The 72,089-nt window shown below is 31.8% G+C and overlaps 1 protein-coding gene across 16 annotated transcripts; it reads left to right on the top strand.

Moving 5' to 3' along the window:
• The first annotated feature begins 46,585 nt into the window (after positions 1-46,585).
• Positions 46,586-71,245, top strand: Cht6 (Chitinase 6). Of its 16 annotated transcripts, none has more exons than XM_071892134.1 (19): positions 46,768-46,907; positions 52,971-53,041; positions 54,166-54,372; positions 54,434-54,693; positions 54,747-55,187; positions 55,253-55,527; positions 55,647-55,733; positions 56,072-56,157; positions 56,213-56,503; positions 56,565-56,715; positions 56,817-57,059; positions 57,970-58,116; positions 58,178-58,300; positions 58,367-58,414; positions 58,829-58,903; positions 61,055-61,222; positions 62,459-62,510; positions 67,746-70,373; positions 70,438-71,245. In XM_071892134.1, exons 2-19 carry the CDS (start codon positions 52,972-52,974, stop codon positions 70,636-70,638), a joined length of 5,553 nt encoding a protein of 1,850 aa, XP_071748235.1. In that variant the 5' UTR covers positions 46,768-46,907; position 52,971; the 3' UTR covers positions 70,639-71,245. The 16 variants fall into 16 exon arrangements, with proteins under 16 accessions (XP_071748239.1, XP_071748243.1, XP_071748254.1 ...); XM_071892166.1 differs by lacking the exon at positions 70,438-71,245 and adding an exon at positions 62,706-65,193 and having other exon boundaries at positions 67,746-67,974; XM_071892142.1 differs by lacking the exon at positions 55,647-55,733 and having other exon boundaries at positions 46,610-46,909; positions 52,972-53,041.
• Positions 71,246-72,089: the final 844 nt, after the last annotated feature.

Below are 72,089 nucleotides of genomic sequence, written 5' to 3'. Positions count from 1 at the left end.
TCTGTGTCTTGAAGGCAAGCATTATTTATTAACAACCATAGATGCTTGATCACTATAGCCAGATCCCTGAGGAGGTCAATTGACAAAGACGGATTAATTATAAATTTATGTGTGCTTATGTTGTCGCAAAGTAATCAAAGGATATTCATCCCTTGTTGATATTGTTATTGTCACCGGAGGTATGCTATTTCATTTTTTTTTTTTTTGGTCATGACCTCAAATATCCAAAGTACAATTCAAAACGGTTCTTTCTAAGTGTCTGAGACTCTTGTTCCTCTTAATAAGGATAACTATTTGAGTAAGAGTAATAACTTGTATGTGTAAATACACGTTATAAAGCTTTATTTGAGTCCACCTTCTCAAAGTCCAAATCCAGTCCGAGTCCATATAGTTCCAGGTCGAAGATAGATAACTATAGTTTGAGTAGATAATTATAAATCGCCGTGGTTTGTTTACTTGTTAACAAGAGTAAGGAAAAGTTACCCTCTGATTTTGGTAAAACTTTGACGTATGCATGGAGAAAAAGTAATTTTGTAATCTTTGTTTTATTGCAATGATTTATAAGAAGTGTTACAGTTATCCGATTTAAGCTCGATTGATTCCAAAGTTATAGCCCCAAGCGTGATGGCAATAGCCAAGAAGAGGTAGTAGTTACTTCCTGTCTGATCTGGAAGGTAGGGTGGATACATAAGAACTTCCATCCGAGCTCTCTGAGCTTTTGGTGCGTTATCAAAGATCTGTGAGGTCTAGCATTGTCTTCACATAAGACGATTCCTCCCTATTCGAATATATCTTGTATTCATCCTTCTGCAAATGGTTCAAAATGGTTTTATGATCGATGTTCAGCTCCTGAGTTACGCTACGACTCCTAACATTATGGACTATCTTGATATTTTCCATGATTTTATTGACATTGTTGACGACAGGCTTGCCACGGCTTGACGTATAATTCATTATAACAGAAAGATATCGTGAATCCATTGTTGTGCAACACGAACCAAAAAAGTACCATGTGTACTTTTAATGTTTTTTCCCTTTCAGCTAGTAAAAATGTAAAATATGGCGAATATTCAACGTACTATAATTCACGTCTGAACCGACCAAGTGCAATACAGTGCAAAAAGCGTTTGTAGTATTCAATCACTTATTTACAACGCCTTATCATATGATCCAATGTTACCAATAATGAACAATTAGTTTTCAAAAGGTGTGAAATACGAAATTACCTTTTCCCCATCCCATTGCATACTAATAGTAAGGGGCTCATTAAATAACGAGATCTGAAGGATACACAAAACGTTAAAAACCATAAAATATAGGAATTATCTTTTGTAGTATCTATCTAACACTAAAATTGAAATTGTCCAACTTTTAGATACTCATCGTCTATGCATTGCATACATAAAAAGTCTTTAAAGACGTCTCTTTAAAAATAAATAACATTGACCTTATGATGAATAAATATTTTTAACAAAATGACTTACCATTAATTTTTATTATATATATAAAAAATTTTAATAACTATTATGGATCTTTTCTACTTAGTCATATTTTATGCAGTCTATTAGTTAACAGAAAATTGCATCGATCAACAGGGGTGTCCGCAAGATTATATAAATTTATGTATATTTTTTTAGGGGGAAGGTTAGTTATTGGATTCTTAATTTTTGTGAATAGCTATGGATTTTTGAAAATTTTTTGCAAAAAAATAATATTTGAAATTTATTTCCACAAAATTAAAATATTTTCAAAAATTAATTTAAAAAAAAAAATAAACTGGACAAGTTCTTTATATAGAGAATTAGGAATTAACTGGAAGAGTCTGGAGGTTATTATGTGACCAAGAGCAAGCTTGCTGATCACATAATGAGATCAGACTACCATAAGGATCAGGATTTCACTGAAATTTGGCAAAAAATCATTCATGATGAGTCATCCAAATTTATGAAGGCTATTCCTTCAAAATATAAATTGTTCTGAGAGGGTGACCAAGAGATTGTGATGAGCTCCACTTCTGACAAAAAAGAAAAACTTTGACATGGTTGTGATATTTATTTTCTTTGCCTTTGTTGTACCCAGTGTTAGGCCTCCAAGATCACTGGACCTTAAGCCCATAAACTTCTTTGTATGTGGTTGAATTGGGCAACACGCCGACAATGCGAATTCCAAGCTGTTGTTCACGATCCGTGAAGTACTCTATAATCTGCCAAAGGATATTGTCATCAAGACCTTTGGTTGTTTATGTTCTACATATCAAATGAAAGCTGAGGACCAAGGTTGTCGTTTAAGCGACTGCAGCTTTACATTTTTATACTCCATAAACATTTCAAAAAATGTAGTTGAAAATGATCACAAGACTTTTGGTCGTTCCGCAGTTTATAATTTTTATTTTAAATTTGAATTATGTTATTTTTCCGTGCCTTCTGCCCATGTTACTGATGAGGCGTCTGCACCATGTTGTTAAGAACAAATTCAAGATATTGAATAAGATATGGCTCAATTGTAAGAAAAGGATTTATTCATATGCGAGAAACCGTTATCATTGAGAAATGATTATTTTGTTGATAGGACTCTAATTCCGGAGCACCCTGTATATAGATGGCATTGAATTTAAATCTGGACAATTTAAGTATCTTGTATCGTACAATTTATATCCCCAATTAATTCAACAATTAACAAATCTTTTCCTCTTACATGACTGTGACTATATTGAAGTCAATGGTCAATCTCTCAAACCAACCACCTCCAACTTCAAAAATAACATATATTCTGTTGGGAGGTTTTTGCCCTCGAAACGATCATGAATCTTCCCTACAGGTATTACTGACTCATCGGACTCCTTGAAAGCCTGGGCAATTTTGTAAAATCAATAATGTCTTTGAGCGTGTGCCCAGCTCAAAAGCACACGATAATGACTGCAGGGAGTACGTATTTGTAGGACATATCAAGGAATTTTGTATTTTTCAATATACAGTTTTATCAGCTGAAGTTGAAGATCACACTTTTATAAACAAAGTTTTCAGGATTGTCAAGATATTGATGGCTAAACATGTTCTAGATCCAAAATTCCCACCCTGTATGTTGTAACATGATTTTATTCATGTCAAAATGGTTTGAAAACAATGAATACATTTTATAATATCATATATCTATACTATTATTAAAATAGGGAGATATCCAGGACATTATATATTGTCTATTATCATGTCAAATAACAATTTTGTAAACATATAATAAATAAATAAATAGTTGTAATAGATATTAAGGACAAGTAGCATTGACATAGTTTTTTTTTATGGCATGAATGCAGTCAGTATAATACTACAATCATAGATATCCTCCCCCCTGATGCAATGATTTTTTTTTTTTTTTTAATTTATTATTCCCATTTTTATCATTATCAATGACATATTATTTCCAAGAAAAAAGGCATGTCAATTATTTTTTATTATTTCATTTGGATGGGAAGGGTAAAAAATAAAAGATAATTTGAAAGAATTAAGCTTTTTTATGAAGATCTGGAAGACCAACAATTGACTGAATAAAAAAAATCAAACGATTCTTTTTAACTTTTTGATTTTTAAAACTTCAACAAGTCATAATTTATTAATTAAGATTGAAATTCCCACAAAAATAATACTATAAATAGATGTGTGTCTGACCACTCTCAACCATTATTGTATCCGCTCTGATCGGTAATCATAATTGTCATGGCTTACCAGCGCTAGCCGACAGTTTGAGGGACCTGATGTTTAAATGACTGCCACTTCTGGCTTTCCCTCGACATGTACCAAAGGGTGTAGTCAAGGAGGTTGGCGTCAGGGCTGTAAGTGGGCTAAAAGTGTCAAAAAGCGTTCAAAAGAACTCGAAGACTCATTCAAAAGGGTCCTACAGCGGAGGAGATAGATTTCTTTCATTGGTGCTGTCAAAAGCGGCATCTCCACCCTCACAAGGCTCTTTCCACCCACTTTCTATAAATCCTAGACATGCCATTTCCAATATAAATTAAGAATCGCATACTACATATAAGATTTTATTTTTCAGAAGAATACTAAAAAGTATAGGGCCCAAATTGTAGGTTTAAAGAAATAAGAATGATTTTTACCAATCTTGGGGTGTATAATATCCCAGTTCACTATCCGTGGATTGTATTATTTGATAGTGATGTGGTTCTTTAATCGGTTATTGTTTTCATAACCAACTTTTGAAAGTCTTGGTTTCGTATGGATCTCACTTTCTCAAAGTCTTATTCTGGCTGTGTTTATAGATCAGGGATGTCCAAACTTTTAATAAAATGGACTGCACGCTCGCATAAACTATTTTATTGGGCCACAGAAGCTATTATATTAAATTTTATGAAAATGTCTTCATAAGACCAAATTATTAAATACATATTTATTTCAAATTTTGACCGAATATTTATAAAAAAGGGCAAATCTAATTTTTCAAGGCTAAACTGCTTTAAAAACGGCAATATGACAACCTTTTTCATTGTCATTTACAGGATTATAATATTGTTACTTAATTTTTTTTACAGGTTGTAATGAAATTTTTCCTCAACATTTTTTTAATAAAGGAAACACAGAAAAAATAATTTTTCCTTTCTGTTTTCTCATTTAATTCCTTTATTTGAGTAGAATAATGAGTGTTCTACGCATTTTAATGATATTGTGACTAACTTGCTAAAAAATACTACATGAAGTATAAATTGGTAGTAGGCCTTACTGTGGCATTATTATGGCTTCGATGCAGCCCAAGGAACCTAGGTTGGACATCCCTCATTTCGATTCTTGAATATTTTTGTTTCGTTGTCATGATCAATACAGTAGTAAATAGAATGATTCCCCACATAGTCTCGGTCTTAGGGAAGGATTTCAAAACCAAAATTAATATTGACTATAAATATTTAATATAAAGGTTTACAAATGCACTTACGAGAATGTACTTTTTTTTTTGTGAGAGAGAGATTAAAGGTGTTCTAGCTCAACAATTGGAACACTTTATTTTTATGAAAAACTAGTTTCATGCTTGTTCTTTTATGTTGGACAGGTTTATAAGATAAATATTATAGGAATGTTGGGATTACGTAATGGACAGGTCCATAATTCAAAAATGAAATAATTGCACGGCATGTACTGGATCCAATACCCGTACTTGAGTGATATCAAGGGTAAAAACGCATTTCGAACGGTATTATACTAAACTGGTATTTGATCCAATACTTTCATATCTACAATATTACAAAAAAAAAATATTTTAATCTTTTTTTTTTTTTTTGTAAAGAAAATCCATGTTTTACAATTTGTTAAGATCAAATTGGAACTCCAAGAGATGGCACTTCTAGCACGTATCGAGCTTATGTTTAGATATAACTTCTCTTGGAAGAGCACACACCAACTTTGAGCTAAATCAGTCTATTTCTTTCTGTTTGACATTCGTTTGAATCGAAGAAGTGGAGTGATTTTCAAAAAATGGACAGAAAAGAATTTCGTTTGTTGATTAAACAATACTTTATGTACAACAAAACACTAAAAAGACGCTTGATAAGCATTATGGGGAGTCTGCACCTTCGAGTAGAACAGTTTCATAAGTGGTTTCAAAATTTTCAGAGTGGTCATAGGGCAAAAGTGACGCGGAACGTTCTGTTGAGATTACTACTCCAGAAATCATTGATAAAATCCATGGTATGGTGATGGATGACAGAAGAGAGAAAGTGTGTGACATTTTTATTGCTGTGGGCATCTAGACTTAAAAACCTTATGCTCGATAATTTTGAAGCCACAACTGTTGAGATGTGAGCTGGTGCATTGTCGTGATAGAAAATAACTTTTTTGAGGGTCAATTAAGGGTCTTTGTCTAGCAGCTTGGTTTTCAAACTTTCCAATAAAGATGAATAATATAGATCTGTAATATTTTTATCCTTTTACAGATAGTCGATGAGGATTATTCTTTTCAAATCCAAAAAGAAAGTTTCCATAATCTTTCCGGTTGATTCTTTGATTAAAAAGAATGCCAGACAGTTAGAAATATACCGATCTGGCTAAAAGTTGGTGTGTTTTCTTCCAAGAGATACTACTTAATCAAAATATCATCGATACACGCTGGTAGAGCCATTTTTTGGAGTTTGATTGGACTTTTCAAACGATCCTCGTATAAACTTGTAAAAACTATGTGCAGTGCCAATCATATAAAAAGCTTTATATCAAATGAATATAGTAAATCCTTCAGATAGGACCCCTCCAGCATACAACTTTTAAGATACAAGCTCGAATCTAAGCAACCATTTGGATTGACAAACGATGTTTTTTTTATTATTGTTTGTGAAGAGTTGGCAACTAAACGTGAGAGTCAATTAAAAAAAAAATTAAAGTAATTTGGTAGGGGATGTACTGCTTTGACTTACGAGCTCCGTCCAGAAAACAAACTCCACTATGCACATGTCAAATTATTACTGTATTTATTTCCAATGGACATGGTTCATAATTGGAATGAAGGGCGAATATGGACAAATCTACCAAATAAAACACATTCCTCCCACGTGTGGTCACAATTACATCTGTAATTATTGCATAACTAAGCGATTGAGTTATATGGGGATCTAAAAATATGGACAAGGTAAGCTAATTGGTTAATAGCTACTTATAAAATATGTAGGTATCTATTGGCTAAATAGTTATATAATAACGGACTAACTGTTTCTCCTAAAGTATTCTTGCAATTTATGTTTCAATTATAAGCATTTGGTATTTATACTTCAAAAAGTGCATTTCTAGAAGGCTTATTCATTTTGAAAGTAAATGGTATAAGTTTGTCATACTTTATTTTTCTATCTCAAAATTGGAGAGAGCAACAGTAGATGGTTGGAATTCAATCCTTGCAGCCTTTTAATAGTAAGAAAATAACTTTGCAGAGTGAAGAATATATTATTGGAGGAGATGCTCAATCACTCGCAATTGCTTGAATATGTTACCACGTGGGATCAGGCAATCATTGTAGCTTGCACGGTATATTTTTTATCTATGTATCTTTATAGTTAATGGAATTGATGACATTGAAGTTCATCTCCATGATACCAATTACATTGATTTTGTAATTATATTGTATTTTTTGATGGCAAATAGAAGAAAAAGTTGAAGTTCTTTAGATAATTAGAAGTGATATCTTCCGGGCTCAGTCTAGGGATCGACTCACAACTTCCTCAACATAATGATACTTCCCATTTACTTTCAAAAATCTTCAAAGTTTTAATTGTTCGAATTTCTCGAAAAGGTCGAGATCCCTCTCCTCCTAATCGAATAAAATATTATTTCGTAATTATTAAAAGGTTGTGATATTTGAATTTCAACTATCCACTGTCGTTGTCTATAATTTAGAGGTAGAAAGAGAACGCTAGACGTGCAGACAAACTTTTGGAACACAAAAATGCTGAAATGAAAAGATAGTGACAATGAATTTTTGCTACTTTAAATTCAATTTTTGAGGTCTCTAAAAGATTAATCCGAATAAGTAATTGATGAAAATAGACGATAATTTGTCAAAGAACAAAATATATGTACTCCCTGACTCAATTTTAATGGTAGAAGCACTTTTGATATCACTTCTCAAATGATTTCAGGCTCTACAATTACAACATGTGTGCACATATTGAGGACAAGGAATGCAAAACACGTATTTAATTTGAGTGATAGGGCATGATATTGAGTAATATATTCATTGCATGTTCTTTAACTAGATAGCTTAACAAATTTTCTTCTTTTTAAATGAATTTACTACTCTTAGATATTTTGATACCACGGCTGAATAGGTAAAAATAATATGATATTAATATCAAGGGTTTTCAAATTTGAACATTTTCATGGACTCGAAAAAAAAGTGGTTCTGCTACAGAATGGCTACTTCAACCCTTTTGGCGAATAAATCGATAGTTAAAAATACAAAAAGAGGCTGATCATTATGTAAGTCCAGTCTAGACATCTGTTTAATTCTACAATTGCCCAAAAGTGGCTCACTTAGTGCATATTTCTTAGATAATATAACAAATCATCAATAACGATTGGAGATCGGATTGTAATGTCACACCCTACTCAAAGACTGCACTTTAAAATAGAGGATATCATCACAAAGGTCCTATTTATTCTTTAGACAGCAAGAAGTAACGACTCTTACATACCTGCTGGCCCAGACAGATTCCTCAAAAGATCCAACAGATTGCTGGAGAGGTGAATGGAACACTTATCGTTTGAGTAATTGAACATTTGGAAAACTACACCTCTAATCTGAAACCTTTCTTACGTGTGTATATTTAATTCAATAATTATTTTGTATCTTTAATTAATTAATGTTTTTCCCACGAAATATTATAATGTGTCTAATAGCAAATATTTGATAGATGATTACAAAAATGTATTATTATTCTGAAGTTTGAAAGAATTGAATGTACACCCTACCCTGTTCACAAAGGCATATACACATATTAGTATAGGACAATTAATCAGAATTTACAACTGGTATTTATTCATTTATTACTTTAATAAGTTTTTTTTTAAAAGCCCCACCCTAAAAAAAAAAAAAATTGGTTCTTACTAGAAGATTTAATTGTTCAATAATTTTTCCAAAAATTTAATGTTAAAAATTTTATTATAAATAACTTTATCATCTGTGAATAACTATGTATTTTTGAAATTTTTCTGTTTGTTTATATTAAAAAAATTTAAATCAAAAATTTGAATTTTGAATTTAAAAAAAAAAAAAAAAATCATACAAACTATGGCATTTTAAATGTTTTGTGAATAGTTGTTAATTTTTGAAAAAATTTTCAATATCAAATTGTATGTTTCAAATTTTTTTCAATATCAAATCGTATATTTAAATTTGTATCACACAACTTTTCATTTTTGTATTTTTCTGTCAAAAAAATTCCAAAAATCAAGCCCCATCCAAAATATAACACTGAGGACACCCTGATAGCAAGCCGGTAATTTTGCTATTTGCAATTATTAAAATGATTATAGAATCAACATCAGGAATGTTTTCTAGAATCGTATTGGAATCGGCATCAGGATTTTTTTTAATCGTCCCATCACTATTATATATACAATATAGGTACATGCGTTTATGTCGGTTATAATTTACATTACTGTCGATCTAAAGGGCTATATTTAACTTCAATGTAATTTGCTGGTTGTTTAAAGCCTTCGTCGTACACATATCATTAAACCATAAGAGTATGAACAAGTATATACTTATATATGTATATTTGAGTTGACTTTAATTCCGGGTTTCATTTCATGATCACTATACAAATAGAGAGCTGGCCTAATGAATAGAATGGGCTAAAAATCTTAGAAGTTAGAACAGATCCACTCTCTTTGTCCTAAAGGTCAACAAACAATTTGTATGTACGTATATGTATATAATTTATATTTGTCCCTTATTCAAGATATATTTGTTGAGGTGATGAAAGGAATCTAATGTACTCCATATTTGGTTTAGATCATAATAAAAAATAGAAATGATGGGGAGAGAGCCAACGCATAGGAAACACTTACAATTAATAATTATTTCTCTTATGGAAGGGGGGCGTCAAGTACCCCCCAAGTACCCTTTGAAACTTATGCCGATTGTTAATATGGATTTAAAAAAATACATTTTATATGCCCTTCTCAAAAAAATAAGGCAGACTATAACAGCATGAGACCAATATTACAAGTCAAAAATTGGTAAATTCTACATGGGCCCCCCCCGCCCAAAAAAATCAAAGGAATTTTTATCTTGATGAAGACAATTAACAAATGATGATATGAATTATTTTTTTAAATTAAGGCTCATTCGATCAAATTCCGCCTTTAACTTTGAAATTTTTTCATAAAAGCAAACTTCCTCCCCGACCAACTTTTCCCGTTACTAAATATCTTGGTAGTATTTTGGTGCAAAAAAAAAAGTAATTTTGAGTATCCGTTGGGCTGAAAATTGTTTTTCTTCATTATAAAAAAAAAAAGGATTATATTTTTATCTATCACTTGAGAAGAGGAACTTTTGTGAAACTTTTGAAATTCAACAGCATAGATTAAAAATTGAAACTTCTGAAATTCAGCAAAATTACTTTAAAATTGAAAATTCTGAACCCCTTTACAGATAGAAAATGTTGGTAAAATAAGTAATTTTCAAATGGCTATAGATTAAAAAAACGCCCTTTGAAGACTGAAACTTTAAGACAACATAACTTTTTCATTAAAATATAACAAAAAATATAATTAACAGGTCATCTTAAAAATTGGATACCCTAGTACATAAAATAAAAATTTAGAAGTAACTGAGCTTTTTTTGTAATCCTTTATTTAACCTTAAAGCTGTTCTTTATACAGTTAAAATTCTACATGACTATTACTTTTAGCATAAAGAGGCATGAATGATCATGACAATCGCGAGTTTTTTTCTCATAACTTGAAAATATATTTAAAACATACTCATTCATGGTTGATAAAGTAGTTTTAGTCGGAAATTGAAAATTATTTTTTCTACAGTGCTTAAAAGAAGCTGATGTATCCGAAAAGTAGGGCTAAAATTAAATTTGATTTTAAGGCCCCCTCCTCCTATTTAAAGAAGGTAACAAAAAATAAGAATGTGGATGACCTTGCAAAATTGAAAAACTTATATAAAAGCCAAAAGTTCACCAAATTATAGTTTTTAAAAGTTGAAAAAAAATCTTTTAGTATTTCAACAAAATGGAACTAGACTAAGGGATTAATTTTTCTGTTTCAAATCTAATTTCCAAGAATTTTTAATTTGATTCTTTTGAGTAATTTTACTCATTTGATAATAGGGTTTGTTACAACTTTGAGTAGCAGTAAAATCAGTAGTCTACTTCAAAATAAATCAATTTTTAGGAAAATAATATTTTATATACATATACGAGATACGATCAAAAAGAAACTGCTATTTTCTAACTTCCAATGCAATTCTTATTGGATTTTTCAATATATTCTTCGTACACATGTCCAAAACGTTTACTTTATCAGTTTGTTTTTGACAAATTAAAATTTAAATGTCTTTTAGTAAGCTCTGGGATTTTCCACTATTGAAAAAAGTAGCTAGAAAATTTTTTTTGGAGATTTTTTTGTTTCTTTGTAAACTTTTAAACGATAGTTTAATTTTCAAATTTTAGTATTTTGCTAAAATAACTCTAGTAGAAAAATAAACTGTCTTTCAAAAGATGTTGAAAGAATTTTTCCTAAATTTCTTTTTTTTTCCAATTTTTTTCCATAGAAGAAAATTGTACAGCATACCGAAGACGTATAACCTTTGTATCTGTCAAGAACAAACTAACAATGCAAAATGGCTGATACTGTCAACCTACATTGTAAAAATGAGTACTAACACAATAAAAAAATTAATTTGATAATCAAATACGGATGGAATTAGAAATTACAGGTAATAGATACAGTATAGATTTACGTGTATTTCATATGGGGTCATCTGATGTTGTGAGAATAAGATTTAAAGGTATAAAAAATACTTATTTAAAAAGTTTTTGCTTCAAAAGTAATGAATACTTGATTTGTTATTTTTAATTTCATAGCAAACATATTTGAAGCTTGCATAATTTTTTGGTCATCCGCAATATATAAATATTCGTAAACATATTTGTTAATTTATAAAAAAATATATCTGCATAATCGTATTTTAAATATGTGGCTCGTCAACCCAAAAGTAAGCTATAATTATTTTTCTTAAATTGGGTGTAGATTAGATTTGTATTTTTCAACAAAGTATAATTATTTTCATCAGAAAATTATTCTTATTAACTCTATGGGTGAGTCTTTCATTGCACAAGAGAGATTTACGGATTTTATTTAAAGTCTCCAAAATCAAATAAAAGTTTTAAACTACTGCGATCAAACTCTATTGCACAGGACAATCTCCCCTTACCTCCCCAGAATAATTCATTATGGATCTTGGTGACCTTAGACTTGGTTCAAATGTATCTACAAGACCATGAATATGAAGTAAAAGATAGATTGTCAATTTGAAATTTTTTGACGCGCTACATTTATTTGATAGATCCTTCATTTTTAAGCATTTCATTTTTTATTATTACAAATAAAAAGCAGTTAAAGGAAATGCAATAACAAAACCATTGCTACTGGTTATTTTAAGCGTACAGCGTATGTAAGCATGTATGCCTGAAAATAATAACAATTTTAAAAACTAGATCGGTAAGTCTTAATAAAAGGTTGTTTTTATAGACAGGAAGGAAATGACTTAAACATACGTAGGGAAGAAAACACTTATTATTATTGTAGAATGAGCCAGCACACACCTTCTATACATGAATATTAGTGTTGAGACTCGGTCCAAAACCGAGCTTATTTCTATTTAAAATCGACGAAGCAGAAATTTTAAAATTGAATAACACAAGGGTGGATTGATAAGTTAATTACTTTTTTTTTAAATCAAATTGAAATCCTTGTACATCAAACGCTAAAAACATGATATAAGACCAATAAAACAATATATATTGATAATATCAATCAGGACAATCCCTTAAGAAAAACAGAAACAAACACTCATTTATAATTTAAACCAGAATAATAAGAATAAAACAATCACCTACATCTTACTGCTTTTAAAGTTTATATATAATTATAAAGTATGTTCATCACAGATCCATCGAGTGTCGAACTAGTTACCTAGAATTGATCTTTGTCATTGCAGCCTCATGGAACCCACTCTTTAACAAAGTAAAAGTAAAAAAGTCTTTCTTCTTGAGACATAAATAAACGTCAAGAAGTTGTCTACTTTTGTTCATTACTTAAATAGCATTCATTATCATCTGACAAGTATTTAGATACTTATGAAGTCCCATTTGCGATTCTATTTACTTCACTGCTAATAATATTAAGTATTTCCTATAACTACTGTATACATGGAAAGAATAAATATGGAGCTTCCTTCGGTTGATCACTTTTTCAATACCACTGAGAGATGATTCCGTCCACATTAGCCTATTAGCTTTGGATTTGCTCTTCTCACCTCACATCTGAATGGGAAATAACCTCGAATATTAACAATATTTTTGATCTAACTCTGATGATTTATTTCTCCTTTAAATTTAATTTTGCAGAAAAGATTATTACCTGTTGCTCTTTCAGATCTCCAACAATTTCCATATAACTCCTACAAATTAATGCAGGAAATTCCGCTTTGATGTTATTATGTACAATAAATTGAGTAAAATGGCCATTTTTAGTACTAGTTTTACCAGAAGGAAAATCAAAGAACCACTTGTGAATTATCTTAAGCTATTGAATAGATTCACAAAAAAATACTATTTTAACGATTTTTTAAAATTTTACTTATGATTTTCTCCCTAAAAAAGTTATATTTCATTAAAACTCGAAAATTACTATTTTCCATTTCAAAAAGACGGAATGAATTGCTCCATATCAACGACTGTCAAATCTACCTTAATTAAATTATGAAGATGAAATTTTCTATAAGTTCCATTTAAACATGTCAAGTTATATGTTTTAATATTATTATTCCGTGCAATTTTTCCTGAATTATCCATCTACCCTTGTAAATTTAAAATTGGATACAAATATTTTACCTGACAAATAGATTTTGTTTTCTAAAAAAAAAATATTTTTATTACAAAATTTTTTGGGACCGAGTTTATAGTAGCAATACGGATGTGAATATTTCTATAATGTAGTTAATTTGTGGATTCGAACCTTCGATACATCACTAATACTTAGCAGTCAAAAGGAATTGAATAGTAGATACCTATATCATCAGAACTAATGATTTTATTATTAAATTATAATTCTTTGTAAAGAATAGGTTTTGATTATTATTTTACCTTCTGTATTGGTATATATATACGGGTAAAAACCGTCTTGGGTGTGGCTAGTACGTATACACTTTTGATGATATACAGTACTTAGCATATAGCAATGCAGTTATTACTATTGCATTTGGATCAAGTTCCAACTACACGGAAAATAATTCATATTTTCCATCTATCTTATCTGATTATTTTTCAGAAAATATATGTACAAGTCAGCTAGGATTGGTAAAGGAGAATGTATTTCTTAAATGTACTTTCAAAGGAACATAAACTAATCCAAGGTAGATAATCTTTTTTTAATGGATATTTTGAAGTGTTTAGAATTGATTATATTAATACTCCACGTCAATCAAGGACAGTACAAGTCTAGTATAAAGTTCAATACCTACTAGCATTCACAAATTAAAAATCTTAAAAGATATGAGATGCAATATATATTCCATCTCGATGATAAAAGAAGGATTTGTTACTTCATATTATGTTTTGTCAGTCTTTTCTTGTTGTTATAATAGCTGTAGTAAAAACAAATCAATTATTTTTCAAACATATGACTTTAGTAATGTGTAACTTCTGTTATATATGTGCGATCAGTTTACGCTAGTATATAGTGTTAGAAATATAAGTTTTCGTACTTAGAAAAAAAACTTCCTGCACAGTTTTGTGATTGTTTGACTCATGTTTGTTTGAGCTGTCGTCAAAGATGGACACCAGCGAGGAGAAAATTCAAGTCAGGCGACTGAAAATGTGAATAGGGTTTATGGTGCGTATACTGTAATAGCAAATCAAGCGCAATTTTGTTTTAGTCGATTCTGTTCCGGTAATTTTGTTGTCCAATATGTAGCTCGCTTGGAAAATTATTAAATACACCTATTTTATTACAAGGTGTACTTATGCAAGGTTAGATTTAAGTTACTGTCCCATCATTTCTTCTGCTTTTTCTATAGATTTCAAGGCATTTTTAATGCCTTACTTAAAAAGGTCAAATGGATAGGGCAATGGAGTCGGGGTTCAGGGATCATATGTCTATTTCGTAAGAACTCGTTCACTAATGGCACCATATTAATTGATATGCTTGAAAAAATTCAGAAACTTAAATGATAGAAAGAAAAGAATATTTCAAAAGTTAAGACTGAAAATAAAGTTCGAACCAATAACATAAAAAGGTGGTAAAAATGAATATCCCCCATACGACAAAATCGACAAGAGGCAAAATTACTGGAGATAAAAGTGTAGAGGGAAAAATTATTTGTAGGAAAAATGTTCGCGGCAAAATTAATATAAACCAAAGTGCTGTAGAATTACTTGAACCCTGGGAAAAATGAAAAACTCCGGAGGGAAAGGGCTGGAGGGGCTGTAGTCCCCCACCCCCCTAAAAATACAAAAAAAAAAAAATGAATTTTAAATTTTAATTAGAAACTGTAATTTTTGTTTTGTTTTTGAAAACATTTAATATTTGAAATTAAATTTTTCAAATATTTTTCCAAAAAGTTTAATTGTCTGTGAATAGCTATGGGATTTTTAAAATTTTCATCTAAAGAATTTAAGAATTTCTTTTCCAAAAAAAATAATTTTTTGAAAATAATTATAGATTTTTGAAATATTTTTCAAAAATTCATTTTTCTACTTTCATTTACAAAAAAAATTCATTTTTGGATTTAAAAAAAAAACTAAAAAAATATATATATATAATCCTGTGGATGGCCCTGCTTACAGTTTTGTATTATATTTAAAGGACTTTTATAATTTTGTATTTTTTTTTACATAAACAATTATTCCATATTCAATAAACGTACAATATATTAATATGAGGAAATATATTTATATATAGAATGTATCATCACTTTATTCACTCACGGATAGGATTTAAGAGGGATGCAATATGAGCAGTTATTTATAACCTGTATTTCTTAGGAATAAGATAAGTCTTATTTCTACCTCATTCATATCATTTTAAGAAAATGTAAGCTATATATGTACAGTGGAAGAAAAAAGTATTAAATCCATTTCTAATTTTGTAAGTTTGCCTACGGATTCTTATGAAAAAAAAAGATCAATATAAAAAAACACTTGTTTACATTATTCTTTAAAAACTTTTCAATAACATTGCGCTCTTTTTATGCTCATTTTGGTCAAAAAATCGCTTAAAAATCTTAAGTATATTCGTTTATTAATAATTTAGCTTCCATATGATTAAAAAAAACTTTGTTATGATAACAAATGAAGTCTCAATTTTTATACATTGTCAATATTTATCTCTAAAAATAAGGGACCATTTAAGTAAGTACCTGATAAGTCAACTGATATCTAAACATAAATTAAATTATAATTCACTGCTTCTAATATGACTCGTTTATATAATATGGGATTACATAAATAGATACATACTTAATGTGGCAAATATATCTTCTTAAGAAGAATCAGGTAATATTTATTTATATCTATATATAGACACGAGATTATTTCAGAACAACATTCCATACGACTAGAGATTGTGATTTGAAATATATAACTTATACCTGAGATTCTTGGGAAAGGTCTCTAATTCCCTAGTATCTTGGGGTTTCCCTGAAAAATAATGGAATTTAATTCAGGAAAATGTATCCCGTTAAGAAAAAAACAATTTTTGACCAAACGAGTATATCGTCAATTTCTTGAATCAAATTATACAGTATGGTGGTTTTAAATCCAGAAATTTTCAGGATAAAGTATATACGATATATTTTCCAAAATTAATTTATCATTTTACAAATCTTTGGCTCTTACATGACGGGGTCCATAATGAAGTTAATCACTCAAACAACCCCCCTTAAGCTTCAATCGCACCCTCCGAACTGGCCTGGAATCTGAGACGTCCTTGATGAGGTCCATCAAGGTGTTATGTTTGCGTTTATTGGACTCTCTTTACAAGTCGCCTCACACATAATAGTCCAAGAGGTTCAGATTCGGCGAAGTATTAGGAAAATTGTCCTTTTCCCATTTGCTTCAGGAAGTCTGCAGTGTATTTTTTGCTTTCAAAACGATCATGAGTCTTCTTTGCAGGGGTTTTCGACTCATCAGATTCCCTAGAACCCTTGGCCACATCGTAAACAGTTGATTTCGGCAGTTTTGTAAGCTCATGCCGCAGTTTTTTTATATTATGATAATAAATTACAAAAAAATATATATTGAGGTAAACAAGAATTTTTGTGGTACTAAAAAAGTCTCCGTACATTGCAGATTTCATATAGAGCGGATTTTTCATTTTTTCCCAAAAACCAGATAACCTTATATTTGGAGATAGATTTACATTTCACTAATAATGAATAAAACAGTTGACATTTCTCAAGAAATACGTTAGAATATTGGAAACTTTCATATATTAAAAGATGACAAACTTTACTGTAATCTCACAAAGACAATCCCTTTTAATATCAACATATGAGTACTTTTGTTTCAAAGAAACAATGACATAATTACTTTCATTATAATTCGGTGTTGTAGATTGTCATTCCTATTGTTAATAATTGCAACCGGAAGTGTAGACGTTGTTGCATTCAGTAATAGCTAAATAATTTATGTATTTGAGTTACATTAAGCCTATGTATTTGGTAAATAAATACTTTATTCACGTTTTTAACCCTTTAAATTTACCTTCTAAAGGTGCATTGGAGAATATGTTGGTACTTAGTTCAAGTAGTGATGTGGTTCTAAAGATTGGCTTTGGTGTTGTTTCAGCATCAACACTTCAAAGTCTTGCTCACATTTTCATAACCAACACCAAAAGAAACTAGAATATAATTTTAGTCTTTTCTCAATGTCTTCGTTTTGCGAAGAATAGTTATAAACAAAACACTTAGTGGAAGACCATTAGACAGAGCTGTTGTACTTGAGCCTTGACATGATTCCTTTTTTGTATAGATACGGTAATGTGTGGACAAAAACAAAAGTTATTATTTGCTAATTCTAATTTTAAAACTAATAGTTTGTGAGAAATTTACGCACCCCTGGATTACATCATTTTTTCCATTCATACGTATTTAATATATATATTCTGAACAAGTAACCACTTGTATATATAAACTGTACAAGTTGCAACTCAAAAAGGAGATGAACAATTTTAAATGAAGGATTTATAGTTTCTAATTAACGATAACGCAATAATGGAAGATTCCATGGATGATCAATATATTATTATGGTGTAATGTTAGACTATTTTATTACAAATTACTAAAATATAAGTATTTTGTTGCACATTATAAAATTTAAGTGTCCAAAGTTATATTACTCATCAATAAACTTTAATAGATCACAATGAAATGACTCTATAACAAAACTGTATTAAGCGGTCAGACAAGGGGAACTCTTATCGACATCTTAAAAGAGGTTAACAATTTAGTAACCTTTCTAAACTTGAAAAGTTCAGATGACTGCATAGTACAATGCCACGCTTACAGCAAGTAGTTTTAATGTTATTTGTTTGTAAGTGAAGTCTATATTCTAACAAATAAAATGGATTATTGAAAATATATAATGGATAAAGTCTGTTGGTAGTAGTGTTTTTGTCATATTGATAGCCAATAATCCCAAGGTTGATCAATATACTTGGTGATTAAACACTCCTACTGTTGCCTAGTTTTAATAAAAAAAAAGAAACAACAATAATTATAGGATTATTGTCCATACATTTGTACATCCGCCAAGTTTCCTAATGGGGTTTAAAGTTTTACGAAAAATAGTTTTCAGTATATTTATATATTTTTTTCAAAAACCTAATCCAAGGCTACATTTTTATATATTTTCTTTGGAAAAATATTTGGTTCTACTCAAAATTCCTTATATGTGTTTGAATTTCCCATCTCCTATATAACAGTGATCTTTTTATAAACCAAAATTCAATATTTTATTTTTATTACTACCGTCATTTATTGTAATCCAACATCAAATAAAGAAAATTATAAGTATTATAATTATACAAACAACAAAAACATTAAAGTAAGTTTGAATAAATAGAAACTACATATTATAAATCGTTATATATAATAAAAACAATGTTTGTACGTCTGTTCAAGCCCTAGAAAAAGTTTCTGGCTTATAGACTCTAAAACTAGCAGATGTACGACTATATTCCATAAAATATAACCATATTCAATGTTAAATTTTAATTATTTTTTTTTAGAGATGAGTCTAACCGATTGATAACTTATTAGTATTTTTGTTCAACATGGACTCAAGGTCGTAAGTACTACTGTTGGATTTCGGTCTGAAAATCTATTACCCGTCTTTAACAGTTATATTTTTTAGTATAGCAAATGAGTTCGATGAGTATTGATCTCATTTCAAATTCTGCCTATACTGATTCTATAGATGTATTGTGGATGACGTATAACGTGCTTCACTAATAGTTAAAATGGGCATATTAACGTCAAATGAAGCTGAATGTGTTTCGTAATCATATTTGAATAACTCATAAATCAGGTTAGGGATTAATTTCAGTCCATAGATTGAGACCAAAAACAGTTGAAATATACAAGGTATAACAAAAAAACTGGTTGGCCAAACTACAATGAAATAGCCATACAGAGTTAATTTTTTAAGATTGTTTCAAAAACTAAAAACTGAGTAGTAGATATAATTAATTTAGCTTCTGATGTACTCAATAACTGCCCGATTTGGGTAAGAAACCACATACAAACCTTAGAAACTGGAGCCCCATAAAAGTTCTTCCACTCCATGGCAATGGAGTCCATCAGGGATTTTATGGAGGTGTGAATACATTTTTTAACTTTTTAATCAAGGTAGCATACATACAACATATAGGAAGCAAAAAAAAAAAAAAAATGAAATAAATCCAAAAATTAATTTATTTCAAATATAGTAAATTTTTTGAAAATCCACATGTATTCAAAAAAAAAAATTCAAAAATTCATAGATATTCTCGAAACATTCTTAACATAAATAACATTTCGCAGAAAATTTCAAACATTGATATCTTTTCTCAAAAATTTCAAACATTGATATCTTTTCTCAAAATATTTCAAACATTGATATCTATTCTCAAAAAATTAAGTTTTTGGGGGAAAAAATGCAAAATCCACCGCTGTTCGCAAAATATTTAATTTTTTGGAGAAAATTTTTAAATCCATAGCAGTTTACAGAAAAATGAATAAAATGTTTTGAAAAAAAAAATCAAATATAAAATTTTGTAAAATATTTTGTCTAAATATTAACAGAAAAAATCCTTAATTGGGGGACTACAACCCCCCACCCATGCAGACACCCCTGACTTATGTACAACTTGTAAAATATTCCTTTAAAATCTCAAGTACCCCTGGAGTGCCTCCAAGTACCACTAGGGTTACGTGTACCCTTATTTAAGAACCACTGCTTTAGATCATAATGAATTTTACAATAAAATCAAACAAGATAAAAAAAAGTTTCTCAGAATATCAACACTATTTTAAGATAAAAACAAATTTGCCACTTGGAATTGTTTAGTTATATATATATCTATAAATATTGACGAAGATTTGTTTCTAATAAGGAAGAGGAATCGTTTTTGTAGGCATTAGAAGGTAGAAGCACGAACCAGTTCTTATCATATGCTTTGGAAATAGATAGATTGTTAATACCTTTCGCCTATCCTTTAAACACATACAGAAAATAAGCTTATACATAATAATATTCAATGAATAATTCATTCATAATTCTGCTAATATGCAGTACTATAAAAATATATTACAAAAGTAATTGAGCTATGAGTCATGTATAATTATGTAATTTATCCATATACCACGAATAAAGGAGGGTTATTATAATAAAAAAATAACAGATGTTGTATCCTACACCTTGCTTCTCCCCGTCATCCAAATAAATATTATTACACCTTATAAGATGTTTACCAATAAGTTTAAAACAACTTGTCATACTACATGATGTGAATGTTAAATGGTGACTTCTTCTTTAAAAATAATTCAATCAAGTTTTATGCAAGAAAACAAAATTAAATATTTTGCACATGAAGTAGTGAGATATAAATATATTTTATGAAAATATTTCTTTATCGATCAGAAGAGTGTTGGTTCGATTCTCTCTAGAAACATATTTTGCATTAATGATATTTATCGCGGTTGCTTCTACTGTTGTGTTGGTAGAGTCCTTAGAACCGTTCCTATTAGTCCTTCAGACTCCAGTCCTTGGCATCGGTTCTAAGGACTGTCAATCTTTGGAATTATTCATTAGAATTGAAAGGATATATTTTAAATTGTGGACACTGTTTGTAACAGCGTCCACTTGTCGCTTTACGGCTGAATCAAAATCTCAGTTAGAGAGAACCTTCCAAACCAAACATACAATAAAATCATGGTTCTTGGTGTCTTGGCGACCGACGCCATCACAATGCCACACTACTCCTACAAGGCCAACGAAAAAGTCAACAAAGACATCTACTACTAGGTCCTCAGGTACCATGTCTTGGTTGAAGAGCACGTTCATCAAGTACAATTTTGTGTTTACCCAAGACGGCGTTCTGATAAACACGTCCAAGAAAGTGCAGCATTTCTGCAGGGAGAACATGACTGTCTTTTGGCCAGCAGACTTCTGGCCTTCGTCCTCACTTGACATGAACCCCTAGTACTTCACTGTTTGGTACATCTTGGAGGACAATACAAACAATACTTCTCCCCCGAATGTCGATGCCCTGAATGCTGTGATCACGGAAGAGTGGAACAACTTGTCCTCGGACTTCATCGAGGCGAGTTGTACTTTTATTCGTGCGTGGATTGGATCCGTCATTCAGAATGAAAGGAAATATATAGACTAAAAAGTGTGGAAAATTGTTGAATTACACACTTTCGCTTGAAAAGCGTCCCATAAAAATAACACAAAATGTTAATATGGAAAAGTGAAAAGGACTTTTAAATTTTTGAGTCCTCACCCTGTATAATTCTACCAAATATGGTGAAGAAATATTTCTGAAGATTTTTTTCTCCTCTTAAAACACCACAAGTACATTAAAACGATTTATTTATAATATTTTACTTGCAATAAAAGTAAATTTAAACTTATGTCTATAATATGTATCTGGCAATACATATAACCTGATATTCCTACAAACAACTTGCTATGATATAATGAAATAATTTTAAGGTGTTGAATTATAAAAGTTTATTAATTGCTATTTATGTGTAGACAACATCACCGACAGCTTAATCATAGATACTTAATATGATACAGATCCATTTTAACAAGTTCAGAGACGTGACTAATATATTTAGTTCGTAATTTTTCGACGACAATTTGTATGTTATCTGCAAAAAGTATTACAAATTTGAAGAAAAAAAAAAGTTATTCAGGAAAAATATCTTTTTTAATTTTGAAAATAATAATTTTGGGTATTTTAACGAAAATAATTTCTAATAATTGTGGAGAGGGGCATGATATATTGTAGTATTAGTAAGTAACTGAATTATTTGGTTGTAAATATTTTAGCATATAATCATCTTATAATTAGAGTTGCCATTTTTGTAAGGGAAAAAGGAGCACAAGGAGAAGGCGGGAGTGGGACATATGGTACTACTGAATTAAGACCCTTGCTAATAATTAATCCCTGTTACATGAACTTGGGCGGGCAAAATGAATTACTGCTTTAAAGATGAAGGACCACACCCAAGAACCATTAATTACTGCTTTAAAGAAGAAGGACCACACCCAAGAACCATTTTTCTATTTCTAATGGTAAACTTAGTTTTTCCTTACAAAAATATCATCTCTACGAATACTGTATCTGTAGTTCAGGATGATATCCATTCTGTATGTTATTTTTATAGCCCATGATTTGAGATCTAGGTAATAAATATATCAAATTTGGAAAATGCAGATATCACATGAGTTAAAAATTTGTTATTTTAAAAATTAAATAGTTTAAGTTGTACTGTCCTTTGCTGGCCTTTCTGTCCATAAGTATAACTATACATATAGTTCACCTAAAAAAATATAAATATATATACATTAAATGAAGCACGTTTGTCAACCAAGATAAAACTCTGAAAACGAAATGTGATCTAATGAATATCCCCTATGAATCTGCTATAAAACATTGATACTTTATCATTTAACACTTGAAATCATATATTTTTAGTTCAAACAAATTAATTTGGACTATTAAAGAAGTTCGACCTGGATCAATCACGTGAATAAGTTGGGAATAAATCAGTTCCAAAGAAAGTCAGTCTTGATCGATATCAATTAAAATCTATAACGGTATTATATATGAATTTTCAATGTCATCATGTGTATTTCCAAAATATGAAAACCTTTCAAATGACGTCACATTACTAAAAACTTCGACAGTCAGCCACCAACTTCATTTAGAGGATTGGAGCCATATTAGGACGTATAACATAAATTTGTTCCTCCATCAGCTTATACATTGTAATTATAAAATATATATACATTATTTAGAAATTAAGTACATAAAATATATATTTTATTTTTGTCTGGACGAGTATATTAATTTTTCAAAGATTAATATTGTGTCTTATTCTCTTATTTTCTAACTCAGATATAAAAATGGTATCTTTTACTAATTGCAATGACTATGATAAAGTTCTTTTTTGTTATCTTTCGACACAAATTTTACAGCTAATTCTTTCAACATTTTTATAAAATTATATGTTCCAAATACTCAAAATATATATGTTTAACTTTGATCAAAATTTAAGTATATCATATTTTTTTTGTTTAGAGGGGAATTTTATTTATGGGTAATTAAGCATACATTATTAGCACGCGACGTAATCTGTCTGTTCTGTCTATTGTTTCCTTGTAGATACGCGTAATATTATTCGGATGAACTATAGCATATATCAAAAGTAGAGAAACGGCTTTAAAAGTGGACGTTAAGAATTGTTTTCCGGTATAACTAGTTTGCAGACATAAGGAAAACGTATAACTTCCTGTCAAAATTGAAAGGAAAAATTTGAAAAAGGTCATCTATATTTATATTGATGCCAACTGTTAAGTATATTAGATGTATACCTTTGGTTCATAATCAAATTGTGCTAAATGACATTTAAAAAAGTTAAGATATGAATAATTTTTTTATTAACTGTCAATATCAAAATCATAAATAATAGCCATTTTGAGTTCATAATACATATGTAGACGGTTCTACAGCACATTACCGAATGCCATTATTTCTAAAGGACACTTTTATACACATCTCCATAATTAAAGAGTCAGAGACTACTTGGTGATATAAAGGTGTCGTTCAGGTCAGCTCCAGATACAGAGGAGCTGCAACACGTTCCATCCTAATTATTTATTTATTCCATTGAGTATTAATCATCTTCGTTAAACATTATTTGTATTTTTCTATTGTATTTAAAGGGTGGTTGTCATGATTTTTGATAAAAACTGTTTTAATAGCGGTTCGAGCCAACTGTTAAAGCATCACAAGACTGAATCAAATCCATTATTAATTAACCAACACTTAATCATTGCAATTCGTGGGAAATAACTAAACATTTAATATTTTAAATTTGGTTTTACCTGAATGGGGATCATAATTACAAAGTATTCCGGGATGAATCATCGAAAAGTATTTTTTTTATTTTAGTCGACAATGTGTATTTTTGGCAAAGTAGCATTTGGAAAAGTAACTTTCGTTAATAAAGTTTTCTCCAAAGTGTTTGTGAACAATGTAAACTCAATTTCTCTAAATAATCCAAGAAATACTTATTAAACAGCTGAAGCCAAATACACTGTATGTTTGTGTATTCCGAGTGGTCTATTAATATCTGAAAAATTTCAATTTTAATCTTCAACAAGATAAATTTATTAATAAAGAATGTAATTTCATCAAAATTAGGTGTGCCTGAGCTCTCTTAATCATTAATGTAGTCATCCTGAAGGGCAATGCCGACTTCCAGGCAGCGGTTGGAGGCCAGGGACACTCTGTAGATGTAGTCCTCTGTCATGGCGTCCTAGTACTGGTTGACAGGGGCTTTGAAGGTCTTGGTAATTGGACGGCAGATGATGCAAGCCATCCTCTCGTCATGCACCAAAAAGGTGTGTGGTAGGGGGTTGGCATCAGGGCTTTAAGGGCCAAAATTTTCAACAAAATGTTCAAAAAAGTAATTCAAAAGATTATTACTACAGATTAGATGGAGTTCTGGTAGTGCTGGTGTCGAAAGTGACCTCTTTACCCTTACAAGTGTCTATCCACTCACTTATTTAGTAGTTTAGTGGACAGTCTGTTGTGAAACTCTGAGATCTCTTGTATGGTGCCTCATGAACTTGATGGAAATAGCCTGGGGTGTTTTCTTTAACTACTCCTGACCCAGTTGGGCCTTTTTGATGGAGTCCTTATTCTTTTCCAACGTTTCGGGCTTGCTGACGGCGTAAAAGATGGTCCTGAAGACGCCCAACTGCGTAGAGTCCGCAAATGGCGTTCAAGTGTCATTTCCACCGACTTGTACGTAAGCTAGAGAGTTCATGTTGTTGTTTTTGTAACTAATTGTTGATGCTATAATATATCGAAATATAAATTAATTTCAAACCCTCAACCTTGATTAATTATTGAATAAGTAAGTGTTCAGATTTCAATGAATCACCCGGTGTTTTAATTCCTAAATAAACATGTTATACCCGTTCATACTTTTTTGGTTCATTTGTATTAGGGAGGTACTGCCATGCTCCGTTTCTTTTCTTCTGCCTTCATTTTTTGTTTCTATTCCCTTTTTGCGGCAATTTTCTGTTAATATATTATTTACATGGTATAATTATTATCATTTTCAATTAGACCAATAGAATCAAAAATAAGTAGATATTGACCAAATATTTGGCACTAAAATATACCTTTTGCTGAATAATGCAATTATTTCCTTGTAGAAGTAAAAAGGTTCGTGTATATAGTACAGAATACAATCTTGCTACTGTGATTAAAAATACATACATATATGTAAATAAATTATTTGTAAATGAGTCAGTACATTTTTTTACCTATATAGACTTATTGGGTAGTTGTAAATAAACAAAGCAAATAAGTAACATGCAATGTAATATCTTCAAGTAATTAATTGAAATATGCAAAAAGATTTGCATTTAAATTAATATTAGACATTATAGTCTTCCTCACTATTATAAATGTAAATTGGATGCCCGGGCATGACTAGACCTTTACAGAAACCCTTAGGCCTTTGTTAATTCACAAGGACTATTTTTATACGAAATTTTATAAAATATACATTTAATTCCTTTTAAGTACATTTTATCACCGTGGGACACTTTTTAGTACAAAGTTGATAATATCGAGTGGTACACATTTTATTATTTCCAATTTTTCAAAAGTAAAATTTAAACATAAGGTTTTGTGAGGACATTTAGTTTGCCAAATCAGCCGGTAATAGTATTTGGCACAACTTTTATTCAATATTTGAGTCCTCAGCTCTAATGATTGCCAAAATGCAAGGCTTATATCTGTAGGGACATTTACTATGTAGTCAGACTCGAGCATGCTCCAATCCTTCTTGATGGAAGCCTCTAGAGACGGGATACTTTGCTTGCAACCTTATAAAAGTTGATAAGAACTTATATACAAAATTGTTTAAAATAATGAATATTTCATAGACATTTTATCAAAAAAACAAATTATATATTATTTTAACTTTTATAATAAATTGTTATTATATCTTGTTGATACCCCCAATCTATTACAGTTAAGATTAACTATTTAAACAAAGGATATATATTTTTAAAAATGCTTTGAGTATTTGTTAGCAATTTAATATATTTTACGACTACAAGATCAATCAAAACATTTAAAAAAATGTACGAAACATATATAATCTAACTTTGAGTCCTCTTGTACTGCGTTAAAGCATTTCATTTTTTTACTTCAGTTCACAAACTGTATTAAAAAAGAATGTTCACTAACAAGAGCTTAAAAAAAACTTCAAATGTTACTTTTTTACAAAGGGCTATCCCGATTTCAAATTGGGACAGACTTCACTTTTGACAATTATTTTATTTAGCAGTAGTTTAGGGTACATTATATTGTCCGGCATATCGACATTGTAATAAATTGATATTGAAACCGAAACATGCTGCCCATTTTGTCATCAAAATATTGTAGCATTGTTGACGTAACATCCCAAAACGCCTGAACTAGTCTTTCCTTCAACACTACCTAGAACTCAAATCCTGCAAATACCCCTATAATATAAATTGCCATACTTTGTAGAGTATTCAATAAAGTATGAAAAATAGTGTTGTGTTGGTCCTTATTTATTTGGCCTAGTCCAGTCTGAGGATTGGAGAAATATTGATGGCTTATTAAGCAAAATAAGATATATAAAATATTGATCAAGATTATTGCAAATATCTTTAAGAAACATTATTTTTTCCATTCTTATATATTATAAAATGAACATATTATAAAATTAATTAGTTACGTAATTTATTCTATAATGTAATATAATAATTCAAACAAGGAAAAACACTCTCATTGACGTCAGGAGAAATTTATTTTACCCTCTATTAGGACCGACAAATGAGGCTGGACTGGACCATGGTCCTCAATCCTAAATACGGACCAACACAAAACTAGCCAAAAAGTATCGTGATACCATACCAACTTTTATATCGGAACTGGTCGAAAAATATATGTATCATGACAACAACATTTAGCATTTGTGCAGTGTAGGTAAGCAAAATGGAAATATAACTTTGATTACTTGTACATTTCAAGTTGATATTCTTATATGTATTTTTTAGGCTATCAACGTGTTAAGTATTTCAAATTTGACCATATTTTGCCTCACCAATTTTTCTATCTACACATCAATTCAAGATGGAGTTCAAGGGGAGAGTGTGTCAGATTTTTTCGGTGCACAAATTTCAACCGGAGATATTTTCCATTTTATTCTAGGCTTAAGGAGTGCAAGGAAGACTTTAACAGAGGCCCGGTAGTGGTAGACAAAACATAATACGCAATGAGCAGTTCCTCACTGTTTTATGTGAGAAAACGACGATCCGACTGGCTGTAAAGCATCTTGAGATGGTAAGCCATGTCCGCCGCAATGACGTTTGACAAAAATATTCCGCTCTATCATAACAATCATGGCGGGATTCAAGATATGGGAAATGTAGCCTCCTTCATCACCTGAACTTTTGTCTTCGACTATGTTGTATTGAAGAAAGTTGAAAAGAAGGCTTGTGCGACACCTCACAAAAATGTGGTGGATCTCAAAGCTACAGTCGAGAGGGAATGGGCCAATGTTTTTATGGATTTTTTTGATGCAAGGCGTTTAGGGGCTGTGTAGAGGAAATATTGGTTGTAAAGGGGTGGAATTTTGAAACATAAATCTGGTATGTAAGTTAATCTCTTCCAAAAAAAGTTATTAATTCAACTTTTGTGGCTTATGAGAATCAGTGTTTCAAAACTAATGGGCATAAATGTTTCCACCTGTGTTCTCTATACTGAATTCTCTTTTAAACTGTTGTCTTCTTTTCTTCTTTCTCTGGCCCTGTTCATTTTTTACTTCGAGTCTGAGGAATCTTGTACTATTTATAAAATCATAAACTGTCAGTATTTTTTTTTTTTATAAAAAATCTGCAAATAAAGTAATTAACTGTTGTTCAATGGCCAATGCTCACATTCTTGCATCGTTATTTTGACTTCAAATCTATCGTTTTTACCTTTAGTACATTTAAAATTATGGGAATATGTACTTCAGACTATGTGTCATTCACCAATGTATAGGAAATGCCTTCGATAATTGCTACTAGAATTGGTATTGGAATTAAAAGAAGTCACTCAGGTGACAGTCTCATATTTTTATAGATTTTATGGTACTTTTGTTTCCTTCCTTCCTTCCTTGCAATAATTCAGTTATTATTTAATAAATTTGTATCTATTAATGTTTGTTTCCTATTGATCCATCATGCATGTATTGTACATATATACTATTATTGGTCCAACAACCATAATTTTTTATCAGTGAAATGCACATATGATTATAGGAAACTTAGATAAATAAATTGTCTCCCAACAATTACCAACTATTTTTTATATTAGTCTTATATATTTTTTGTCATTATCCCAAGCAGAGTAACGTTGTAATAGATCTAGTGAAAATAATCTATTATTTTTTCGATAGATATATTTAGTAATCTGGATCTTGCATTGTTTAATTCCGATCAAGTTAAGCTAGATTGAATTAAATAGATATGATTTCGTATTGAAAGTGTTTCTTTCACAATTTTATAATTGTTTGACTTTGTAAAAGCTTAATTGAGCATCAAAGATGTACACAAGTAAAGAGTAAATCCACTATATTTTACATTTTTTCATTGATTAAGCCGAAAACAAATGCCGAGAAGTTAAAAATGTAAGTGATGTTTATGGCCCGTATACTGTAACAGCTAATCATGCACAATTTTTGTTTCGTCGGTTCTGTTTCGGTAATTTTGATGTCAAAGATGCACCACGCTCTGGAAGACCATTGATTGAAAACATCGATACAATTCTGGAAATAGTCAAATCCAGACCTTCATGTAAGCACTGAAACTAAACTTTGCACATAAATCACTTGGAACCACTTAAATACGGCTGGATTAAAAAAGAAGTACCACCCGAGTTAACTCAAAAAAGCCTCATGAATCGAATTTCCACCTGGGAATACCTGCTTAACCGCAACAAAATCAGCCCATTTCTGAAGTGGATAGTTAATGGTGATGAAACGTGAGTCATTTACGACAACATCAAGCAAAAGAGGTCGTGATCCAAACGCGGAGAGCTGGAGCAATCTCTGATCACAACACCAGCTACCTTCCAAAACCAAATATAGACATTTTTAACCATAGTTCTATTAAAGATTCCCATCTTCCCATAGTCTTTGGATTTCTAGACCTCTATGTGTTGTCAGGGAAGTGAGGCTGCCCTAAAACGATCTTTAGTTAACTTTTTCTTTGTGTTACATATTATATAAGCCTATTCCGAATTGATTGAGACAGGTTCGTTTGAAGGGAAAGGAGAAGAGTTAGCTACAAAATTCCACCGGCATCGATTTTCTTCTTTATCTTATCGTGAAAAAACATTCTGTAGTTATTCAGAGACTTAATAGCTAATGCCCATTTGCAAATGCTTTTTATTCGTGGCAAAACATTGAGACTCACATTTTTCGCGAGTACTTTTTGATACCCTATCAACTGGGTAGAACACACCGGCATAACTATTGTTTACCCTGATGCCTGACCTAGTAGTGCAACCATCTTTTGGTGGGCTGGTGAGATCCAGGATGACACTTTTAGGCTTGAGAATATTGTCACATCAGGAAATTCCCGGGAGACAAGGACACCCATTGACATTGTCCAAGTCAAAGACCTGTTAAAGAACCATCCCCGACGGAGTGTTCGAGAGGTATCAGTGGAGATTACCCTACAATATAAAGCGATTTTTATAATCTTGACTGATGATTTATGCTTCCAAAACCTTCTCAGCGTTTGGGAACCCCATTCAAGTGCTGTAGGCCCCTGATTCAGCTCTTCCAGGACCACAGAAAGAAAATTTTTGAGTCCCACCTGTTTGTACAGGATGGATGCTGGTTCTTCTGGGACATGATCGAGCCGTGTTCAGCCGGTGACGAAGTTAGTGAACGAAAATGAGCTCTCTATGCTGTTCTGAGAGTGGAAGAACCATTACCATGACATTATCCAAGCTGGAGGAGACTATGTGACATGATTGAGTAGTTTTTACACTTTTGAATGAAATTTCTTGTTTAACTGGGCAGTCTCAATCATTTCGGAGCAACCTAATACATTACATATTTTTTGTGCGACAAAAAGCGTCATTTCCCTGAAAATCTCTAAAATACTTGTAAGTTTGCAACGTAACTATGATGGTAATCGATAGAGATAAGAATATAAATTAAACTCAAAAATATATTATATTAAAATATGTAGTCTTCATACATAAAGGTATGGGCTTATCACATACGAAAAAGATAACACATGTAGCCAAAAAAAAAAAAAGAAATCCACAAAATTATCTATATTTTCCACAAAATATCTATTTTGTGAAAAATATATTCATGTACCTATACCGGGTGAAAACTAAAATATGTATCTCTTATAATACAGTGCTCACAAGTAAAATGGTTATGCTCCTAAACGTATATCTAATCTGGGGTAATGGGACTGAAGACAATGCGAAAAATAGCCAAAAGGCAGAAGAAACTAGATCTTGCTCACTCTGAAGTGAGCAGAAATATCATTGCAGGGATTGTGAAAGTGAACAGGATGTCAATGCACAGGAGCTTAGATTTGATGAGAGAGGAACTGTAGAAAAGATATCTGGAAGTGATGGTCATAATCTGAAAAGGTTGGAGGAGTTCATATATAGCCTGAACAAGTCCATTGAGGGAATCCAACAGAGTTAATGAGCAAGAGGGAGAGAGACAGTGGGGTGTCCGACTCCAATATCAAGTTGGTTATCCAACACTTGGGGTTGAATCATTACACTGGGAACTCCTCACTGAGCCCTTTTAGATGTCCAAATTCGAAAAGGGGCCCTAGACTTTCACCTTGCTCAAACACCAAGGATCCACTGTCAGCATTTTCTCTTGACAAGAAGATTGGACAGTTAATCAAGCCAGAAACAGCGGTAATGATTGGTACCTGGCTTTTCAGGTGGATGATGTGTCTTCCATCCACAGGACCAAGTTTCCGTCCCAGGCCATGATGCTCGGGGTGGTTGCATTACATGGGAAAGAATGTCTCCTTATTTATTTACAAATGTTTGATGACCGGGGTTAAGGAATACATGGACGTCTTCAGGACCAGAGTGGATGCATGATTGATTCTGGTTTATCTTATGTGTGGTAAAAGGATGGTCCTCACCAGATTGTTCACCGTTGGATTATGGAATATTGGCTTCTTGGAATGGAAAGGGATTTGATACTCCTCACAGTAATATAGACAACTACAAAGTTGCAATGGACCAACAAGCCAGAGGACTATTGATAAAAAGTAAGTTAAGCAAAAAATAATCTAGCAATATCTGCAATTTTCATGAAAGCGTTTACGGCCTTAGTTTTGAGAAAATGGACAATCCCAAATTTATTTGCTAATTCAAAAAACCTGGCTTCCGTTTTTTACTCTTAAAAGAACCAAACTTGTTTGGTAAATTAGGGAGTATTTAGATAGCTACATATAATGAGTATGCCTCCAACAAGGCGTTTCACTCAGTTTATTACACCATCTTTGACGTTGATGAAAATATTCGTCAATTTTTCATTCATGCTATTAAAAATTACACTATGTAATAGCATTTTCCTCTGCAGCCTAAAAACCACATTTATTATTGTTATTTAAGTCATAAACCAAGAAAATGAGCATCAAAATTTTCAATTGTAGTAAGTTTAGCATATAAAGCATTTTTTAAGTCAGGTATTTTAAGCACCAAGTACGATTCAGAGCCCTTTTTTTTTAAAATGAAATAACAATACAGATGAAAATTTCCTATATTTTAACCCAGACTCAATTTTAAGAAGAATCATTCTGGTTTGTTTTTATATTGACGGACTACATAAATAAGAAACTGTCGGTATGTTATTTTCGTAAATTTTTCTTAAATTTAGACAAAAATCTGTTTAATTTGCTTTTATATTGACAGACCATATTTCTAAAAGAAAATATATTTTATTTTGTTTTCTTAAAGAGTAATTAACTAATTCAGTAAATATTTTTACATTTTTGGAAACGAATGTGGGAGGACCTTGAAGTATGAAGATACAGCCAGTATTTTATTATAAAATTGAAAGTGACGTTGGGAGAAATAAGAAGTGAACATAGTAGCATCAATAATGTTTCCTCGGAGGCAAATCGATGAAGATATAATATATTATTAGTTTCCTGAAGGGGGTACAAGGAATTAAATGGACTTGAAACAAGGAGAAGAGGAATAACAACAGCAGATGTACTGCCAAAATGAATCACGGAAGTATTTTTTCTCATGGTTAATAAAAGGATTTAACACTACATATATATTTTATACTTGTCTGACGACGCTGAATTACAAGTTCTACTACTTTTGAACAAGAAAGTAGCGAATGAGGAAAATATATGAAAAAATACAAAATGGTTGAATGCAGTCAAGGAATTTTTAACAAATTATTATGCGATATAAAATCCGTTTCTGTTGATGTATTGAAATGCGTCAAAATATTTTTGTTGAAAGGAAATTTTTCCAAAGGACACTTTGCCGAGTGTACATTAATAAATTAAATAATAAACAAATACGACAGCAATTCGGATGGAAGAAGTGCTAATCACTTACACCTCTCATTTCCTGGCGTTCTACTACAAATCAAGTGCCTCCCACAATCCTCTCAGTAGTTTGCTTCACTACAGCCAACGACCTCATCTTCTGACACATTATGGATCATAATGAAGTGGAAAGCATTAGTCCTGCCTGTTATTATCCTTATTTGTTAATCCATGAGTATATTTTGAGTATTACTCATCATGTAGAATGATAATTAATTAATCACGGAGAAGGAATTAATACTTCTTCCATACGAATTATTTAATTTATTTAAAGTACTAGAAAGGTAAACATTTGAACTACATTCGGTTGATTTTATATAATGATCATTAATGAATAATTAATAAATAAAACATTTCTGCAAAATAATTATTATTTTAAATTCAATTAGAATGTACAATCGTATATATTAATTTATTAAATTTAATTTAAAGTCTCCCAAATGATTCTTTGCCCAAATGTCACATGGTAAATTGTCCTATGAAAGAATATTTTCCATCTATCGTCCAATAACCTTAGAAATGATTTGGTTCTATATGATTGTATAAAATCCCTTTATTAAACAAATTAGGCATTTTGACAGAATTGCTGGTTCAGAACTTATACTTAAGGAATTACAAAAAAAAATCTCTCTCAGGATTCTACGACATCCCACATTTAATTATTTCATAGCATAAGTTTCTTTTAATTATATATAACTATCCAAAAATTAGTTTGTTTATCACTTTCTCTTTATTGACTTTTTGTTATGGGTCTGATTGGGTTACGGAATTTTTAAAAAAATGAATCGTTTGCTCTAAAATACAACATGTCTACTATTAGTAATAATGATTAAAAAAAGAAAACAAAAATATTTTAGTTTTAGAGTTGACATTTTTGTACGGAAAAAACTATGTTTAGAAATTAGAAAAAGAAAAACGGTTGATGTGCGTGATCTTTCTTCTTTTTGGTTCATTATTTAATTTATCGCATGTCCGTTAAAACTCCTTCTAAAAGAAAAATTCTCCCCTATCTTTGGTGTAAATTGATTTAATAAAAAAATTATAAAATATATATATGTGAGTTTAAATAATTATAATCTATTCCTTGCACTAATGCTATTTTAAATGTAGAAGATTGTCCTCTCCATAGCGACAATTCATTTTCTTCCCCAAATTAATATTGCAGGCACCTAATATTAACAAAGATTTTAGTTGAATAATACCATATGTCTCACTCCCACCTTCTCCTTGTGCTCTTGTTTTCCTTACAAGAATGGCAAGTCTAATATCTTATAAATTTTTCAGAATATTTTTCAACAGTTGATTTTGCAGGGACAGAGTTCGAATACTACTTTTCAATTGAAGTAGTATTTTAATATTACTTTTTTTACCAAAATGTAATACTCCATTAAGAAACTAAATTCTAATTGATCCATTATTATTTGCACAATTACAAAGTGGTTTCACACACAGTGAAGCCAATTGTCCAGCAGCAGACATTCTTGTACACATATTGTTTGAATATTGAGACTAACTAAAACTCATATGACCTAAATTTAGTGGCGCTATCTATTTGTCCGCCTATGAAATATTTCAGCCAAACTAATACATAATGTCATACCTTTTTTGATGCCCGTTTTTATAAAGAGGATATAACTTCTGTTTTGTTCTAATTAGTAGTCCTTTAAAAAAAAGGTAGAATCTATTCTTTGGGACGTTTTTGAAGGTATAATTATAATTTTTAACTATTCAAGCTCATTTAATAAAATTGAATAAGTAATTATATTGTTTTTGTATAAATTATTATAATACAAAAATGATTTTTTTTTTTGTAAGAGAAATATAATTTTTTTTTGCATAATGAGCTCAATTTATTGGAATTAAAACAGTTTTAACTAAGAACCGATCCCAAAACTTTATCAAGAAATGTGGGATCGACACAATATTTATATCTTGCCTATTCATTTCACTGATATGGTGTTCCAGATACTCAAATTAAGATTTTAAGTCTAAATCATAATTAAGAATAATCGTAAATATCTATTAACGTTTGCCTTACCTCAGGCTTGTAAACAAAACGCAAAATTAAACAGCGTTCTATGAAACGTGCGTAATAATTTAATTAATAATAGTTTATTTATATTACATATTACTCAATTTAAAAGTAAATTCGTTATATTATAAGTTACTTCTTCAGCAAAGTAACATAATTATACATTTAGTTACTAGAAATGTAACTAATAGTATAGTGTTTTATAGTAATAGACACAACATATTTTGATTAAAAAAATTAAAGAGAATATCAAATATGAATTTAAAAAAAAGCAATAACGACGTATAAACCTCCTTAATTCATATTTTAAGGCAAAATATCCATAAGGAAAAATGGTTTAAGGGAAAAGAACCGAGTATTACGTATAAATGTACACGGATAGTGTGCTATCATAAGCCAAAACGAGTGTAATTGAAATAAAAAGTTGTCATTCTAAATCTTCATTTACTATAAAAAATCATTAGTTTATAAGAATATATATCAGTCATTAAATCACATTTATTCTAATATCATAAAATAAAGCAAAATGCATGAAAAGTCATTTACAAAATGTGCTTTGCACATTTTGTTTAGAATGAATACACAATTTTGAAAACATATGAATGTGTTATTTTTCTGAATTGTTTATGATGGCTATCTTCGGATCCTAAACAATCACATTTATTAAAAATAAAAATGCTTATCTTATTCAAATTATGGGAAATAATGAACTATTGTTCTATTTTTTAATCTCAAAATAAGAAAAATAAATAAATGACTCAAGCCAAAAACGTTTAGCTTGAGTAATACAAAGAGTAGGATTCGAGTTAAAATTATTGGTTTTGGTCGAGTTTAAAATACAAGGTATATATATCATTGGTAATGAGCATCGTGTATATTTTGGGCAAATTAAAAAATAACCAAAAATCAACATGGTAGCACTGACAATTCGACAAATGTTTCGGAGAGAGCAGCTTAGCTGTCATGACTAATAGTAACAAAAGGGCGTATGTAATTGGTGGGATGGAGGGGGTTGCAACCCCCCCAAAAAAAAGGAATTTTGACGTTATCACCCAAAAAGAAAAAAAAAATATATAAACGAAGTATCTTTCTAGAAAATAAGTCATATCTCGAATTCATCCTTCGACGAAAAATTAAGGCCCCTCCTCCAAAATAACAGCTTTAATAGTTAAAAAAACACTCTGCAGCCTATTAATTAAAAAAATATCGCACCTTTAAAGATCATATTTTATACAACTCTACATTTTTATATCCATTTTCTATTTCTCAAAAATAAATTGAGAACTATAAAGGCTTTTATATTTTTCCACAATATGTTTTTCTTCTTTTGGCCTATCCTTAGAAGATTATGATCTATTTTTGGCAATTTTATCATCTTCCTTGTTCAAAAATTTTAAATTTATGTACATAATATGTAGATAAGACATATTTAGAAATAGGATAAAATCAATTTGATAGGTTGTTATTACGTCAATTAAATATCAGTCTCTCACACAAAGGTTAAACGATAAAATAATGTTCCTTCTCATTCTCTATATGAAGCATGAAGAAGTGAATTGTGGTTGATCAAATACATAAAATATGTACATATATACAACATAAAACCATGGAAATAGTTCGACGTTGACGTCGTCAAGGGGGGTCAATAAACTTTATATTTTTCGTGTAAATAGGTAAATGTAGTTTTAAGTGCAAGGACATTGAACTTGGATAAAAGATCAAGAAAATATGATTCAAGGATAAGTCGTGATTGAATTAGTGTCAATGAAGGGGGGACTTTACTCTTTGAGCTGAGTAGGAAATAGTGATGGGGTTTCGTTTGAAAATCATGGACCAGTCTGAGACAGTTATGATTTTTAGTAGAACAAACTAATTTGGCCCCTTAAAGAAGTTTGCTCAAGATTGTATCTAAAGAAAAATATGGTCTAGGTCGGTCTTACAGAAAATCCGTCTCAGGTAAAATGGGGTCTAGATATAGATGACGGCATGTATGTGTCAAAGCTGGGTTTAGGAGCATATTGATATTTAGTGGAACGTTCGGTATAGATTGGGCTAAATAAAAATTCAGCCTTGATCGGTCTTAAAAAATAACAGTTTTAGTTAAAATTTGGTCTAGATCGTTATGATTTTTAGTGGAGGGTTGTTCTAGACCAGTCTTACAGAAAAATTGATAACTCTTTAAAAAAATGGGGTTTAGTTCCATTTCAGTCTAGACCGCTTCAATTTTTAGTAGACCATTTGGTCTAGATTGGTCCCGAATAAGAATTCACTTTTGATTGGTTTTACAAAAAAAAAAATGGTTTTATTTAAAATTCATTGTAGACTGTTACGATGTTTAGCAGCCCGTTTGTCCAAGATCGTGACCAAAATAAAAATTAAGTCTTGATTGGTATTACAAAATCAGTTTTATTTAAAATTCGGTCTAGACTCTTACAATTTGTTGCACACTGTTTGGTCTAGATTGTTCTTGGATAAAAATTCAGTGTTGAACAGGAATGTTCAACCTTTGCTCACTTAACGTTTATGTGCAACCCACTTCTTATTCTCACTTTAAGTTGTATTTTCAAAATAAGGAAGTTTATGAAAAATTATCGCTCCGGCTAAAAAAAGTTTGGCAGAGCAAAAAATTTAATTTTTTTTAAATAAAAAAAAACAAACTTGCCCCCCAAAAAAAAAAAAAGGTGTATACATATAATCCTGTGAACGCCCCTACACAGGGTTGCCAGATTCGCCTATTTTATATTTGGCCTAAATTTGAAATAAATATGTATTTAATAGTTTTGTTTTATGAATACATTTATTAAGAAATTTAATTTAATAGGCTTAGTGGGCCATTAAAATATTTCAAGTGGCAATACAGGCCATTATATTAAAAAGTTAGACATCCTTGCTCTAGAATGTAACGATTTTTAGTGGACAAATCGGTCAAGAAATGTCCTAAAGAAAAATTCGGTCTGGCTAGGTATTACAAAAAATTGATTTAGTTAAAATTGGTCAGGACCATAACGATTTTAAGTGGACTGTTCGGTCTTGATTGGCCATAGAGAAAAACATAGTTTGAATTAGTCTTACATAAAAGTGGTTTTAGTTTATATTCGATCAAGACTGATTCTAAAAATGAACTTCATGTATTTTTCAAAGCTGTGAACTTTGACCTAAAGTGACGATATATGTAGTTAAATGTGTTGCATTAATGAAATTTGTGCAACTTATAAATTAGGCTAAAGGAGAAAAATGGTCTATATATTGAGAAGAAAAATAAATGCTCCAGGATTTCAAACCGATTAACTTTGATCAACGGTCTGATATCACGGTCTGAAACCGAAATATCAGTTAAAATTGATCTTCAAAAATTCACTTATGTCTGACCCGGAAAAAATTGCGGTCTTCGAACGAGTCACAACACTAGTAGGACTGTAGATAAGAACCTTTTAAACTGCATTGCATCAAAGGAACATTGTTTAATCATCTTCTTTTCATCTGACATTATTATGTATGTACGAGCCGAAAGTACTTTACAGATTCATAATGATATTATATATTTCTTGATTTACATCGTTATATCACACCATATGTAGGTATTTTGTGATCTGTCAAGACAAAAGCAAGCTAGAAGGATATTTCTCAAAATTGTGCGTCGATTATATTTGTATATTTTAACTCAAGTCCCACTTTAATGTAATTTAAAATTATAAAATTTAAGCATCTTTCATACAAGAAAATACTTTAGATTCAATTTAGACTCGAGTTCAAAGGCACGAAATTAAAAGATTCAACTTGAATTAGGAGAGTTTAGGGCTTAGACTCAAAAAAAAAAAAATATTATTTGTTGCTAATGTTAAAGGTACATTTATTTTTATTGTTATAAAGTCAAAATTCCGACTTGATTTTCATTTTATCTGAGTTGAAGACCTGGACTCCAAACTTCTGGCTCGACTTGGACTCGAGTCTATATTTTGAAGCATGCACAGACACTTTGCCGAAAATCTGATTTTCAGAAGCCACTCTGCCATATGACCACTATGCCGACCAGACACTTTGCCGAAAAAATAATGAATATATTTAATGATGATTCATGTTACTGAAATTTTAAAATATCCACTATTTAATTATCTGCGACATATTGTAATGTTTAAGAGTTGATAAATTAATAATTGATCCATTAATTTATAAGGATGTTTCAACAGTTGACTCATAAACGCTATTAGAACAAAAGTCATGACAGCTGTCTTATAAATATATTTGAAAGAGTATGAAGTCAAAAAATCCATTCATGATTGAGATTCAATGGACAACGATATTGAATCAATCGCTTGGATCAAATGTGTAGAAACTTTAGTGTACCTTATCAAGTCTGGATCGACACTTCTCTATCTTGAGGTTGTCTCGGACTATATATATTTTTTTTCCGGTAAAGTGTCTGATCGGCAAAATTTCATTCGGATAAGTTTACGATCGGTAAAGTGATCGTGTGGCAAAGTAATGTTTTGAAAATATGCTTTTTGGCAAATTGTTCTCGAAATTTTTTTGAAGAGATGCAACTTGAATCGGCCTCTCATGCTTAAGCTTACTACACAACTGGGAATCACAATTAATTACTATTTTTTACTAGAAATAAAGTACTTTTAAAACTTTTTTTTTTTTTTTTTTTTTTGAGGACTTGAACTTGACTTTATGAAAATATTTAATGCCCTGGGTTTGTAGCATATGAACTATTTTCTACTACTGAGTTTAAGTATCACTATACTTTGGCTCGAATTAAACTGGGCTCATAGACTAAAGAATTACTCGAATTCATAAAAATGGTTAATAAGCAAATCTACTATGTGTTTGCCTACCTACTTTTAATCGAATATACATACACATGTGATAACTTTTTAATACTGAGTCAAACGTGACTCATTCAACTTCATTATTTTCCAAAAAAAAATTAAGAATATAAAGATTTTTTGTGTGTTAGAAACGGCATTTAAGACATGTATTTATTCAATGATGAATAGAGACTGTGAAGAAAAGATAATAATATTTTCAAAGGAATTGCGTAAACACCCACGCCATGCCATGCCAAGGTAATTACACATGTTGCTGTGAGAAGTACTTAGTTCTAACTATAAAGATTGTACCTACATAACTTCATTGGATATATATGTATTATATAAAAATATATCATTGTTTTCTTGACAAATGTGGGATTCGAGTTGATTGATTTACAATATCCATTCAACCAGTCGTCATATCATCTTTGATACATTCACCTTCAATGATCCATTAAGTTTCGAACAACCAGAACCAACAACAAATAATACAGGGTGAGCCCTGAATAATCGTAAATTACTTTTTATTTTACAGTTGGAATTACAAAATTCTGCACAAATACTACTGCATATCATATCGATATTCTCTTTAAGCAGAAAAATAAGCAACCCGACTCCATCATGGTCCTCACGATCGTTTCGAGTAAGGGCGACTTCATGCTGCCGTTCTTCTTCCGGCCAAAGTAAAGGCTAACAAATTAAGACTATTACAAGGACAGATGAACAAGTATGAATAACACAAAGTTGCTGTTTTAGGACCTTCTAGCTGGTCATTGACAAATGTGGTATCAGCTAAACAGTTCACAAGAGCTAACGAATCTTCTTTTTTTGCAAATTTATTCAAAGATAAACAGAGAGAACCCAAAAGAGGGTATAAACAACAGGACATAAAAATAAAAACAAACTCCTCAAGAACACTGTCGGCTCCTCTAATTGTTCCAAAAGGACTCTGCACCAACACCAAAGTGTCTAAGATTGGCTGCAAGCCAAACTCTTAACTTTCTTGTACGTCGATACCTGGCCCTCCCGACATGAAACCCTTGGACTTTTACCTCTAGGTGGAATGAGTTGACGAGAAATGTCCACGTCCCACACCTTCATTAGGCCAAAAATATTGATCTTGCTCATGTCAGGAACCCCTGTGTCAGCTTCAAGTACAGAATAAAGCGTTTGATTCACGTATTACGGCGGATGAATCGAATGGAAAGTTATTTATATGCTTATGTAGTTAAATAAATGCGGTTGACCTTGAAACAAAAAAAGCACTGGATATCATATCAATAAGTGATATAAAATTATTCAAAATTGTATCATTTTGCAGAGGTTTGAGTCTCTTAGGCAAGGCATCCCAGAAGGTACAGACTACTTCCATGTTAATGCTGCCGCAATCCCTTGCTAGAAAGGCTTTCAGTGCATCCAAATTTGAATGGGCTTCTGGCTGATTCTGTCATTTAATTAAACTAGATTGCATAATCCATCAAACTCAGACTGGATGGAGACCAAATGTTGCTGCTCCAAAAGATGGGGAGATGAATCTTGTGCCATATGGAACGGGGCAACATCATGTTGAAAGGTCTAATCCTTTTTCCTGCAGTGGGAATTTCCCAATAGTGTCACGTTAATGGTGTTAATTCTGATCTCCGAAGTCAAAAAGATAATAGGTGCATTGATGGACCTACTGGTCGTTCTCCCGGCCATCATTGGCTCTCTTTTTGTTTTCAGTACGTGTAGAAGTTAATTTTTTTATGGTCAATAACTGATAATTTTGTAAGTTAAATTTAGCCTGGACATAAAAAAATCAATCTTCATGAAGGTCGTGAGGTAGTTACATACTTTAACTAATTAAGTCTTTTTTTTTGTTAACCCTCTTTTCTTTTGTAAATGAAGGATCATCATAAAATAATCTCAAGCAAACTTTGTTGATAATTAATTAATAATTTATGAGGAAATTTTGTACAGTTATATATATCTCTAAATATATACATATAAGTAAATAACTTTTAATAACAGTTCTTAAGGTCAACCCTTTATACTATTCCATAATTTTACATAAAAAGTATACGTACTGTTGTCGTTTTAAAGGTTAATTCTGAATCCTTGTCCATTTGACATTTGCAATAATATGCAGAAACTCAATGTTTCATCTATCTATGAACTTTTAAAATCAGGAAATGTCATGCAATTATTAACAAACACTCTAATCATTTGAAACGACGGTTTTTAAAAACAAATTTTTTCCTTATATCATGAACATATCTAGAAAAATGGATTCTTCAATTAAATTACCTTTGATTATAAATAAGCAATTATGCCCATGAAAATAATGCCTATTTCTCTTTAAATCTATTTCTTAATAAAATTATACTTACAAAATTACAATGACAAGGATTTTTCTTGCTGCAGGGCCTTAAATTAAAATTTGTATTAACTTTTCTTTCAATCTCAATTGGATTATTGCAATGCATTATATTGAATTATTTGATCATTAGCATATTCAACTCTGTATACAGGGTTGTTATAAATTACGATCCCATCAATTTGTCACTTTTTTCTGTCGATTGCTACACATTTTCAAGGTTTAATTAAGAAAATCATATTTGTTCTCCATTCCAAGTTTGAGACGCAGAGGCCTAAATTTGAAAATATCACTTATTTTCCATATTCCTCATAGAGTTAAGATCAACAAGGATCATTTGGACTTCTTAATGACTAAAGTATTCAAGATAAATTTTCAGTAACTCCCCCAGTGCTCATAATAGGATTGCACTTCCGATGACGTTGGTGAAATTGTCTTGTGGGCTGTTCATCCAATTTTGAGCACTTTTGGCATTGAAATTGTTTTGCCTTCAATTTATTTTGCATTTAAATTCTTTGGACTTTTCCATTTAGGACAGTGGTCCTCATACCCCGGTCGTAGGATCAATCAGTAACAAGCTCAACAATAATTAATTATTAATTAAGGGTGTCTTCTCTTTTATTTATTACCTAAGTCTGAGACGATAATTTCATTATAAATACAAAGTGAAAAAGATAATTAATTATGCAAGGTAGATGTTAATAACTTAATTTTTAAATTACTCATCAGATTTCACGGTAACAAGCTTACCGATTCTACGTGCTATCTTGTTATTCGCATTCAAACTTAATATTTTTTTCTTCTCCTATTAACTGTAGATAGAAAAGTAAGCAAGGTTGTGCCTAGTTCAGGTTCAGCAGTATTATCAGTCTTTGTCTCGGTTCTTTCAATCCAACAGTTTCGATATCGGCTCAGCTTTATCGGTCTTGGTTCAGGTCTTCAGTCTCGGTTCTTCTTTACACAGGCTCAATTTTGTAACAGCCACTTAAAACAAGGGGCATCGCTAGAAAATTCGGGCCCAGGAAATGATATTAGATATAAACAAGACCGCAGCTATCTAATACGTAGAGCGCGTAGTGCCCCAAGTTCCATTCAGTCTACAAATACATAGTACACATGTTTCGTATTAAGGAAGCCTCATCTAAAAATTTATTAGTGTAGGGTGGTTTGGCATAGTAAAGTTCGGGAAACCCTGGCTTAATAAATATTAGAGTTATCATATTATAAGGCCTTGACAAGCTTAGTAGCGGACTTGGAGTCATAATCTACGCCACTCCTTCCCTCTTTTATTTACACAGCCTGGTGCTTGTAGCCACTTTTCCATATACATAAGAAAGCCTTAGCTATTTGAAACTCAGTTACAACCCTGGCGACGTGAAAAAATCATTACAGTAATGGGACAAAAAAAAAAGAACCCTGAAAATTGACTTATTGATTAAAGCTCATTAATTTTGTTATGATATATTGTATTATCTTTATATATTCTATACAGTAAGAAAAATACAAGAACCGAGACTGATAAGCAATTTATTGGAGTCTTAATTTGACTTTGTCGGTTCAATATGGGTTCAACCTTTACAGAAAGTCCACCTCTATTATAGTCGCAGTTTGAATTGAACGGTCTTTAGTTTTGAAATGACCGTATTCCCCTCACTTGCACGCATAAATTGAATCCAGCTCTCCAATCGAGAAAGAAATAGTCCCCGAGATGGTACCATCTAACTACAAATAAACAAGTTCATGGCTCACATTGACATAGCGTTACTAAAGTGTTTGATGTTATGATTGTGTTATATTGTTGGAGAAATATTCTAATGAAGGTATTAATGGATTCACGTTTATAATTATTATTTCAACACCCCCCAGTCGTGATTAAAATTGTCAAGCGTTGATCACTCTGAAGTTAGAAAAAGGTTCAGGACAACGGTTGTAGGGTCTGGTGAGGACCAAAGCTGTTCCAAAAAATTCTAGAGCCATATTTTTTTCTTTTTATATAAGCTTATTTGTATAAAAAAACAATGTTTGTTGGTAATTCTTTAGAAATAAACTGATTCAACGATATCCATTGTACCTAATGAGTTGTTTTTTAATTAAAATAATTATAAAAAATAATTGTTAAAGTTAAAATTTTGTAATAAAGATATGAAAAGAAGAAATATATTTATATATTGACGTTTAATACATGTTATATTCTATCTATATAACACCGTGATATTTATTATTCTACACAAAAAAGAAAAATGGACTCATTGTGGAAAAGGAAAAAGGACGTCTATATTTCAAAAATAAATAATTCCAGGACCATTCCAAGAAAATGCAAGGACTATACAGTTTCAGAGGCTAAATTGTGTTGTGGTTCGTACCAAAAAATCATAATATGTATCCGATCAAGGAAGTCCACAGGGGGGGGGGGGCTGGAGGGGCTATATCCCCCATAAAAATGCATAAGTTTTTGCTCTTTACCAAAAAATTTAACATTCAAATCTTTTTTTCGAAAATATATAATAATTTTTCAAATTAGTTTTTAAAAAAATCACTTTCTATGAAAAACTATTGATTTTTGAAAATTTTCTGTTTGCAATATGTTATGAAAAAAATTATTTTTAAACTTTAGTTTTAAAATTGTTTTACATATAAATAATTTTTTGTGAACATTAAAGATTTTTAGAATTTTATTCCACATAAATTTAATATTTGAAATTTTTTTCCAATTAATAAATTTGTTTTTGTTTTTTATTGAATAACTGCTTGTGTTTTTTTTAATTTATAAAAAAAAATTCATTTTTTTTTTCAAAAACAAAAAAGATCCAAAAACCAAAAAAAAAAAGTATATATATATAATGTACTGCAAACAACCCTGCCGATGAACGATACATTTAATTCAACAACTTTTTTAACTCAGGGTAGGTATGAACCAAATGTATTGCAATATATGTGTTACCCCAAAAATGAATCAAATTAATAATATTTGGATTAGATAAAAATGATTTTTTTATTATGAAAACCATTCTAATTGAATGAATAAGACATTCAGTTCGTAAGTTTGAAGGTTGTTTTTGGATCAGTAATGTTAGACCCATTTTATATGGAAGGTTTTATTCTATTTGATTCCATTCATGGTCTAGAAATTTTACCATACTGGACATCATAAAAATGTCTGATTAAAAAGAAATCATTATTTTCTAATTTTAAATTCAATTCTTAAATAAGTCTTTGTATGAGGGGGGTAATTATGTTTATGACGTTCCCGGTGTTACTTTGTTTTAACAGATAAAAAGGTTAAACGTCTTTTCGTGTACTCTGCAGTTTTCTACAAATGAAGAAATGAATGAAAAGATCAATTTAGAGGAAACTTATAATTAACAATTAGATAATTACTTGGAATCGGAGAATCGGGTGTTTTTCGTGAAGGAAAATAATGTTTAATTTGTTATTCCGATTCTTACAAGTATTTTATTATTTATTACTTTTCCGCCCACCCCCTGCATATATGAACCAAAAAGAATTTCGGGTAAAATTATTTAATCTTCAAAATTTAGCATTCTATCAAAAATTACTATTTTAGCCAAACAAAAATCTTTCAAAAGTTGTAAAAGAGTTTTCCTCTAAATTTATTTTTCTACCCATTTTTTAAAATGGTATAAAATCACGGAGCACACCAAAAGACGTCTAATCTTTGTGTCTGTTATGAACAAACTAAAGATTCAAAATGGCTGATATTGTCAACAAACACTGTGGACATGTGTCTTAACAGTATATATAAGTAATTTGATAATCGTATAATAATTGACTTAAAATAAACCATTATTTTCGAATTCCGAATTTAGAACAGAAGCATATGTATATGAATTTTTATGCTAAAATAATAATGATTGAACATTTCTAATTGATGTATAATCATTAAATGTTACAATTAGCGGATCCAAGGACCCTGGTCACTACTACTAAACCGCAAACGGGTTATTTACACAAATATTCATACTTGAAAATTCTTCAATACATAGTGTGAAATACATTTTTGAATAATCAGAGCTGAAATAAATCTCCATGTTCTCGAAATGCGTACTTACCTCTCTTAATACATATATATATATATATTTTCAAGGATATATTTAACTGACGTCATAATGAAGCAACAAGTTTTAATGGTTTATTTTTATTAAGTTAAGCAATGCTGCTTCGTATGAAGACGGAACGAAGGAACGACGCTGGTACGCACACAAAAATAATACAAGCATCTCAAACAGATAGACAGTAAGTAAGGTACTCACCACCCTCATAAGAAGACAAAAAAGACGGTACAAAAAATAGAACCCCACAAATGAAGTCTTTGATTCAATTTTGGTTTTAGTTGCGTATACAATTGTGAAACCTCAAGAAGAAGTATTAGTTCGGTTGTATATTTAAAAAAAAATTATACATAGCTAAACAAATAGATAGAAGGCAGCCTACATTATCAGCAATACGATATGAACTAATCTAAAGTATTATTTTTTAAATAAATCCATTTAAAAACAAATTCAAATATTCATAGAAGAATCCCACAAAAAAAGGTAAGAAATGGTTTTTCATTATTAGATTAATATAAATCTGCTACAAATGACATTTATAGATTTTTTTGATCTCACATCATACATTGCATCATCTTTAAAGAACACGCCATCTTGAGGGGCTCAAAGTTGATACATTTACTATATAGAATAAACAAATTTATAATAAATCTTGGTTAAACTCCATAAAAGACAGAACACCTGAATTGAATATTACTTTATGCCAATGGTAAAGAGTGGTATTTGATATGTTATATCAACTGAAAATCCTATGTGTATATCTTTTAGTGGATGGATTATTGACAATAAAAGTAGGATAATCAGAGAATAATATCTTATTATTTCTATCGTAATAGTTAATTTTTATCCACAATAATCAAATAAGATTGTATAGCGATGTAGTAACATGTTTCAAATACAATTATACTAAGCAATAGGGCCTTAGATTTTTGATAGATAGTATGGTTTCAGTTCTTTTATTTAATGGTCCCATTTTATCATCTAATAGTTCACCTTTTTCATTCATATGAACAAATAAGAGGCTTTTATACATGTAAAACTTGACTGTTAGGACTCTGAAAATGGCCGTTATCAACAATTCTGACGTCAAATGAATATGTTCTATATAATCTACAAAGTTCTTTGATCTGTACATATTATACCCTACAAATAAGCAATTGTATACACCTCACGGTCGTCCTATTCTTATTACTGAAGGACATACATAAAAAATTCCGAATGGTTCTGAAGGAAGCAAACAACTCCACCCCTTTTATACCTATATTTTATATTTTTGGTCAAGCTAATGACCTTTTATAGCAAACCTATTCCTTCTTTCATGGAATTATATGTACTTTTGAGGCGTTGGTCGATTGGAAAGAGTTGAAATACTGTGTATGTGAATAGCAGATTGCGTTAGACGTTGGTTGATTTTTGAAGATAAATAAATGTAATTCGTAGACCATCAATTGCTGTATGACTTAAATGTCACAAAAACAGGTATTTTTTTTTTTTTTTTTTATAAAGAATCAACATGACGTTGTGCTTGTAACTTTTATCTGGTGATACATTTAAGAGCATGATTGATCAAGCTATTTGGGAATAGAATCTGTTTACCGTTTGAATGGGTTATTAATAGAGGTAGGGAAAAGTCCGAATACACTCTGAGGTCGTTACTCACAAGATCAAATAAAGTCCCTGAATATTTTCATGTAGTCTAATTGCAGTCCTTGAATATTCCAAGTGCGTACAAATCGTACTCTTATTTTGTGTGGACCTATAAAATATACTTTTAAGAGTACTTTATATTAAATGAAAAGTTGTAATGTTGGGGATGAATATATTCATAATATTTACAATTTTAGTGTATTCAAATATCTTTCAAGTTTGTTAAAAAATAGTAAAGAATCCATTAACGATTCGAGTCTTAAATTTAGAGTAATAACCAAATCTTTGATTTGGTTTGAGACCTAGTCGAGTTGCAAGTCTTTTCAAATATGAAATCCAGCCTAATTTTAGAAGCAAGTCTCTAGTTTAAGGCTCCATCTCTATTAAGAGTAGTGTTTTTACCGTTTAAATGAACTATTGCCCCGCAGATATGGGGCTAAATTACCTATATTTTGAATCCACGCGTGCCATTTGTCACTATTAAAAGAATCTTTATTAAATCGACTATGTTAGTATGTGGTTCAACAATATATGAAGATCCTTTTTTTTTGCAAATAAGGTTGAATGAATTATGTTCAAACGTCAAGATTATTCCATTAAGTAAGTGTTGTATATAATAAAAAAATAGAGTCTATAATCTTCAATAAGCATACAATCCCCTTTTATTGATTTTTATATCCTACCTATTATGATAAACATCTATAACCTTTACCTCGAACATATGAACTTGAATAAATGCAGTTGTATCCCAAAAATATTCTTTCAAACTCATAATTTTTTCATATATCATTTATCATCCACCTTTTTTTCACTCTTAATCCTTCAAAAAAAAAAAAAAAAAATTAGAAAAATAAACACCACCCATCGATGTGAACATTATATTTATAAAGCATAATTATATAGTCTCAAGGATCCATAATCATACTTTACATAACACCCATTGCCTCATTACGTAAAAAACAACGCGCCATATTTTTCAAACTACATACTAGTTAAAAAAGAAACGGAAAATATATTTACCACGTCCTTAGCTTTATTGTATCACGCAACTTTTCTTCCAAAAGGAAATATGGGGTAAAAAAGGACTCAAAATCATATGTCTATTAGCCCAATAAGTCAATTACACCAACTGCTATTCATCTCTTAAGTAACCCCAGACAATTATTGTCATATTCTTTACCCACAGATTAAAATGAATTACATATATGTATATATTTTATAATATTGAAACCCCACATAGTATTTTATTCGAAACTCGATGATAATATTGCCTAGTAATACTTTAATAAAAAAGAGTAGCTATACATTTGTATTCAAATTTATATGATAGCTAAAATGTCTTCATAGAAATAATAAGATATTATCTACAAGTGTCAACTTGTACAAGTTGCAATTTCTTAGTCTAAAAGTGGATTATTTAATTTCAACATTTATAGCAACTATATATTGATACGACAATTATGTTTTCATCTATTAAAATGAACTGGTTATTATTTAATTATAATTAATATGATTGCGGTCATTTAAGCTTGATAATGTGCCACAGAATACTATTATTTTAGTAATTTGTTGTAAAATAGCCCAAAATTACACACTTAATACTTAGAATATTCCATTAGTTCAAATTTCCTTCATTTCAAATTATTCATCTATTTTTGTATTGAAATTCGTATATATGGCTGTACACGGTAGAACTTGTACAAAATTGCGCCTGGTATACAACATATTTATTATATAGTACGAGAAATCAACAAAAATTCCTGTATTTCTGTCCTTTTGAAAACGAATGTTTTAAAAATATTTCTTTGTTTATTTATGAAAAATAATGAATTATGAAATCGATATGATATATCAAGTGAGACGAGGGAATCGATCGGTGACACCAAAATACATAGGGTATTTTTGTGTGAGCGAGATAATTCCGTGGTTATTGTTGGATCGGTCCTAGGACTGATTTCCTAATCAGTATTTTTTTTATTTATGAGTCCGATATTTTTTACCATTCTACAGTTCTAAGGATCCATACCTCGGCCCTTCAACCTTAAGGTCATAGCTATTTTTATCGCTATTCTTCAGTTATAAATAGGATTGAATAATATAATAAATGATATTATAACTAAAGGAGTCATTTAGCTAGAACGAATCATAATAAATTCTAGGCACACACCTACTACCGTGTTACAAATCGATACAATTAAAACATATTCTTTCTCACGCAACTTATTTACATACCATATATATTCCCAATTGCATTTTTGATTTGCATATTTATAGCTTATAGAAGAAGAAAAAAAAGGGCCCTGAACTGTTTATTGATATTGAACCATCAGAATTATTATTCTTACGAATGATCCCGCTATTAAGTAAAGGCATACGCGCTTTGCATACTCGTTCACCTTGAATAAGAATCAACGCTAAATATACTTACATATTTATTATGAATGTATATAAAATCATATTTTGCAAGTGAAAACTCATCACAACAGGTCTACTACATATATGTATACCCCTTAGTAGGTATATAAAGAGTTATTTAAGCGTGCAGGTCTTTCTATATATTCTTTAAGGTCAATTCATAAGTCCTTCAAATAATTTCTTTGCTACACATATTAAATATATTTTATCCGGGAATTTTTGTACTGATTATGTATAATTGTTATTATTATCTGCAAAATCATAGTGGCCAATTTTTGTAATTAGTGAGAGGTATTAACGAATATTTATTTTATTGTCAAAAAAAATGTCCTTGGTTGTCTTTCAAAGATGAAGAGAAGCAAAGAATATTCAATTTAATTCAATGATTTGACCCATATAATATTTAGTATAATTGTGTTTGTCCTTTTTTATATGGCCAGACCGTTGCAGTCTCTGAGAACTGGTCCAATGGGACCAGTCCTTATAAATTAAAACTGGTCCCATGGCAGGGGCGTCCGCAGGATTATATTTGGTAGAGGAGGGGGTCTTGTTGTTTGGTTTTTGGAATTCTTTTAAAATCTAAAAAATCCATAGCTATTCAAAAAAATATCATAAATTTATTTTATTGACTTTGTTTTTCTCAAAAATCCACAGCTGTTCACAAAAAAATAAATTTTTTAGATGAAATTTCACAACTTAATTTTTTTTTAAATAAACATGAAAAATTTCAAAATTCCTTAATTGGGGGGCAACAGCCCCTCCAGCTTACCACCTGCAGACACGTATGTATGGGTCTGTGGAAGCAGTCCTTAGGACTGTCAGTACTAGAACTAACTTAACCAAGAAAACATATAGTTGAGTGATATCATCAAACACCGAACTTTAGAAGTTTGTAGGACTAATATACTTGACTGAGCTGAAAAGGACTGCAGTCTTCATTCTTAAGTAAGGACGCCACAACACTAGTAGTTACTATTTTTGAGGTTCGTTTTGAAAATCCTTGACCGGACTGAGATCGTTAGTATCTTCAGTGGTAAAACTAATACAGTCCTATAAGAATTATGGTCTGAATCATTCTCAAAGGAAAAATCGGTCTGTATTGATCTTATTTAAAATTTGGTCTAGACCGATTCTATAGACGAATAGTTGATGACGTAAGTTGTCTTTCAAAATTGTGACTATTGGCTGAAGAACACGATATAAAGTTGAATGTCAAGCATAATTCCATAACAAAGTATGGATCTCTTGAGGACGCTCTCAACGCATAGAACTTTATAATGTACCATGGAATTCAAGACACATGGAATAATCTCGCATGAAACTTAGCTTATTTTCCTTTACATTCCCTTAAGAAGGAACAGACTAAAATATGACGTTGACTCATTGTTTGTAACCATTTAATATTCCCCTCATGTGGAAATTAAAAAGTATGCTTGATAATTCCAGGTCTTTCGAATTTGATGGAGGTTCATATATGTATACGTATAAACTTGACAATCAAAGGAACTAAACTAAAGGGAACAATTTTCGACCCCCCAACTCTGTCTATATTGTCCAAAACTAACATGATTACCCCCCTCCCCCTCTGATTGGACGTCTTTAATTTTTAGATCCCCCTGTATGTATTTCTACATAAATATTGAAGATCTCTGATCAGGGTGTCCTCAGTTTTTGCTTGGATTTGGATATGGAATTTTTTGAAAAAGTCAAAAATAAAATTTTTATTTCACTGTATGATTCGAATGATTTTTTTTTCCAAAATAAATCCTTATAAAATATTTTTTAAACACTCACTTCTCATAAACATTTTCTGCCGACCGAAAAAAAAATCTTATAATTAAACGAAAAAAATTATTCCTTTCTCAACAGTTGTTGACCTGTTTTCAATGTAATGGTCGCGTAAATATAACTCCCCCCCCGCTTAACTGAAGGTCATAAATGTATGCCCCCCAAGGAAGAAAATCGTTCCATCAATTACAAAATCCGTCTTAATGTACCAATTATTTTGCATCATTTGCAAATATCACGACGAATACAACTCCATTCATATTTAGCATGTACTTGTTATAAATTACAAATAAAGTTGTTGTTTTTTTGGGTGTTTTTTTTTCAAATAAAACTCCTTATGTTTGAGCAAAAGTGAGCGAGAAAGAAAGAAAGAGTATTATTCACTTCCGTGAATTCCCTTATAAAAATAACCTGTTTGAACTTATCAAAAAAACCTTGAAAAAGAGAGAAGAATTAATGCGTTGACACCGTGTCTACGTTAAAGTAGGTATAGAACCAACGTTTGTTTTTACTCACTGCAATCCTTTTATTACTCAGGGTCAGCGGAGCTGATCCTCATTGTTGCTCATATTAAAATGGATCTTCTTGACCTTTCCATTTTTGTTAGTAGGAGGGAAGGAATTAAGTCAATTATAAATAAAATCTAAACGTTTAATCAATTCAAAATATTTATTATTTCAATCTTATTTTTTCAGATGAGTCTAGTCAAAAATAAAATACTGCCAACCCTTATAGTGGTATTGGTATGTCTCTCCATATCTTCAGGTAAGGAAATTGAACTATTTTCCCATATATTTGGAGTGGTATAAAAAAGAACAATCACTAACAAGAAAAGGAGAAAATAAAGCTTAATGTTTGATAGACATATTTTGTTCCATTATATATAGTGATGTAAATCGTGTACAATTTTTAGCTAGGTCGTTTTTTTAATTAGTCATTTAAAGAGGGATTTTTTTTTTTCTTAGCTGATCTCATTATAATTTAATCCTGAGTAATTAACTTTCTTTTCTACTACATTCAATTATATTGAGAACCTGATTGAAAATTCGTGTATGCTAAAATTTTTCAAACTTAATTTTGGAAATTTTATTGAGAAAAGTTGTAAATTTTTGTTAAAAAATTTCATATATGATATATGACATATCTACAAGAATATAAGTACTGAATTAAAATTTTCAAGATCAAAATATTATTTTTATGTTTGGCTAACTAAGACATCTGACAATCCTTGTCACCTTTACATATTTCTTTCTCATTGAGTATTCATTTCTATAGTTTAGAAAGATTAATTCAATCCCGAGCCTATGATCTTTCGAATACAATATATAAATTGTGACACTAAACCTTTGCTTCTTTAAGTGTAATTTGCGGGACTGAATATTATGTTGATAGAAATTTACGATAGTCAATTATTTGTCAAATAATATAAATGTAATCCCAACTCAATTTTTGAAAAAAAAATCCCATTTGATCTTACTTTTATGATGACGAGCCACATTAAAAACATAGTAAAGTTGTTACAAATTTTAATAATAAAAAATTCTTTTGATTTTGAAAAAAAAAGAAAAAAAACACTTGAGTTTTTATTTTTTATTCTTGGATCTTAAAAGATTAAAAAGAGCCATAGTCCTTTTGAAAATTTTCACTTTTGAATAGCAGTTGTTTTAAAACCCTTCAACAAAAAATGTTAGCCAAACTCTAGAACATAAAGGGACACACAAATGTAAATGATTAACTCACTTTATCAAACGGCTCATATATTCACTTTGATTAATTCTTTTAGATGAAACTATGATAATTTTTTTACGTAATCAAACATGAAGAGTTATTCATTACCTTTGTAAAATATTTAAGAAGTTATTAATTACATATATCTACTTTGTTTGAAGGAACAAAGTTGGTCAAAAGACAAGTTGATAATCAAAAGAAAGTTGTCTGCTACTATGCAAACTGGGCTGTCTACAGACAAGGCCAGGCCAAATTCTCACCTCAAAACATTAATCCTTATTTGTGCACGCATTTGATCTACGCATTTGGAGGATTGAAAAAAGATGATACAATTGCTCCATTTGACAAATACCAGGATCTAGAAAAAAGTAAGATACTCTATAGGAGTATAACCATAAATTTGAGTATTTCACTTTTTCCTCAAACTAGGGGGATTATCACATTTTGCCTCCCTCAAAACATACAACAAGGAATTAAAAACCATGGTGGCCATTGGAGGATGGAATGAAGCATCCAAGAAATTTAGTCCCATGGTTGCTGATCCTGAGAGGCGATACACATTCATCAAGAGTGCTGTTCAGTTCTTGAGGCGATATAACTTTGATGGAATTGATTTGGATTGGGAGTATCCCACACAACGTGACGGAGGAAGGCCTCAAGATAAAGAAAATTATGCTAAATTGATCAAAGTAAGTAACTTGCTAATTAATAAAACAGGTTAGATATGTTCTGACCCGTTTAGGAAATGAGAGAAGCTTTTGAACGCGAAGCTGATCAAACTGGAAAGGATCGTCTCATCATATCTATGGCTGTTCCAGCTTCATTGGAAATTACTGCTGAAGGATATGACGTACGAGCATTGGATAAGGATTTGGATTTCTTTAATGTTTTAGCCTATGACTACCACTCCTCATTAGAGACAGCTGTGAATCATCATTCTCCTCTTTTCCGAATTAAAGAGATTTCGGAATTTGATTTCCGCACAGATTTAAATATCGAATCCACAATTAAGTATTATTTAGGACATGGTGCTTCACCAAATAAACTTGTTTTGGGTATTCCTACCTATGGTCGCTCTTACACACTTGTAAATCCTGATGCACATGAAATTGGAAGCCCAACTGATGGCCCAGGAGTAAAAGGAAATGGAACAAAAGAAGATGGATACCTTGCTTATTATGAAGTATGCATTCTTTTAGGGTTTTCTTTGGTACAACTCAAGCTAATTTGTATCATGATACTCAACAGATTTGTAAAGGTATCAAGGAGCAAAAATGGGATGTTGTAAGAGCAAATCCTGGACAAACTGGTCCCTATGCACATCACGATAATTTTTGGGTTGGATACGATGATATTGATATTGTACGTGAAAAGGCATACTACGTTGCTGAAGAAGGACTAGGAGGAATTATGTTCTGGACGATTGACAACGATGATTTCCGAGGAAATTGTCATAATGAACCTTATCCTCTCATTGAAGCTGCCAAAAGAGCTCTCTACTCTTCCACTACATCCGTGCAATCGTAAGTTTTAGATTAATAAGTTAGTTCCCTTATTAAAATTAATTTTCAGCTTTGATCTGAGTTATAAATACATACATAAATGAATGATTTGGTATTGACAATTTTGAATTTATTTTCAGTAAAACCTCAGTATCAATTTCAACTTCTCGACTCAGAAATCGTTTTAGTTATAGCAGTCAGCATTTATTGACTGATGATACGAATAGGTATTTCATAGATCATGCATGAGTTTCTTAGCATGTCTTGCATGACAAAAATGTGGTTTTTTTCGCTATTTAGATTTCATTTTCACATTTTGAGCCAGAAATGGGGGCCAAAATGTACAATTATGTATCAAAACATTATTTACTTCCTCCATTGTTTTGATGTATCTTTCCTTTTCCAGTATTTTTTTTTTTTTTTACGATAAAAAGATTAATTAGTTTTAGCATATCTATAGGATCAATGGATAAGGTGCCACCTATGCATGTTGCATATATTTTAATAGGAACCCTTTTTGTAATTTTATTTTACGAACCTTTTTCTTTTTCATGGAATCAAACAGAAGTCGGTCAGACAGACCAAGAAGCTTGAGCAACAACCGTGGAGTAACAACGCCATCCCCACCAACTACACCCAGCTCTGAACCAAGTTCGTACTATTTCTATTTCCATATGGAACTTTTTTTTCAAATATCTTTGATTAGGTTTCGTATGTACGGATGAAGGATTCTTTCCCCATACAAAGAGTTGCAAAAAATACTATTGGTGTTTGGAAGCAGCAGGTGTTGGCATGGTAGCCCATACATTTACATGTCCCCAAGGTCTTTTTTTCAACTCATTAACTGATGGATGTGACTTTAAACGTAATGTGGAATGTGGAGACAAAAGTACAAAGGAGGAAGTGAAGGTCGAAGACACAACCACAGAATCAAGCGTTGCGTCAAAGTCAAATGATAAGTCCGTTCAGGATATTTTGCAGGAAATTAAATCAGCAGGTTTGTTGGGAATAAATGATTAAATTTTATTGATTAATAATTTGTTGTGATGGTTACACAGGTGGTCTTGCAGCTTTTGAGGAACAATTACAGGAAGAAGAATTTGAAAAGAAGGAGTTGAAGCAGAGAACCAAGGATCGGAATGATGACATTTCAAGCAAAACAAGGAATCGTTTCACAAAGCTTTTAGAGAGGAAGAAGCCCAAAGAAAGGTTAGTGATCATTTTTTACATAGAATGAATTTCATATTGCATAGATTTGAAAATATGTATGTATTTACAATTTTCAACTTAAATCTTCTTTATAATTTAAGTGAGCCCACTTCATCTGAATCAAGTTATTCACAAGAGAAAAAAGAACCCAGTAGCTTCCTAACAAGACTATCCAATCGCCGTCGTAATAATGATCCACCTAGTAGCACTTCCTCACCCATCATCACTGAATCTCCCTCAACCACTCCTATCACATCTTCCCCTATCTCCAATCCTCCCGCACGATCCGGTTTCCTTCGAAACCGTAACCGTCCCACCTTTCTTCGAAACCAACCACCTCAACCGTAGGTTCTCATTTCTTATCCTCTTCACATTACTACGCAATAAACCCTAGACCCCTATAACGCCCAATAGATAAATGCTTGAAATAATATTCTCATTTTTTAAAAATAGAGTCACTCTCAATTTCCAGGACGTTGAAGATTTTTTTTTGAGGGCCTCACTTTTTGTGCTAATAATTTTGATAAAAAACCAAAAAATCATATAACATCTTTATATTTAGATTCGTAATTTTTCAAAAAACAAAACAAATAATAACGCGTGGTTTTAGCCCTTTTTTATAATGCAATAAGTTTTCAAGACTGCAAAGTCATGAAGAACAAATTATGATGATCCATAGATCTTATATTTGCAATTGCATTCATCCTTCTTTTATAACTGCTCAAATCGAAGATTAAAAAACTCAAACGTATCGGGAATGTATAATAGGAATACTGCACAGAGTTCAAAACTAATAACATACTACCCTGCTACAAACAATCATTATTTATATCATGTCCTTTTATCATAACCTCCTATAGTCACCTCTCACCTTCCGTGAATTATATTGTGTTTATTCTATTTTTTGGGCGTTTCTTCCAATACTGTATGTATACGTTTATATATTTAGTTCTTCTAAATGTCATAAGGAAGTATTTATTATAAAGAATCCACGTTGTTTTATCACATGAACCCATAATTTGATTCAAGCATACATATTTATGAAGTAGATCTCTTAGATGTATCTTATATCTAAAAATATGTCCACGTACGTAAACATCTAATTAAGGTAAAGCAGTTTCTATTCGAAAATATCACAGGTAATGATGGATTTTGGGGGCTTTAAAACACGGGTTGATCAATTAATTGATTAAAATTATTATCAATCTTATTTTACATACTCATGAAATTTTTTTCGTTTCTTATTCGTTCAAGAGAGGAGAATATTCCTGCAGAAGATAACGAAATTGTTCTTCCTGAGACTCCAAGGAACTCCTTGGTTCAAGACCCATTGAAAAATGTTCAAAGAACATCCTTTTTAAACCGTGGTACTCCTCCACAAAGTGAAAATATTTCTGGATTGTAATGAGACTTATTGATTTATTATTAAAAAAATTAGTAACGAGATATATTTTTTGTACAGGGGCAAGGCTGAGCCTGTCAAAATCTCTTCTGACAGCTTCAGACCCAAAACATTTGTTCGAAATGAGGAAGAAGAAGAAGAACTAGAAGTGATTAAAATTGACGACCAAACCCCTGATTTGATGTAAGTTTTGAATTTATTTTAATTCAATTTTTTATCAGGGATTTGATTTTATATTAATTTTTGCAGTACTGAAGGAACTCCTACTCTACTCCAACGCTCTCGTGATTCTGAGAGGTGAATAATTATTATCAATAGTATATTTATTTATATTTTCTCCTTGACATTGAAACTCTTACTGATTTTACATTTGATCACAAAGCAACCAAACAACAAAGACCTATTGGGAGTCAAACGATTCCTCATTGACACGTACACTTGACATTTAAGATATATGTAGAGACACGACCATATGAATTTCATTCATTTACACACTTTCATGTCGGAAAGCTTTTTCAACGGGAAACTTTCGATATGAAGTGAGTTTTGAAAAATATAACATGCTTGCATGCGAATCGTTGCTTGGTAATATTTTCTTGCAGAAAATTAGCGCGGCTAAAAGGTGAAGAATATTATCCAACCAACGAACTAAATTTTAATATAACCTACAGTACAATCATTAAATCACATATAAATCATTACATATGCTAGGAATTTTAAGTTCTCATCGGTACAAAATAGGGGCTTACCACCGCGATTGACAAAATCTTCTGCTACAGACTTTAGGTAAGACAATGATGCATTATCTCTTGTTCAAATTGTCATGATATGAATATATACATATGTGGCCCATCAACATAAAAACATATTATAATGATTTTTCTAAAAAATTGACTCTTGATTACATTTGTATTCTTTGACAAATTACCGCCAATTTATATTACTCAACTATTCTTATAAACCCATTGGAGGCGACAAAAATTATTATAGTAAACTAATGGAAAATTGATCACTTTCATTTCAAAAGCCATATTGGGGGCAATATAAGTCTCTTATATTAAATAAAGTTTTTAAACTATTGCAACAGCTCTTATGTATCTTAAGTTTCCCACCAATTTGAATAAAAATCTAATAATTGACCCGAATATGTCAATGAAATATTGGCTTGTATGTAAATATGAAGTAAATATACAATTGGGATTTTCTCTTGCTCTTAATTTTTGTTAAAATTGATTTTATATTGACGCACCACATATTGTTTCTCCACACAAGACTCGGTACTGCCTGCAATTTACCACTTATGAACAAACCATAGATACGTAAAATAACATGAAATTTTGACTCATCCCTGTTATTGATCATTCAAAAACAACGTCCCGTTTTTAAGTTATAGCTTTATTTTCAAAAATATTATACACTGAAGAGTACCTGATTTTATCATTTCAGCTAACAAATGGGCTAAAAGTCCCGGGGTTAACAAAAAAAAACAACACATTTAAAAAAAAAAATATATAATTTGTATTTGCTATATGGAGCGGAGTCCCCATTAGGCTTATTGGCCCATTGCTTAGCTTGAACGAACGGTATTCCGCCTCTCACCCTCCATCAAGAAGCAGTGTAAAATTTGTTTTGAAAATAACAAAGGTAGCGTCACAATTAGCACAGTAACTCACAAACTAAGGAACAAATTGTCATACAATTTTGACAGCTGTCCCTTGAAGGAGGGTACTAACACAAAATGATGTAAAAAATAACATCTATCGTTGAAGCCCAGTACTTTTCAGCCCAAGTGTTAGTTAAGTAAAAACTTTAAATATTTCACAGAAATACGTGATTATTTTGCCACTATTCTGTATTTAGGTAGAACTAACGTCTAAATTAGTCTTATTAAAATGATAAGAGATCACTATAGGTATCTACCAGTGACGTCATTCATGAAAAAGTGTTCTATGGGACGGCTTTTGTGTAAGATTCGTATGCGTCCTTAAAATTTAGGTTGTGACCGGACTGGCTGTCCGAATATTGGGACAGATACATCTCGATAATACACATATACACTGGCCGACAATAGTTTCAATTTTTATTTTGGAAAGTTAAATGACTTGGGTTAAAAATTATTTATAATTGTACAAAAAAAAGATTAGAGAACAGTCGGAGCAGTTTTGAAATATATTTAGATGTAGCTTAATGGGCTTAAAATTTTGAAAATATACATTTCAAAAGAAAACCCGTAGTATTTGTCTAATATATTCGTTGAGCTCATGACTTCTCTATTATTTCCTTAGCATATTACAACCCAAATATTTGACTGATAAATCATAACTCCCGCAACTACGTTTATTTAATATAAAATTCAGTGAAAAAAAGGTAAAACCATAGCCTGAGAGACCTTTTTATAGAAAGAGATCATTTGCGTTCAATTTGCTCAATAATTATTTTTACAACAAATCTTTAATTTGAAGTATCTGAACAAAAAAAATACCAAGTTTTTTTTTTCTTTAGATGTAACTTTTCAAAATCTTACAATTTTTGAGCCACTTCTTAATATTTTACCTGCTCAAACTTTTCTCTATTGATTTTTTTGTACAATTTAGAGTCATTTTGTTGCCTAAGTCATTTATTTTTCCAAAAAAAAACAAACAATTATTGTTATCCTAAATATATATAAATACAGGGCCAGTTTTAGAGGGCATGGGACATATATCCTGTTCATGCATGGGTCCTGTACTGGATACAATTTTACTAAAGTTGAAATATACTCATATTTAATGAATATATTTAAATATGGTCATTTTAAATAAAAAGTCATTTGAATAAAGGAAGAGGCCTACATATTTATGTTTGTCCCAGTCCCAGCTCACACTAAAACCGGCTCTCTATAGATATAAACAAGACTACATATTCTTATTGCGGTTAAATGAAATTCCCTTCTTGTAGTCGTAATTTGGCTTATGTAACAATCGATCGATCCAGAGGAACCCCCAAACTATCCGATGATACTGAACCCGTCATTCCATCTCAAGGCAGAGAATCCGCAGCACCGTCAACAACGTTAGTGGAAGAAGAAGCCCCAAGAGACCGAGAAAATACGGTCCGTGACTTAGAGTAAGTTATTGAGGTGGAACGTGGCTTATATGTTATATGTGGCACACTAAGTACGTAGGTAATATTTCTATATGGAAAGGCATTTTAAGGCCATGATGAGAAAAAATAATCTCAGTTTGATGGAATTGACGAATCATTTCGCTTATAAATAATAATTTGGTTTACTTTATTTCTCTTTCTGTCTACCCTATTAAGTATTATAGAGCTAATACACTACCATAACAATTTTTCATTTTATGTATTATGTAAATATAATTAACACCCTTGTACTAAAAAAAATATTGACACACAACCTCACCCTTTCTCTATTTGTTTCCAATCAGTTTCTTTTTACCTTCCACTATTTTATCCAGTTAAATAAATCTATTTTCTCTATGGATATCTTTAGATAGGGATGTATAAAATATGACCTACCAGTATGTATGTACAATTAGAAGGAATCGATAAGAGTCATTAAAAGAAGGAAATAAAACAAATCTAACTCCGTATCTATTAACGGCATGGACAAGAATTACTACTATTTAGCTCTGATTCCAATTAGGACGTACACATATAATCCTTCAACAAATCATCAGGGTTTCTCTGATAAGCAATCACACTTTAAATATAATCTCTTCAAGAATGAAAGAATAATGACAACTGCTTTAGAAAAAAACACCATTATCTGACACGTATCATGGTTAATATTTAATGCAACTATATCTTCAGAGTTGTAGAAAATTTGATCAAAAACGACTGCAATTCTTTTGAATTTGCAATCAGAAGAGTGTTTCTTTATTTTACAAAGATATTATCATTATTATTTAATTTTTGAAGAGCAACCGTATATATAAAGTAGTGATGCAACTTTTAATTGGAATCTGAGAATCCGTTATTTAATCTGGAATTGGAATCGGGATAAGCATTGGAAAAATAATTTAATTTACAATTCATATTTATTATTATTTATTACTGGTATTTAACTATTAATTACTTTTCCAAGTTCTTATGTCTTGCTAGATAAAGAGTAGACTTTATGTTTATTTATTTCCTCTCACAGCTGCACGTCCATAGTTAATCTAATAAGCTGATTCTTCAAATTGTAAGGGTAACCATGTAGTTTTTTGAATTATTTTTGTAAGGCCGGTCATATTTTCTACAATTCTAGATATCTAATTTCTTAAAACAACTTTTTTTTTCAATACATATTATACATTCTATTTAATTCCCTTGATTCACCGTCTGTCTCTTTTTCAGATATGTGACAATTCAAAGAGGAGTTCCTTCAAGGAAAAAATTACAATCACAGGTGGGTTTCGGTATTAGTAATGAAATTTCAAATCGAGGAACTAAACATCCTCGTGGTAGACGCTCAGTTAGCTCTGCCTCTGAAACGGTATCTTTAGTCTTCCCATCCTCTCCATTTATTGATTTAATTCCGCCTTCATCAAATAATGATAATGTTAAATATGTGTATCCTAATTATATTAGAACAAATCGACAGGTCACTTCCTCTTCTAATTCTACTTCCCCTGCTGTTGACCCTGCTGCCATTGACAGTCACAGCAAAGATGCTGCTGATGATGAAACTAAAAAGAACAATAATAAAAATCAAGATGATGGTCCTTCAACAACCACACTTCTGCCAACGACCACTTTTACGTCGGAAGTGACGTCGACAGCAACAGCGACAACCACAACTCTTGATTCTATTAAAACCACAATTTTCCCTTCAAACATATTTGATGAAGAAAATATTTTGAACATCACTGTTTTTAAAACTATTTCTGAAACACTGCGGTTACCAAATGTCTCTTTATTTAGACCTAAGTCCTTAACGGAAAACTCTATCCAGGTTCATTCTGCTAAACTTTCATCCAGCAAATATTTAAAAGATCATAAAACGATGGGGGGAACAACGGAGACGGTTGATGATCTATTATTTTCTACAACAGCCTTCAGTCCATCAACCACAATTGAGCTAACTACAACGAAGACGCCACATCCAAGCACCACCATATCAACGACAACATCCATTAATAAAATACAAGCATTGATCTATCAACGGAAGAATTCCGGGAAAAATAGCTTCTTTCTTAATAAGAGTCGTAAGGAGTTTGAGTCTGCCAATGAAATCAGTGACTCAAAATCCAGCTCGTCTGCCTCTTCCTCTCCTTTGCCCTCAAACTCCATCAAAATTCCATCTTTTAAAAGACCTAACCTTAGAGCTAAATTCCCAAGAAAGCCCTTTGGCAAGAAAGACCTAACACCTTCCACAACGCAACAAAGCTCTTCCCTTATCCCTGACACTAACACCTTTAAACCTCCTTCCACCACCACAACAGAGCGTAATGGCTTTGTCAAGCCAAGTCGGCCAACAAATCGCTTATTCAATAAATTTATTTCTCGTGGTACCATTGGTAAACTCTCCAAGGAAGACAAAACTAGTAGCACGAGTATTAGTGACAATATCACAACAACTACTTCTAAAACCTTAGTCAGTGCTCCTGTCACAAGATCAACCTTAAGATCATTCATTCCTACAAGATCTTTCTCACGTAGACCTTCAAGTGCATTTAAACCCATTGATTTATCTGCTGCACCTAGCAAAAAGAGCATTTCTCAGGATAGATCCTCATCATTCAGAAGAAGTAACCTCTTTACTGAGACCACAACGGATCCTACAACAATAACAACATATCTCCCAGTTATTGTAGAAACCACAGAGAAATTGACCGTCGGAAAGATTTTGGCAAATCTACATGGCGACTCGACAGAGAATCCAGAAAGCTCATCACTTCGGCCCAAGAGTTTCAAGCCAAAATTTCAAAGAAATAAACTCAGAGAAAAGTTACAACATCAACTTCAAGAGCAACAGGAGAGCATTAACCTTAGCACTGAAGAGCCTGAGACCACCACTAATACTCCTCAATCATCCCTATCTGCTGTTAAAATCAAGAGCAAAATAACTCCAAGACGTATTCTATCAAGACCTGGTTCCAAGCCTTCTAAGCCTCCAAGGGATTTTACTACGCAGAAGCCCAATCCCTCAACTCCATCTCGCTTTCAACCTACGCCCAGGAGAAATTTGAGGAATCGATTTTCACCCACCATAACAGGATTTTCTCGTAATAATGAGAGGAAAAATCTATTTTCCTCTCAGTTGCCTCGCTTTCTCTCAACTACAACTGAATCAACATTCATTGTAACTGAACCTGCTGTCAGAGTCATTTCGAATGGTGACATTGCACAAAAGTTGGGATTAATCCCAACACCCATTCCACTGAGTGTTGGTGGTAGAGATGATGACAGTACTAACATTATTGACTCAACACAAATAAATCCTCTGAATAAAAAAGACATCCTCGTCGGACTTTTTAATTCCCAATCCTCGACTAAGTCACCATCGTTTGCTCCAACTGAGAGGAATACGGTTAAAAATCTACTGGAATCCGCAATTGTGTCTTCCTCCATTCCAAAACAAAAAGTTGAATCTTCCACTGAAAGATATGTTCCTTTTTTCCCCAATGCTCTACCTCTTAGAGAACCTATCTCTGACGAAGATGATATTTCTAATGCTAAAGAAGAGGATTTAGCTAACAACTTTGTTAAGCCCATTTCACGCTCAAGCACATCTTTTGCTTCACGAAGACAAAATAAACGAGGACGCAAAATAAAGAGACGAAGAAACCCTTCAGCTTCTTCCAGTAGTATCACAACTGAGGCACCTCAACTATTTCTTGGAGGTCCAACAGTTAGTCCTAGTAGAAACGTGCCCAAAAGACAATTTGGTCGAAGACCTAATTTTTCTAGGCAAAAAAATATAAGAAACCGCTTAACATCTGAAAGAGAAACGACGACCTTTGCCCCTGAGTCATCTGAGTCAGTAGTAGAACAAGGAGAAGAACCTAACAATCAAGTTTCTCTCAATGAAGTAGAGCCTCAATTCAGAAGACGACGACCTGACTTTCAGAGAAGACGTAATAATATAGGTAAGTTATCAATCAAAAATATCACTGACACTGGTCGTGACTCCGACTTTGACCTGGACAACAACAATCTCATCAATAAAACAACAACAACAGATACTACGCTGTCGATAATTAACAAAAATGAAGAAGCTTTTACAACAAAAGGAATAGTCACTACAGTCATATTGCTGAAGAATGACTCAAATCTTAACTTCCAAACTACAGTATCTAACACCATTGTCAATGTTACTACTCCTATTCAAGCTACGACAAGTACTTTGAGAAGTAGAACAACATCAACAATTAAAGCCTCATCTCCCTCAACTACTTTGAGTGGTGTCAAAAAGGCTAAATCGAAAGAAAGAAACAATATTTTTAATCGCAGAAGAAAACCTTCCAAATTTGCAGGTTTTCGACAGGATTCTAATAAGGATAATGTTGAACTCTCCGTATTAGGAGAGACCACCATAACCACTTCATTTCCTAATATAATAGAAACAAATACTCCCCCTCTCTGATATAGAAACCCTTGCAACAACCAATATATTTGATGAAAATGTTAACTTTCCTCGCATCGAGAAGCGCAGTACCACCATATCTAATCCTGTAAATGAAATAGACTCTACCACAGAGAGTTTCACCCTCTCATCTGTTAGTGAACACAGTTTCACAACAGATGGTGATGTTTTTCAAGCATCCTCTAGAACCACTGCTCAACCCACGTCCTCCACCACTTTGCCAACAAAAAAATCCCTTTTGTTTTCAAGGAATAGGTCCACTTTTTTTAAATCTCGATTTAGCCCCCCCAAATCCAAACGGAAGCCATTTAATAAGTTGGGTGACATTGATGGAAAATCATCCTTAACTACCGAAGTTGTTACCTTGGGTCCAAGCTCAACATCTTCAATACCCACTAATACAAAACGTCAGAGAGGCATTCCAAGGCCCTCAATTGTCACAACGCCTGCGACTCCGCGCCGTAGTATATTTAATAGTGCTTTTAAACGTCCAAAGCTACCTTTTTTCCAAAATAGGAAAAATAGTCCTACAAATACCAAAGACATAGTTGAATTCCAAAGTTTAAATACTTTAGTAACAGAAGCAGCAGTCAGTACCACGGTGAGGACGACGGCGTCTTCTTCTTCCAGTACAGAAAACATAGAGTCTTCAAGCCGTTCTACGAGTCCTAATCCCAACACCTCAACCTCTGCGCCATCTACCTCACCAATAATTCAAAACGCAATTAAAACATCCTCTTCCGTGAGGGAGTCTGAACGACACTCTAAAAGTAGATTTCCTTTTAAATTCAGTCCACGAAATGAAAAGAGTCCAATCAAAACTTCTGTTTCAAGATTACCTCAAAATGTTGAAGAAGTGCATTCCTCTTCATTCTCTGAATTGGATAATTCCATAAACACAGATATCAAAGTAACAAAAAAAGAATCAGAAACTGAGGTTAGAACCCCTTCTTTCACTAATTTTTTTTTAAATTCTTAACTTTTTTAAACCATTACTTTTCTTTAAAAAAAAAGATTAAATAAAAAATTTCCTTAAACAATCAAATATACAACAATTGGATAGAGAATCACAGATATGATCCATATGCATATTTTTTACTTCCATTCAAGAAAAAAACAACCAAAAAGCTGTTACTTGTGATTTTTTCATCCACATTAAACCAACTTAAAAGCTTTCTAAATACATAAATAAATTCGCTTTAAAAAAAAAATATATCTAAATATACCATTTTCCTTAAATAGTTGATTAGCATATAAATATAATCTAAACAATAAACAATTTTGCAAAAATCCCCAATGCACCCAAGTGTCCATAAAAAAACCCTGAAGAATGAAGAATGGGAAGAGCACCAGGGACGTTCACTTTTGAAGACAACAGCATCCAACAAAGAACAATACTTTCACAAATTACAAAAAGTTATAACCATTTATTGGACTCACATGGAAAATTGGACATACTTTATGTGTAGATCCTTAAGGAGCTGCCTTTACTGCTAACTTCTTCCACCTTTCTCTGTCACTCTCATTTTTACTTTACTTATATACTTTGGATTTCATAACCCGTCCTTTGGCATAGTTTTTATTCTTATCCTAGTAATGTTTGAATTAATATCATAAGGGATCCTTGAACGGGGTTGAGCTGTGGTTATTGGTTGCAAATAATTCTTTAGTAATTTCATACATACATAAATATAAATTTAATTAATTAATTATATGAGTTCTACTAACTTCATGCTTTGGTCCAACATTAATAGTTATGTTTATTATTAGGGATGAATCGGTCCTAGGACTAAATTCCCTTTTAGTCTGTATTTCTTGATGCTGTCCAATTTTCAGTGGGGTAAAAGACTAAATCCATACTTTACAGTAGTAGTTCTATTGTTTGTTGATCTTAGGACCGATCCAACTTAATTGTTAATATGTCATGTTTTATATTTTCTGGGCAAGAACAATTAACTTCTTCTTCTTCTTATTTTTTTTTTTTTTTTTTCATTTAAGAAAATAATAAGTTAGTATTGGAGTTAAACTAATGAAAGCACCAAAACTCTATTTCAGGTGATAGATCGCAAGCCCCTAGACGACGAAGAGTCAGTCGAAGACGCCGGGTCCTTGCAAGGGAGACTACTACAACGTCTTCAACAACGTAAAATCAAAACACAAAAAAATAGAAATACACTTTTTAAAACCTCACGCCGCCCAAGTTTTATTCGTCCACGCAAGCCAGTAACAACCGAGTCATCAGTCCTTACTCCAACCATAATAAATACTCCAGAAGAAGAAGAAATAATTATTAATGATGAACATGTTCTTATCACTACCAACACAGTAGCAACGACTGAAATAGTCACAACTCAATCTGCGTCTACATCCCGTCCTCACCAGAAATTGAGACCCATAAATTTATCATCTCCTTCTTCAGTAAATGAAGTGGATCCATTACAAAATGAGTTTGAAACATCCTCCACAAAATCTTTTTTCAATCCCACATCTCCTTCACGGAATCGATTCCGACCTCAAGTGAATCAGTCCCCTGCTCCTAACACATCTCCCTCTCCTATAAGGAATCGATTTCAGCCTCAAGATGTATCATCACCACCTTCACCTATACGGAATAGATTCCGCACTAGAAATCAGTCTCCTCTATCCAGACCTTTATCATCACGGAGAAGATTACAACCCAAAGGTCAATTCCCAGCTCCTGACTCCTCAAATCCTTCCTCAACACAAAATTTAGTAATAAATGAGGATCAACCTACCTCCTCTAGGCTTTCCACTCCTTTCCAAAATCGAATTCAATTACAGAATCAGTCCCCTGCTCATAAACCTTCAACTCATATTCCCTCTAGGGTTCAATTACAGGATCAGCCTCCGAAACATAGATCCGAAACAACTTTTGCTTTTGAGAACCGTATAAAATTACAGGAACAATCTCTTGATTCAAACGACTCGCCCTCTCCTAAAGATAATAAACCTCTAATTCGAGGTCAATTCCCTGCTCTGAGACCCTCGACTCCTTCTCCGTTCCAAAATCGCTTCCAAATCGAAGACCAATCACCTGAACCTACCCCAACACCCTCTCTAGAAGAGATTAAATCTCTAAATCCAGATCAATCACCTATTCCTACACCATCCACTCCCACTCCTTTACAAAATAATTTCCTACCCCAAGATCAATCACCTGCTCCTAGACTCTCAACTCCTTCTCCTCTACAGAATAACTTCCAACCTCGAGATCCTTCCTTTTTTCCAAGACCATCCTTTCCGCCACAAGATCCATCCCTTGATGTACCTGAAACTTCTCCCTCTCCTTTTAAGATTATAATCCAACCGGAAGATCAATCTCCTAATAATCCCAATATTTCTCTATCAAGAAGTAGACTCCAACTTCAACTACAGTCTCCCGATGCACCTGAAACTTCTCCATCAAGGGGTAAATTCCAACCTCATGAGCAATTCTTTGATACATCTGAACCTTCCCCATCTCCTTTAAATAATAGATTTCGACAAGTTGAGCAATCTTCTGATAGACCTGCAAATACACAATATCCTACAAGGAGTAGATTCCAACCTCAAGGGCAATCCCCTGATACACCTGAAACTTCCCGATATCCTTCAAGGAGTCGATTCCAACCTCAAGAGCAATCCCTTGAAACACCTCCAACTTCCCCATCTCCTTTAAAGAGTCGATTCCAACCTCTAGAGCAATCCTCTGATACACCTGAAACCTCCTCTTCCGGAAGTTTATTTCAAGAGCAATCGACTGATTTGCCTACAACTTCCACATCTACAGTAAGGAATGTATTCCAGCCGCAAGAGCAATCCTCCGATGAACCTGAAACTCCATCTTTAAGGAGTAGGTTAAAACCTCAAGAACAATCCATTGATACATCTTCAACGCCCCCCTCTCCCTCAAACAATAGATTCCAATCTCATGAGCAATCGTCTGATACACCTAAAACCTCTCCTTCCGGAAATGGACTCCCGTCTCAAGAGCAACCCCAGGACTCTCCTAAAACCTCCTTCTCAAGAAATAGATTCCAATCACGAAATCGATCTCCTGATTCATCTCTTTCAAGAAACAGATTCCAATCACGAAATCGATCCCCTAAGGTACCTGAAATATCTCAAGAGGCAAGAACCAACATATTCCAGCAGCAACCCCGAAGACTTGACGTTTTCCGAAACCGATTTCAGGTATCTCCTTCTTCACCCAGACCTATAGTTTCCAAGTCCAAAGAGGAGGAGTTATTTTCTGATGTGCAACAACAACAGAACACACTTCCTATCTCGGACGATAAGGAGTCCAGCCAATCCAATAGTGATTTTCCAAGAGACAGTATCACAACAGCCTCAACTACCACAGACCCACCTGCTCGCTCAACCCTTCAATTTACAAGAACAACCCCTTCTGCAACTACTTCAAAGCCAAGATCCATTGTCACCTCTCCCGCTCGAAGATTTCCACCTTCATCCACACCTACTCGAAATGCTGCTTCTCGATCTCGCAGCAAATCGATAAATCGATCAAGAACCCGGTCCCGTCCTACTACTACCACCACAACTCCAGCACCTGAATATGACTATTATTATGATGAGGAGTATCCTGGAGAGAAGAATGGAATTGGGAAGTTAAAATCGGTTGATCCCATTTATGACTATGACCTGACACCATTAACAGAAAAAGTGAGTAGCGTAGCACTGAATAACTAATATTAATTTCTATATTTTCTTTTATTTTCCATCTTAGGTGGCAATTACATCCGAAGGAGTTGTCTGCTACGACGTGGGTGTGTTCCCTCATCCAGGCTCTTGTAAAAAGTTTATCACATGCTCCCGTAGAACATCCGTTGGACGCATTGTCGGATGGGAATACGAATGTCCCATTTATTTAGCCTTTGATTCCATTGGGGGGCGTTGCAATTGGGCTTCTGAAGTTGACTGTAGTTGAATCCAATTTAAATCAAAGAAACAACATACATAGTTAATGCAATGGCATTTCGATAATAGACATTTTTTGTGCCATATTTGTGTGGTTCATGCATAGATTATTATTATTACGTTCAATACTTTTCATTTTTGAAAAAGAAGATAAAAAATTAATTAAAAAAAAAAACTTTTTGGATTCGTATTTTGTGGTATGAATGGTTCATCTCATAAACACTTATGTTGCTTAATATTATTATAACTGTTTTACATTCTTCAATTACCCACATTCCCCAATAAACTCATGTTTGTCATCATTACCCCCAAAACCCTCCACCCATTCTCTGACCCCTACTTCGAGGAAAAAGAAGTCGACAATGATCTACAAACTCTACTGTTTCTATTTTAATATACATACGTACATATTATTTTTGATAATATATTCTTATTGATATAATCTGTAATTTTTAGTGTTTTATATATATATACATATATTATGTCCAAGATTTATATTTTTGAAAGTTTCTATCTAGAATTTTTGTGTCTCTCTTTTTTATAGACGCCATTTTATAATAATATTTGATTTTCTTGTAACGCATTGACATAAAATAAAAAAAAATATTGATAAATTATTTAATTCAAATGGCTATATCTCCGATTCACAGATGTGATCGTTAATGGATTGATTTTTAGGGGAGCAAAAGGCAAAGTAGAACTTTTGACATTTCCCTAGTGTCCATATTGTTGTGTGCGGATTTTTTTTAGTATGATTCAATAGTTTTAATTGATCTCTTTGCTCCTTACTCCACCAAAAATCAACCTAAAGACTCAACTATAAACGATTGGGACAATTGGGGAGGTTCCATAAGGCTATGGGCAGTTATACTTTGCATTTTGGTCCACCAAATATCGACCTTATATTTATCTGCAGGGGTGGGATTTCTGTAGAGAAAAATATAAATTTATAAATTATTAAAGAAAAAACAACCGCACGCGTGTGCTCTTGTTTTTAAATAGACCATTTTTATCTCTGAAAGAAAAATTACCACATATGTGTGGTGTATTTAAAAAAAAGTATAGTAATATCCAAAGATGTGCACAAAATTGAAACTATCTTTGACTTCATCCAGACTCTCAGGAAATGCATTATGACAAACTTTTGGTTTTATTGAATAGCTAGTGTTGGTCCTTATTTAAGACTCAAGACTTCAGTGCCGTCCAGTTAAGTCCAATATGTCAGTTGCAATTAATATAAAGTTATTGACGTCAATCAAATTTATTTTTTGATCAGTTCTAGTAGCGACTGTACCAAAGACCGGTCCCAAGGACTGTCGTACCAATCCTAAGACTGGCCTGGACCGAATAAATAAGTCAGGATACAAACTTAGTGGCAGTGGTACTAGGTAGTGATGGGACAATTAATTGGAATTGGAGAATCAGGTGTTTTTTTAATGTTAAATTTGAAATTCCGATACT

This window comes from Lepeophtheirus salmonis, chromosome 1 (genome assembly GCF_016086655.4).
Source record: "Lepeophtheirus salmonis chromosome 1, UVic_Lsal_1.4, whole genome shotgun sequence".
Taxonomy (NCBI): Eukaryota; Metazoa; Arthropoda; class Copepoda; order Siphonostomatoida; family Caligidae; genus Lepeophtheirus; species Lepeophtheirus salmonis.
The sequence above is the reverse complement of the archived record's forward strand: the minus strand, read 5'-3'. Positions and strand labels throughout refer to the sequence as shown.

Coding starts and splice junctions, on each gene's coding strand:
- Cht6 (XM_071892122.1), top strand. CDS start 52,972: ATGAGTCTAGTCAAAAATAAAATACTGCCAACCCTTATAGTGGTATTG. Junction 55,528..55,646: donor TCCACTACATCCGTGCAATC/GTAAGTTTTAGA, acceptor ATTTATTTTCAG/TAAAACCTCAGTATCAATTT. Junction 58,117..58,177: donor AGTGAAAATATTTCTGGATT/GTAATGAGACTT, acceptor TTTTTTGTACAG/GGGCAAGGCTGAGCCTGTCA.